Raw genomic sequence first — 67,000 nt, 5'->3', positions numbered from 1 at the left:
AGCCGTTCAGTTAAATTGGGCCAAGAGAGAACAACACAGTAATTTTAGCAGAAATCATTAAGATTTTAATAATTAATTGACACTACTACTAAACTACAACACTAAACTTAACATTAACAGTGAATACATAAGAGGTTGAAGACATTTTTTAATCTTAAAATGCATTTTAAAATTACATGATCATGTTGTTGATATGCTCTTTGTTAACTGACTATGTTATAGGCTCTTTTACTGTGTGTGTATGTGTGTGTGTGGCATTATAGATGCCATTTTTTCCCCCACAGTGCTAATGGCACCATGAGTGGCACTGACCAACCTTGGATATATATCTAACTTTGAACATGTTTTGCACCTTCAATTTCTGTGTAACTTCAGTGTAAGACTGTGTTTTGTATGTGGCCCATTTTAGCTGAAATGCATGGCTCAATTTACCATGACGCATTAAGGTAAATTGAGCCACCCACAAAAAATGCATTTAAATTAAAAATAAGTAAGCTTAGCAAGAATTTTGCATTCTATCCAATGGGGGGAATCACAATGTGTATTATAAATCACATTTTTTATTGTAGATCTGTTTTTTTACAGAGTTATCAACCTTATCATTTTCAAGTGAAATTTGTTTGCCAGGCCAGTTGTAGCAACAATTTGAAATCATTTACAGCCATTGCCTGTTAAAACTTAAAAAGCTAGGAGGCTCAAACCTTAACTGGCTCATTTTACCTGATGGCCCAATTTACCTGATGTCACCCTACTGTATGTGTAAAGTCACTTTTTTCCTGACTTTGAGCATGCACACACAACAACATGCAGACCACTGTGAATTAGACTCTTCAGTGTCCTTGACCACTTTCAACAGGGATCATTGTTTGTCTTTCTGCAACCACCGTGACCTTGTTGCACAGACAGAAATAAACTGGCACTGAGGAAACTTTCACTTATCCAGTGCTGAGAATTGATGAGTTGCCAAATATGAAACCACCACAGACTTCAGGAGCTTGTAGGACAATTTGTATGCAAATTCACAAGCTCCTGCTTTCATGGTTTTTGCAGCAAATGCAAAGTTTTGTATCTTGTAGCCTATCTGCCGAGTAAAGAAGTGAGCAGCATCACAATACATGCACTATCCTTGTCTTTATCCATGTTATAGCATTAGACAACATGAGACAGTGAAGCTATGTCAAAATAATATTTTGGTTTATGATCAAATACCTGTAAAACTATTCACTACTAATTTTCCCATTGAAACAATGTATTGTATGTATTTTCTTTGTTTGTTCAATTATATATGTAAATCCTTAGAGTGCTGTTTCCTGTTTAAGCCACTGCCTTCCTGTGCTCAGTATGAGCCTGAAGCTGTAAGTGAAACGCATTGCTCTTTTAAATCTTGATCCTCTTTCAAAATCCTGTCTTGTGTGTAGTTTTTCTTTACATGGATATACTTTTGCCACAGCACCTTGACTTCTGCTGTGCACGGCCATTCTTCTATTTTTGATAGGCTACCTGTAAAAACTCATTGTGATCTTTAGTTACCCCTTGTGTTAAGTGATGATTACCAAATGTTAGCAGCATGCTAATATGCATGGTAAATATTAAATGAGCTTGTAAACATTCCCAATGCACTTGGCTCAAAGTGTCAGTGTTCTTGGGTGACCTCGTACAAAATTTGCATAATGTCATTTGACATGACCTACATTTGATCAAGATGCTGTCATGGGAATTTTTTTTATCTTTTTATTTATTTATTTATTTTTAGTGGAGCTGTGGCCAGAACAGCAGCGTGATAAAATAAAAAAAAATAAAAAAAAACATCTCAAAGCAAGACGAGAAGAAGTCAGAGGACACAGATGAAATCCCAGCAGCAACACATCCTGTTGGTGTTTTTGGCTGTTTATGTATCAAGACTGATCTTGTCTTACATAAGGAACATGCCTTTGCACAGCTCACCGGTTGTGCAGTTTGTACTATTGACTTTGATGCAACACGACACCACAGGCTTAAAGAGTGAAAGTGTTTAAAAAAAAACCAAAAAAACAATAACTGTGTTTGCCAAGAGCTTGAGCCCAGACCCTGCAGACAATTCACGGACGGTCTCCCTGCACCACCGTGCCACCTAATAAACTCTGCAGATATTGAGGAATGTAGCATGTGTGTGTGCAATTGTGAGTTATTTGTACGAGCATGCACGAGTGCAGCTACAAAAAATAGCAGGGAACGGGCTTATTATGGAGTGTTTTCTATGTGATTTACTGCCAACAGTTGCTTTCCATCAATCAGTATAATTGCAGATCTGGTGGTGTGGTGTGACTGGGTGCAGGGGAACGCTCATATTATGGGATATTGGTGAATCCAGGCGCTCTTCTCACTGATACTCTTTTATTCGTACTGACTTTAGTATCAGAGCTCCTGAATGCTCGCCTTTATATGAGTCATGCACTCGGGTAATAAACTGCTCCAACATTTTTCTCAGAGAAAGAGAGCGAGAGAAAAAAAAAGTCCCACCTCACCTTTGTGTTTTTCCCTGTGGCGATGACATTCAAGAACACGCCTTTGCTTGTGCGTTTACCCACACAGCTACACACCAATGCCAAAAGCATTTTTTGAAGTACTCGCTCTGAAGATTAGGGTGTCACCTACTATGATGAAGCATTGAACTTGAACTCAGAGTGTGAGGGTTGTTATGGGCATAACCTGCTGCATGGAGGCCTTACATAACTCCTGATAAACCACTGAATTCACCACATGAGCTGAGTTTGTATGAGTCTCTCTTTTTTATCCTCCCTCTTGTTGAATGAGTTAAATAATTTTTTCAGGGTGTGTATCTGAGGCGTAGTCCCATCTGTTCCCACCCTCTCCCAACTCCTTTCATTCCTGATTTTGGGAGACAGGATAAGGCTTGCACATTTTAATGAGTTTCAAAGGCAGCCTGAGATATTTTACACAGTGTGTGCGCAGTAGCTCTCTCTTATTTGTCAGGCTCAGAGGCAGGAAATGAAAATATGGTGGAGCATTAGCATTAAAAATCTTGACGTAGAATCTGATCCAGGGCTAAAATCTAATTGAAATAAGCAAATAAAGTGCTTTAAGTCTGGATCATTTCCAACATCAGGCTCTTTACTTCAAGTCTCATATCTAAGAAAGTCATTTATTCCAATATCTTAATGTCTCGGCTGCTTTTTTGGAGTTTTATCACTCAGGGAGACCCATTCAACAAGACTCACTGGTCTGTGTAATCTCAAATCTTTCTGCACCAGCTATAAGGAGCTGGATATCAGGTTATAATCTCTTCAAAGAGTTGATCAGATCTGACAAACCCACTGTGCACTAACTGCTAAAAGGACAGCTATGCAAGTCCGGTTGCTTTTTGGCTGTTTGTTTTCAATGAAGCCGGCGAGAAGACAATCCATGGAGTGGTGGATAACGCTATATTACAATGTGTGTATTTGTGTAGTCTTATTGTAAGAGATTATGGGTTACGGGGCATGTTTATGTTGCGGTGGCGCAGAGACGCAATCTGGGACTCCAGGTCGCATGCACTGATCTTGCAAGGTTGGTTTTCGGGCCAAGAGACGCTAGGTGGAAGACAGAGAGCCTATTCTCCCTGTAACAAGTCATTTAACCATCACATTACTCTGAAACTGCTTAAAAGTTGAGTCTGGAGTTTTGTACCCAAAAATAAACGCTATGAAATCCGTCTTAATCATCACCTATGGGCTTCTAGTCCTGTGTGGTGGTGGCTGTGTCTGCAGTGCCCCCTCCCCCTGCCTGTATTTTGGTCTTTTGCTTTGTTTTGTTGTACACGGGGTCGTTTCTGGGTGGAGAGCGAGAGAGTCGGTGTATTCTCTCCAGCCAATGACGGAGCTCAGGTGAAGCTACATGCAGCAGAGTAGGGGGGCTCAGGGATGCTAGCCCTGCTAGCTGTCCCGGATGTTAGCGAGTGCTAGCACGTCTCTGTCTCTCAGCAGCAGCAGTCAGGACCGCAAAGAAAAAGAAATACAGTCTGAGTGAAGCGCTGGAGCCACGGACCAATTCCTGACCGTCATCGACAGTTGTAGTGAGCTAGCTCGATGCTAACTTCGGCTAGCGGTAGCAGTTAGCATCCGCCACCAACACCCACTTCCCAGCTCACCACAACGGCATAACAACATAACACGGAGGCTCCCAGTGTTGGTGACAGGTGGGTTTCGGCCTACGGCTGCAGCGCTTCTTTCGGACTGTATTTCCTTTGCTTTGCGGCCCTGACAACTGTTGCTTTCTGGGGCAGGAGGCTACACAGTTGAGCCCGAGAGGAGGGGCCCAGTTTGAACGTTTTGTTTACAAACTGCAATGAACAAAACTCCAGACTCTACCTTTAATTAAGGTACAAATCTATAGAATAGTTCCTCTTTAAATAGTGGAGACAAAACCAGGGCAAAAGCAATAACTAACATCCAGTATTTTTGCTGAAATACTTGATAATTTACCTCCAAAACTGCTTATGTTGATAAATTAATTGATTTTGAATCACAGGTGGGTTATAAATGGGTGTTTCTTCATTTTGAAGGGTCACAAGCTAAAAGCCCTGAGGAGGTTTCGCTATAAAACATGTCAACTGTCACCACTCCTGTGAATTAACATCTGCTTCAGTCTGTGTCTGTGCATGATAGGCTAATAAGCATTATCTCAAATTATAAAAACCGAAACACCTGGATTTGTTCTGCTTGAGTCGTCAGAAACAATTCAAGTTAGCGTTGATCATTTTCAACGCCCTGTGATCATCTTGAGTTTGGCCTCATTCCACCTGTGAGCTGAGGGGAAGAAGACAGGTCCACACCCACAGACACACCCAAGGACTGAAGGAATCAAGGGAGGAGTGCCGGGTATTAATGCCACTATCAAATGACCCCCCCTCCCCTCCCCTCAATGTACACACACCTAGACACAAACACACACACATATGTAGACAAAAGCACATCTGGAATATCTGCTGATGTTAGAGGTGTTGTGCTGACTCAGACGGCCTCGCTGCAAGTACAGACAGCTCATCACCTTTCACTTCGACAGGCCTGTAGGAGGAGGAGGAGCGTTTTAATTGTTTTGTTTTGTTTTTTCTACCGTCTGAGGGGCTGTCTCGTCTTGTCAGGTACTTGGCATTGTCAGTCTACATATGTGTGTGCGTCAAGGGAAAGTTTTCAGTCGCTCTGCACAAGGATTAAAGTCTTGATGAGTAACGAAGATACGTCTTGGTGCTCAGGGTGTGGCGGCTCATCTGTCATTGTTCTCAGCACTATATGACTGGAAATGTAGAACATGTCCATAAAACAAATTTTTTTCATTGTTTTATTTACAACCTGCAGCTCACTGAGATATGAAATAATTAAATTGAAGACATTTTTATCTGTTGATCATTAAACTTATGTGTGCTGCGTAATCTTGGCTTGATGACGACTTAATGAATCAGATAAATTAAGACTTGGTTGTTGTGGTTCACACACACATACACATAGGCAAAAAACAACAACTAATATCTGCCAGGTTAATTACTGTGTGGTTAATATAAGTTCACATGCAGATGAAAGCAGAGAACAGGTTATGTACTTGTACTGGTGCACTGGGTGGGGCCCCTGGGTGTCTCCTGTCTGCCCAGGACTAATGACAGGTCATGTTATCATCCATGTGTGCACCTGTATATGTAGGTGGTGCAAGGATAAAGATTTCCATTTATAAGGAAGTAAAGTTAAGAAGTTTCTTTCCTTTCCTTTAGTTTAAAGCAGAAGTAAGTGATATATTTGTGTTAATATAAGTCTTAAATAGTTATATCTTCCGACAGCAATCACTTACATAGAGTGTTTGGACTGAAACACGGGTCTCTCAGTCACTCTGCTCTGCTCTAAGCCGAAGAGAAAACATTTATCGTATCCTACAGTTTTTATCCAATGAGGAGAGAGAACGGCATGCAGGGCTGTGTGTGCAGCCAAGGAACGCCGTGAATGTGGCGACGTAGGGACGAGGACTGTTATGGTGCGTTCAAGGAAACTCGTATTTTTCCGACCGTGAAGTGGTACCAGTTCGATCTGGTACGAGTTCACCGGTCGGAAGTTACGAGTGGCCGTTATAGTGACTTTCACCGGTAAAACAGGTCGGAAAAACACGAGTGGGTTGCCTGAAACGCTACAAAGTCGTAAGTTGTGACTTGAAGCTGTAATTTACGATTTCAAAAGCCTGCCTGGAACGCAGCATTAGCGAAAACGACCGGACCACTTACTTCTGCTTTAAGTAGTAAAGAGGAAAAAACAAGTGTTTTATTTGTGTTTCATTTATGTTTTTTCTTTTAATTTCTATTTTTTTAATGGGCCTGTGAATATCCTCCTACATTTGTGAATAAATAAGTTTCTTTACTTTACCTAAAAAATGTTTAGATGTTTAGCACAGACTAATTGTCATAAATAAAAATGTTAGTTTTTATTTATGCCAAGCACCATGAGAAGAACCGTAAATGAAAACGGGGCGTATACAGTACACTTTTGAAAGCTAATTGACTACTGTCTGTAGCTTTATACTTTATGTTGTGGCACATGAGCAAGGTGTGGTATCAGTCTTCTTATCTAAACTCTTGACAACTGTATCCCCAGAAAATTACAGACGATTTCTTTAAAATGTTTTTGTATTGATTTAAACAATCTGTGCAGGCTGAGGAGCCTTTTGCACTAGCCGCTCTCTACAGTTCTCACGCCCATGACACACCTCACCTGTACAGATCCTGGTTAAGCGTGGATTTGGTGAGTGACAGGTGATTCAGCTCTTAAACAAATATAAAATAAGTCTCAAGTCGGTTCACAGCTGAGATTCGGTAGCTCAGACACACAGCAACACACAAGGTGATTGATACAGGGTGATTGAAAAACTGTAATTTTACTGGATTTAAAACAGCGTTGAATCTCTTTGTTGAATCGAAATTTCTTTCTGATCTCTTATCAGGTTTAACTTTCACATGTGTTTTGTGTCATATTATTGAATTCTTATAATATTTTATTACATTATTTACAATTTTTAATGTCATTCAAATGCTATGTACAACCCTTTGAACTGTCTCTCTGTGTGATGAACTATATCAAACTGACTGACCTTTGACTTTGACTATTTTTACTGTTTTTATAATAATTTATGTGAAACTCACCTCTCGGCCTGTGTCTTGTCTCCGATGAAAGAAAGTAAGTATTATCCGTAATAATAGATGTGTTTCAGTTTGAGTTCAATGAATATCAACAAAATTAGTGTCATAAAAATGATTAAAAGAAAAAAAAAAAGCTAAAATGAGTTTTTTTGTTTGTTATTCATGTATGTTTTTTTCTTTTTTCATGGGCCTGTAAATATCCTCCATAATTTGCATCTATATTTGTTTTGTATACACTATTTGCACACACTTTAAATGTACTGATACTGACTCTGTGGTGGAGGAGTGGGTGGAGCTGGGTACGTAGCAACCAGATACCAAAAGACACACACATGCACACGCACATGCGCGCACACACACACACACACACACACACACACACACACACACACACACACACACACACACACACACACACAGAGTCATATAAAAGGGAAGAGTAGAGACATTTATTGTGGAGGCTTTGACGGCTGTGAATTATTAATTCAGAGCTGAATCGAGGATAGAGAAAGAGAAAGAAAGGAAGAAAAGAAAGAAAGAGAGGCTTTTATTCCTGTCATGACTTTGCACCTGTGCAGGTGAGCGTGTAAGAGGGGATATAAGACAAAGACAAGACTCATTCACCGCCTCGGGCCGTTTGCATCAGAGATGAAAAAGAGATGATTGTGCAGGGAAACGGTGAGAAAGAGAGAGAGAGAGTCGACCTGTGCTGTGCTGAGTTCAAACATGGCTGCCTCCTCTCTCTGTCTCCACTGTTTCTGTTCAGGTTTGTGTGATATTAGCATGAAGCTGCACATGTGAAGTGTTTGTAAATATATAATGTAAAGCCACAGGTGATGTATCTATAAATGTGAATATTGTGCAAACGGTGCATCTGGCTGTCAGGTTGAAGTCGGCGTGAGACAGAGACAGGGGAGCAGGCTGCAGGCTGCTGTGGCTCACTGATCCACAGATAGTGGTTTACCTGTGCAGCAGGCTGACATAGATACGTCCCTTGGGGGTTTGGAGACAGAGCCAGGGAGTAGGGGAAGGGGGTGGGGGGTGGATGGGAGGGAGGGGCCATTAGAGAGCTGTCATGTTACACCTGAACCAATCTGGGTCAATGGTCTCATGGAGACAAATGATGCAGCTCCACCTCCTCGTACACAGAGGAAGTCTTTCACCCTGGGCCTGACGGAGGAACTGTAACTTCATTTAGGGAACTTAAAGGGCCACACAGCGTTAATTATATGTCGTGGACAATTACATTAGAGACTTCTAGTTAGGTTTTGGTTTTCTCAAATTCATAATGTCATTGCAATCAGAAAAGCAGTTGGAGCTGTGCAGGAAAATAAAATAATTTACAGAGATGTAAAGGCAGATATGAAAGTCACTGTGGTTAATATCTGTAAGGATGACAGGATGACATCACATGCATCCACATAGGGGAACTGCAACAGCTGCGACACTTATGGAAATAAACCCTTGTTCATATTTTCCCACCTGAGTGTGAGCGCTTCGGGTTTTCACAGTCAGGTTGGATAAATTCACAGCAGTGTGAGTCATAATAAAACGAGATCCTCTGTCTGTAGTCTGAGTGGCCTTGGTCAAAACATGGAGCAAAGTAAAAAGGTATGAAAATGGTGTGAAAAAAAACACTCAAGTCACTGTCAGATCACCACAGCTGAACAGCTCTAGGAGGTTTTTATCGCTGGAGCTTGAGGACGTTTAGCCGATAGCTTAGCATAAAGACTGGAAACACATAGCCAATGGATAAATTAAAAGGTGTCCTCTTTTTATTCTCCCCTTTTAACTGAATGGATCATGTGCAGCAGCTCTGCCTGTTACAAATGTCCAACAGGTGGCGCTGAAGCTCCGACCTCTATGTTAGCTACATGTGGGCTAAAGCGCATAAAAAAACAAAACAAAAACAAAACATAATGTCTCATTTCTATATTTCATTTTGCGTTCAGATTAAACAAACGAGACATAACCTGTTAATAGATGTGGTTTAAAATCTTATGCGTATGTTTTTCCAGCATTTATGCAAAGCTATGCTAAGCTATGCTCTCGTCTCTTATAAGTCTATCTCCTAACGCTGAATGGATCCTTTAAACCAGCTCTGTGTCATAGTTAAACATCAATGAATCATCATTACCGTGTTAATTTGGATATATTTAATAGAAAATTATCATAAATTATTTAAATGATTGCTAACAGCAGCAACTCATGTTAATCTCTTGAGCTGGTATGTGGTATGTGGACAGGGTCGCGCTCTAGTTAGGGCCCCGAGAATGAGTGAGCCAGCTCTGGTATATGGCATGAAATGGGTGTGGCAGTCAAACTGTAACAGATGACACTCATACACACACGCACTCAATCAATCACACACACAGACACACACATACCTCCTCATTTTATTCTCCTCCTCTATCTCAAACCTTAATAAGTCTCTGAGGAGGAGGAGGAGGAGGAAGGTGGGTGGAGGTGAGAGATGAGTGAGAGCTGAGCACAAGTTGTCACCTCCCTGCTGCACTGTCAGCCGCGCCCTGAATACCAGCTCCATGTCACTCACTCAGACACATCAGGAATGAGATGTTTGCCACACACACACATACAACCCAAAGCCCCACAGCTCCTATCACACTCATACACACAGACACATAAACATGCACGCGCACACGCGCTCTCTCTCTCTCTCCTGCAGGCTCCTTCACTACGGAGGGAAAAATCTGCCACTCACTTAAATCTCAAGGTCACTGTTATGTCTCATCAGTCATTAGGGAGCAGCTGCAGCTTCATAAAACACCCACAGCGTTTATTTCCGTTTAAGGGCATTTAAATTTCACTTCTTCCTGCTTTAATGCACCTCTGATAACCCTGCAGTGTGACATATGGTTTATTTTCTGTCTTGTTTTTTTTTTTTGCTGAGAGTCACATTTAAGCAGAAAAAAAAGAAAAACTGATGCTACAGGACTGTGATCGTTTGACGCCCCCTTGCGGTCAACAGGCAGCACATCATCCAAAAACCCTGCCGTCCTCCCCATTGTCTCTCTCTCTCTCTCCCTCTCTCCCTAAACCAGTAGCTGAACTAATACTGTCTATTTATATGACGGTTATGGAGAAAAAAAAAGGAAAAAAAATCATATGACGCAAAACAGCCCCCGTAGGATGTTCAGTGAACGCATCAATACAAACCACCCACACTGAAAGAAGAGAAAAAATAATACTAATCTTCACTTGATCCTCACATCATAAATCATCTTGCATCGATGAAACGTGACTGATTAGTGATTCTAACAAGCTTTATATTGAGTGGAGAAGGTGGAGAGGCTGCACAAAGAGGATCATTGTTGCCTGCAGATGCCCGTCAGTGGTGCAGTCGCCCTTTGAAGGATCTCCAATCGCAGCTCATAGCGCGACCGACTGAGGGCGGGGTTTTCCTCCCCCTCCTCCTCCTCCTCCTCCTCCCACCCCCTCCTCTCCCCAATCTCCTGCTCCAAGCTCCAGCGTTGGCACCGCGTCCCATTGACTAGACAGCGACAAACCGGGGAGCATATTCCTCCTCCACCGCGTCCCTGAACTCAACACCGTCAAAGTGGACCGGTGGTGATGAGTGGGCGCGCGGCTGATGTGCACGTGAGGACCTATAGCTATAAGTGATGCGCACCTCTAGGAGGTCCCGGTCTGGGCAGGTATGAGACCTGTGGCGCTCGTGGATGAAGAAGGACCAGCAGATGTTTAGTGGATCCCAGTTCTGGATGTAGCTCCATGTTTCACTTCTACACCACAACCAGCAGCAGCAGCAGCAGCAGCAGCAGCAGGCCTGGTCCGGTTCAGCCCCCACATGGATGGATCCCGCAGCAGCAGCGGTGCTTATGGGATATGACGCCCGCGCGTACGAGCATGCCCGCCGCCTGTCCGAGTCCGAGTGCACTCCGCTCCGGGAGCTTCTCCCCCTGACACTGCCTCTCCACTCGGACATCCCCTGGTCGCTTCCTGCCCCCCTCGCCATGAGGACGACCGCACGGTGATTCGCCTGAGCGGACTGGACATCAGCTCTTTTTTTTCTTTCTTTTCTTTTTTTTTGTCTTTATCTTTTTTTGGATCGCGCTTTTGCTTTTGCTGGCTACACACAGGATTTATCTGCGCTGTGGGGCTTTCTTTGTGTCAAAGGGCTTAACGCAGAGTGCGCGAGTGGCAGCAGAGCGGGGGCTTCGCTTCACCCGCTGTTGCGCCCAGCTGCTCTCTCTCTTTGTGGCCGCGCCGTGATGGCAGCCGGCCGGCCGGAGGCGCAGGACCACCCGCCCGAGAACGGCTTCACCCCGCTGGAGCACCCGGCGCCCCGGCTGCTACCGCACATCGACGGCTCGGTTCTGCCGTCTCTGGGGGGCTTCGGGAAACACCAGAAGCAGCTCGTGGTCCTGACCTGGATACCGGCATTGTTCATCGGCTTTAGCCAGTTTTCGGATTATTTCCTCCTGGCGCAACCCAATGGCACGTGCGTGCAACCCCTCAATAACGGGAGTAACTGGACCGTGGCATCCCCGCCGGTCTCCGTCACCGGGGGGACGCCGGGGCTGCAGCTCAGAGGCAACGGCACCGGCACCGGGGAGGGATACGGATACGGTTTCGGCTACGGTAGCGACGGTGTGCAACTGTGCGCCTGCAAGGAGTGGAGGCTGGAGCTGCAGACGGGACTTAGTCAGAATGTGGTTACCAAGGTAACGACTGAGCACATAGACCCACAGTGATATCTCTCTGATAGAAGAAAAAAAAACACTCTGTTCTCCATCATCATCATCATCATCATCACCACCACCGTGTGTCTTCATCACCAGCGCCAGTCGCAGTGTAAAGATGATCCGACACAGACACAGCTGACTAACAAGTTACCCACTGACCTCGATATGACAGTGTGTGTGTGTGTGTGTGTGTGTGTGTGTGGGGGGGGGGGGGGGGGGGGGGGGTTCAGTTCAGATAAGACAGCAGCTGACAAGGAGTGTTACATAGCTACTACTGTATAGCATGTACAGTAGGCTGTGTGTGTGTGTGTGTGTGTGTGTAGGATCAGTGCTGCAATATTAATAAGACCTCTCTCCATTTACAGTCTTTATATCACCACCACTGCTCCTCAATGTCGATGCATTATAGGCCACAACACAGACACACACACACACACACACACACACACACACACACACACACACACACACACACACACAAACGCAACACAAAAAAACACTTAATTACATGGTTGGATTCCCATCTGGGGAGGAAAAGTGGGCATGAACTGTGGATGCACTGTTTCCCTCCTGATATTGACTCTGATATCGAATTTATGCTGACATCCCATTAACCAATCAAAAAAAAAAACACTGAGTATGTGGAGATCAATACATTTGCACACACAGATTGTGACACAGTGATGCTGGAATCTGATTCAGTGACCCCTCAATCTGACACAGCATAATCTTAATTTACAGAAATAAACTGTTTTCAATGTGGATTAGTCACGTTGGCCTGTATCCAATCTGATCACTGTTGGTGCAGAAGATACTTAAAGGTCCAGCTAATAGTTAATAACTCAGTTGTTTGTTTTTTCATTGCAATTTCTCTGGGATCCAGTTTGGATGCAAAACTTTACAAAACAATGACACGATCTAATCGTTTTGTCCTAATTAATATCATCAAACCCTGCATGTATTTTCCCTAGATAGCACTGTTGCTAAATAGCCCGTGCATAATGAACTCACACTGTCTTGTGTGTCTTCACCTTCCATTTTTTTTTACAACCAGAATCATCACTCATAACCAGTGCAGTGATCATCTCCTTCATACTCGCTCCTCTGCACAGTCGGAGGCTCAGCAGCAGGAGGGGACTTCTGTAAATCATTGTTAAATACCAGAAACTACTTTCACACACTGCTGAGTCGGGTCCGATGGGCTCTTGCAGATACTTTTTCAGGGTTAGTGCACAAATATAGAGTGCAGTGCACACACACACACGTACTGCACGCAGGCAGGCAGCACATCTCGCTCCCACATGTGTCCTTGGCTGAGTTTCAGATGCTGAGAGCTGCAGTGTTGTGTTCACTGACCCATGGGTTTAGAGGAAAGAGTGGAAAACTATTGATTTCTGTTATTATAGACACGCGCCCACATTTGCACACACACAAACAACATATATATACACATATATTCTTGTGTGTTTTCTTTTCCTTTCAAGACGTACATTTGAATATTTCAGAAGCGTCCGCACCATGTTTGCACACTCATCAGCCTTCATGAATTATCAAAACAGTGAGTCAGAGAGCGAAAAGACTTTGACAGACTTGTGATGAGAGAAGCCCACATTTCCCTCTTTTTTTTTTGTTTCTGTGCAGCTTTCAGATTAAAAAAGAAAATGCTTGGCTGCTGATGTTTAATTCCCTTTTATCTTGTTGTGGGTGGTTCTCAGAGAGAAGTTGGCTAATGTTCCCCTGTTTCTCTTTGTCTCCGTTTCAGTGGAACCTGGTGTGCGACTCTGCCTGGAAGGTGCACATTGCCAAGTTCTCTTTGCTGGTGGGCTCCATATTTGGCTATCTAGTGATGGGTGTTATGGCCGACTGGTACGTTGCCTCCTTCACTTCTGTTTTTTTTTTTTTTTTTGCCTTTCTACTGTGTGTGTATCTGTGTGTGTGTTTTAGTCGGCTTTAAAGGTCCCTTATTTCACAGTTCTCATGTGCTTTATTTGAAGTGTTGATCCATAAGAGCTAGAGCAGCAAAGATCATCTAAATATAGTTTTACATCTCCTCTCTCTTAGCTTCTCTCCGGAGCGCTAGTAACAACAGGTCAGTGTCAGCCAATCACGAGAGAAGAGGCTCTGAAACCCGCCTCAGATTCGCTGAAGGTTTTCTAAGTAATCAAATAAAAGTAAAGGAGATTTCAGACCAAACACTCAGAGAAACCAAATCCTGCAAGTGTTAGACAGTGGGACTAAGTGGGAGGGGATTGAGGACTGTTTTATTGTGACATCACAAAGTAACAGGACGTCCTAACGACTGGTTTTAAGGTTTCAGTTTCTGAAAACAGGTTGTGTGCATTTCTCTGTGGACTGAGGCTTTGATACTGTCACAGTAGATACAGAACCTAGAGTTGAAAAGATTGAATGTAAATCTTTCTTTATACTGTATGAGACCTTTAAAAGATAACATTGTACTCACCATAAAAACAGCCTTGATCTTGCAACACTGCTACAAAGACGTCCTGTGTGTCAGGAAACACATCTGAAAGAAAAGTAAATGTGCAGTATTATCCAAACTATCCATCAAAAACATCTTGCTTCAGCTTTGACCAGTAGGACATTACCACTGTCATTTGAGGGCACATTCACTTTAATAAACAAATATCTGAACCAAATGTCATTGAATACCACCCAGAGTTAGTGCTAATCCATGCTAATACATGTTGAGGTATTTCACAAAATAAGGTAGAGCTTTGACCGGCTGGTGGGTGCTGCTAGATTAAATGTCAGGGTATCGCCAAAATCTATAAAATTAATCTTGTAGTGATGAATCCAAGGCAATCCAGGTGATATTGTCTGAAATAATTGAGTCGCGCTGCTAGCGTGGCTTAAAAATTCAACAATAAGATCCATTACAAGACAAAAAGTCCCTGTCACTCCACCTCACTGTCAGCAGTTTTAGTTTAGAGACGGTCTTCAGTCTGTGGGTTTTATCAATAAAGCAGGAGATTGATTCTTTTCATAAAGTTTTTACTAAAGCACCAGAAAGAAAACTTTATCTATTCAGTAGTCCAAAATGAACAATTAAAAACCTCAAACTATACGACTGTCTTTATGTAATGTGGTGGAATGACCCTTTAAGTCTCGGCTTGTTGTCCGTTGAGTTCATTGTGGAACCACCTGAGCTGCCTCGTGGGAAAAAAAGTCCCAGCATTGTGTCTGGGATCAGTGACCATGGAAACAATGTAAAGAAATGCACAGGGGCACTGAGGCCTCAGCTCTGACCTGACCCACTGATCTACTGACCCCCCCCCCACGCCCCCCGAATGCCCCCCTCCTCCCATACAGGAAGTCCAGAGACTCTGAGAGGAAACAATGAGTGGCATGATCCCCTTTCACCCGACTGCACATCAAAAGCTTCTTTTTCTCTATAGTTTGTGACAGTTTCTAAACACTCTGCTGCATCTTTCTTTCTTTTTCTTTCTCCATCTGTCCCCCCCCCCCCCACTCCTCCCCTCTTGTTCTTGTTTCTAAGGTTTGGTCGACACCCGGTGTTGATCCTCTCGGTGCTCTTCATGCTGGTGTTTGGTCTGAGTGTTGCCTTCTCTGTAAACGTCACCATGTTCAGCACCTTGCGCTTCTTTGAGGGTTTCTGCTTGGCGGGCCTCGCTCTCTCCCTCTACGTGCTCAGTAAGTATACCTGCTGCTTTCTCCTCCTCCTCGTACCTGTCGGCTCCTTTTTTATTCTCTGTGCTTTCTCTCTCTGCACCTGCACCTGTATTTCCCCATTCCTGCTCTGCTCTTTGTTGTGTTTAATCTCAAACCACTAACGCCTGAACAGCATTGAGCCTTGGAGGTGATGTAGAAGAAAACATATCAGACAGGAGGAAGAAATAGACCTGACTACTACTGTTTGCCCCCTGAAGTTTCTATGTCCACCTCCTTCTGCTTCTAGGTTTTATTATAGCTTTTTCTGATTCACTTTTGCAGTTTTTTTAGTTATTGGTTATCAATATTTGTTTGCTTGAGCGTGTAATGACTGTCTTCAACATGATAAAGAAAGACTGTCAAATATCAGGCACTAGAGTTCACTACTATTACTTTTTAGTTGGTGCAGTATGTGTTGTGCACTGACCCCTTAAATGAACATAATATAACACTATAATATCCTATATAATAGAAAGAAAGTGGCCAGTGTACAAAAAACAAGCCAGAAAACGATGCTCTAATGAAGTGCTTCGTAATGTGAATGTCAGAGCAGTTCAAAATGACACATATTATTATCCTCATGCCAGTTTAGACATCATCTAAGATTGTCATATGATCATCATCAACAGTTAATCATGTGGTGCACTCCAAGTAGATAGACAGGGATGCTCTGTTAGAGAAAAAGAAAATAATATTATTGCCTAAAATGTCTGTTTTTAGCAAACACCATTCCCCTGAAGGCCACGACCTTTGTTGGTTAAATGTCAGCAGCTCGATTAGAGGAGCTAAATCAGAGTTAGCTGTAAGCAAAGCAGGAGCGGGGAAGGAAAGGGAAGGGAAGGGGGGCGGGGGGAGTGTGGTATTTACATTTTTTTACGCAGCTTAGAAGTTGAATATTTGGTTTTTGAAAAGAGAAAACCAGCAGTTACAAAGACGTATATGTGCTTGAACTGAACGGGAGCTGTAGATTTCTCTGTGTTAACAAGCTACGTAACTGTTGGTTTCCTTTGTTGTAGCCTAATCATTGCTCATAGTAAGTAAGAACAACTATATAACATTATACTGTATACTTAAAGGGATAGTTCAACATTTTGGCAAACTGGCCCATTGCCATAATCCCTATAGTTTTAGCAGTAGGTTCGTTACCTTTGATTGTCGTTGCAAACTGTTTTTAGAATGGCGGAGCAGAGCCGTGAGCTGCTCAGAGATACGCTATAGAGGCTGATGGGATTTCTTGGTTTCCCTCATCAAACTCATCAAATACACAATCCAACAACTCCAAAACGCTCTGGTGGACAAATTGTGACCTGCACATTCACCATGCTATGAGATAATAACAGAACATTACCAGACAGAGTTGTTTTAGAGGTAAATACAGAGACTGCTTGCTGAAAAACTGTTCCCGACGGGAACGCGCATCAGTGGTTTTGCATGAATTTACCTCTAAAACAACTCTGTCTCGTAACATTCTGTTATTATCTCATAGCGTGGTGAATGTGCAGGTCACAACTTGTCCACCAGAGTGTTTTGGAGTTGTTGGATTGTGTATTTGATTAGTTTGATGAGGGAAACCAAGAAATCCTATTAGCCTCTGTAGCGTAGCTCTGAGCAGCTCGCTCAGCTAAAAATAGCTTGCACCGATAATTAAAGTTTAAGGCAATGGGCCAATTTGCCAAAATGTTGAACTATCCCTTTAAGATCTGTGCGGTAAATTGAAGCTGAGATATTTTGTGACAGACCACAGAAGTAGATTCCCTCCTCCACATGTGAAATGTTTCCCTCCATGTCCCCTCTGGGCCTCCGTAGAGCAGCCAAGGTGATCAAAATGACACCACTGGCTGATAGTGTTTTCATTCCCCTGAAGAGCCGTCAACCCTCACCCACTGCCGCTGTATCCCCCACTGCCCCCCTCTCTCTCGCCCCCTGTCTCTTTCAGGCCGGTCAGAGATTAGTCATACGTTATGCGTGGAGCGAGGGCAGACTTTGAGCTCCAGCAGTGGGGCGGGTTTGTTCCCCCCTCAGCGGGGGCTCCAGATAAATCTCTGCTGAACTGCTTTTCTAAAAACAAACAAACAAAATGTACGCCTCGGAGCCGTCTGCTGCCGAGCGGCTCCTGAGAGTTGAATTTAATCTGTGATGTAGACAAAGGCAGACAACACACAAATAATGTTGTAGTTTGCATTTCCTTCGATGCATTCAGTCTCTAAGTTTGTTTTGAGGAAGATGAAGACAATGGAAAGTGATGGGGGAGTTAGGGTTGAGATCAAGATGAGGTTTACTGCTGTGCATTCACTGAGTGAAAAGGCAAATTTGGGGCTGTCAATGCAAATGTGAAAATGCAAATTCCTTTCAATGGCACTATTTTTTAAAACATTATGTCATTTTGGCCTTTGACCTGACACTTAGTTCTGGAAATGAATCACAAAAAAAACCATCTCTGCTATAACAGTCACCGCTCGAATGGAGCCGTCATGTTTTTATTCGAGCATATTTTTTATGCCAAATGGAGTGAGGCCTTTGAGCGTTTCTTCATTAATGTTTAATAAGGTTACATTTGTATAAAGCAACATTTGTCCATTATTAAACACCAAAAAAGCATTGCTCCTAGTTACATTTTTAAAAAGTAAAAAAATGTGCCATTAATAAGAAATGAATGGTGATTAACTATGGACCCCTAATTAATTGAGACTAAATATTTTAATCAATTGACAGCCTTGAAAAATAGTAAAAATAACACAAAGATAAAGCAAGAAATTCTTAATTTAGACTAAGTTATATGCTTTACATGCTCATGTTTAACAGGTAGGCTTGGCTAAACACATTAGTGCTTACGTTTGCTAATCAGTAATTTTTGGCTGCTGCGGTTCAACCTCTGTGGGTCATGAAGGTCCAGAGCTGTTGAGACATTTCATTTGTCTGGATAAAAACAACTGGCTGAAAAAAGTTAAGCTTGAATGCTATAAATGCGATAAATAACTGATTTATTATTACTATAATTGTAATTTAAACTGGTCCTACTGTATAATCCCAGACGGCCTAGTATGTGAGATGCACTTGGAACAAGCTTCTGCGTTTATTGATTTAGATCAAATCATGCACGAACTTGAGAAACGATCTAATCAGAGAAAAGTCAATTACTCTCTAAAAGAGAGTGTTTGGCCAATTTATCTTTTTCTCATTGGTTCTGAACATTATTACACATCCAGTGCACGTCTCCTCCTCTCCCTCCGTACTGCAGATTGTTCGTTCATCACACACACACACACGCACAAGTGCACACACAATTTAGTAATTTGTCTCCTGTTATTACAGTCGGTTTGCCAAACACAAATACCTGTAATGGGAGGCAATTTTTCTATTTTCTATTCACTTCTTGTTGTGCTCAGTGTGGACAATGATGGATTAGTAACCATGTGTGTCTGTGTGTGTGTGTGTGTGTGTGTTTGGTGTGAGAGAGCAGATTGCAGGCATGCACTTTGAAGTGCAACAAAAAAAAGGTGTTTGCATGAGGTGTTTGCTGGTAGTGTGAGGTGGTGCATACAGTAGGAGGAACAGTCGGCTCGCTGCCTGCCACACAGTGATCTGAGCTTTAAAGTGAGCTCACTCTCTGACAGCTGATAACAGACCCGGCCATCCCATTAACAGTAAAGCACATGTAGAGTAACAGCGTGCTGGCAAAATCATGAAGACATATGAAGCTTCAAATAAACCCATCATGAAAAGGCTGGAGACGTAACTGCACCGACACAGGAGCTGCGAGGCAATGAAACCCAACGAGCACATTTTCATTACAGCGCTAAAACAGACAGATATGAAAATCCTCATTACCTCGTCAGTTCCTCCTTCTCCTTGTTTGCCAGGAGAGGAACTGTAGTGTCTCTTCTCCGTCCGTCCTGCAGGACTAGAAGCACTGCAGTCGATGAGTGTTTTTTGGCAGGAACACATTGTTTTGTTTTGTTGTGTTGGCTCTGATTCTCCATTACTTTGGATTAGAAGTGGAAAAAAAACAACAACAAAAAAACGGCCGTGAGGTTGAAGTTCTGACCTTCAGCTTTACTCTGCTTTGGTGTTTACATCCACAGTGGAGGATCGGTAGCTCTCTAAGTTTTCAACCATGTAGAGGAGAGTGATGTAACACAGCTGTAATCACACAAAGGTGTTTACATCCATATCAGATGAACAGTGTGGGGGGTTTGTTCTTTGATTCTCTTTAGTTTAACGTGACAAAGGTAATTGGACATGTGGGATCAATTTAAATAAAATTATCATAGATCCTAGTTCTGGTCTCATTCCTTTCTAATAATGATGAATAATAAATAAGACACTACTCACCAAAGCTTGCAGCAAGGTGAGCTCAGCGTGGTGCGGTTGTAAAATCGAGGCTGAGATCTGGGAGTAGGAAGGTGAGAAAGACAAACAGTCAGGAAGTCAGACCGGCCAGATGTTTGACCAGCTGGATCTGGAGGAGAAGGAACCAGTGCTAACATTAAAATATCAACCCACAACTGTCTGTTTTAAAGTTTTCCTGTGATATTAACTGACATATTGTAGCATGCACTGTCCACTTTCAGTTTTTCCTGCAGATAAAGTGGGGATTTGTGTTTTTTAGTTTAAAAAAAACCTGCCAAAAATATGTCTTAAGCTGTTATAAACTGGAGTTCAAGTCTTTGCTCTCTGACTTTATGAAAGCTTTGACTGACAGACTCTTGACTTGATCATCCCTGGTGATGTTTCTTTTTCCTTGCTAGAGACCCCCCTGAATCTTCTGCAGGTGAAACACATGCTCAGCTGGTCACGTGACTCACCCTGGCGAATCAGGATCATTCTATCCCAGTCGCAAAAACACCGATTGGCTGCTCTGTCTCTATGTTTAGGGATCATTATCCATCCTGCAGCAGTGTGCAGCTTAAAAGGGGGGGGGCAGATGTTTACACCCATTATGGACGTAAAAAAAAAAGCAGAAAACCAGTGATTTAACACCAGAGTCACAACATATAGAGATACAGAGCACAACACAACACAACACAGCTCAGCAGAGGAGCAGCACTGAGGAATCTGCTCCACTACTGTGTGCTAAATATGTTGCAGCAGAGAGAGAGAGAAGCTCTACAACATATGCAACATGCAAACACTGTATTATGGATGATTGTACAGTACATATGCATGTGTGTGAGCTGCTGCATCCATATTATCCATATTTCTACCCAGCCCCCCCCCCCTTCTCTCTTTTCTTTCTCTCTCCGTCTGTCACTGTAAATGCGAAGCTGATTTTTCTATTTCTGAACCCAGCAGCTCTCCGGTCTTTTCAATTTCCACTCCTCGACTCTCCTCTGCTCCATTCATCCCATCCTGCTCCTCTTTTCTCTCTCTCTCTCTCCCTCTCTCTCTTTTTCTTACTACCATTTCATTACCACCAGCGGTCACACGCCCTCGCTTGCTCATTTTCTTGAGGCTCATTTGAAATCTCTCATCGTCCGGTTATCTCGCTGCAACACGCAGCGCATAATAAACCTTACTGGAGCTTTCCCTGGCTCTGCCAATGTAAACGTGTTGATGTGTGTGAGTGTGTGTCTCTTTGTGTGTGTTGTGTGAGTATATTTGGTTGTTGCAGCAATTCTACGTGGGTTTATTAGTTTGTAATTTACCACCTTCCTCTGGGAGCCGTTGGAGAAAGAGCTTCTTCCTGCTCCTGCCTTTTCTTTTAATTTTAGTACAGAAAAATGTGTAATTATGGATTTATGTATGCACACTCCTCTGAAAAATACTCTCGTGTTTCTTTTTTGTAAGATGCACCTGCTGTGAGATGCTGGAAATCTGTATTTCGAAGGATAAGTGGTCCTCATCCTCTGTTGGCTCGGGTTTTCCCCAATAGAGACACAGTTTCCCTGTGAAAACACACAGATAAATGTCCATAGTTACAGATTGAACAACTCCTGGATTATTGATGCATATGTATGTGATTCATCAGGCACCATAAAAGGTGATGAAACATCAGTGTCAAGAGCTCCTTGTTTTGAGACTTGACTTTGAGCCTGATTAGTTTGGTGATTCTCAAAAAGCTGAATGAGACTTTACATTTTCAATATTTGATTTTGTGAGAGAAAAGAGAAAAAAATTATCAGTCACACCTGGTAAAATATTTGTCTCGTCTGAGAAAGCAGCGGTGGACAGTTTGGATGGTTCGGTGACAGAGGAGTGGGTTGTGCTGCAGGACTCGTTTGATGAGGTGCGTTTCTCTCCTTCATGAAACTGGGTCAGCGTTTGAATCCTCGGTACTCGCTGTGAATCCAAGCTGACTACAGCTGCTTCGCTGCTCAAAGGAGAAACGTTCAGTGATTGTTTTTTTTTAATTATTAGGCTACTTCTTGTGCATGGACGCAGAGGAATTAGGTTGCAGTTACTTTTACAGCAGTGAGTCAAGGTTAATATCGTCGTTCACTGATCCTTAGAGACTTTTAAGTAATGACAGTCAGAGACACAGTATATGCCTGCATGTGTGTGTGTGTGTGTATGCGTGTGTGTGTGTGTGTGCTCTCATGAGCTGGGAGGATGACTACTGCTGACTCAGCTGGGGAAAACTACTGTCATGTCGTGCCCTTGTCAAGCCTCCTGTCTGTTTCCTATCGCTGCCTCTCTATGAAGTCATTGGCCTCAGGCTGCAAGAAGAAAAGATATCTCTCACTAAACAGCTTGTTTTGTTTCACCATTAAAGGGACATTGTGTAACTTCTCCCGTTATCTATTCATGAAAATCGATTATTTCGTTCAAAAATCTGTTTTGTCATTAATCAGTAATCCCCCCATCATCAAACTGAAGTGTTCCTTTCAGCTCTGAATTTGCCGTTCATATCATTCATATCTCCATGGAGCGGGTAAGCTCGGTGCTGCTGCCATGTGGTGTTGCCATGTTTTTACGTTCAGTGGCAGCGTGACGGTAGGAAACCACGGAAACTCAGCGGAGACACCGGAGCTGTCGGCTCAGGTGGAGGTGGCGTCTGTGAAAAGTCACTGCGGTAACGCAGTGAGGAGGAATGGAGCGTTACACTGATGCTGCATTCACCTGCAGTCGGGCAGACGGCCGTCGGTAACAAACCAGATGTCATTTTAGTCACAGAAGTCCAGAGAAAACGTGGGTCAGGTAAACAATACGACATCGCCATGACAACATATTGTCACGTGTATTGTTTTGCCTCGTGCTGACGGACCACTTGTTTACATAGAGGCTTGTTTGCATCGTCCGTCTGCCCAATTTCACGTGAATGCAGCATGAAAAATACGATTGAGTTGCTTGTGATATACAACCGCAACGCTAGATGGGAGTAATTCCTACACAATGTCCCTTTAACCTAAACCCCAAATATCTTTAATACTAAAACAACACAGAGACGATCGGATCACGTTGGTCATTCAACAATTTCTGCAATTTATTCCCCTGAAATTACATCTAAATATTTATGTTTTCCTGAGCATGAATCACTTTCGTGGCGGAGGACACTGTGTCTCTGTGTGAACCGATCGACTGCATCCCATCAATCTAACCCATACAGTAGCTGCCACCTCCCTATACATTTCCATTACACACACACACACACACACACACACATTACACACACACACACACAGGCATACTGTAGCTCTGTGTGAACTCATGCTGTTAGGAAGCCAATTGTCTCTACACTCCGTTCTCATGCCCCAGGCAAGGTTAGCGAGGGAGCAGCAGACAACACAGTGTGTGTCTGTGTGTGTGTGTGTGTGTGTGTGTGTGTGTGTGTGTGTGATTGTGAGTGAGTGACGGTGCTGTCAGCCATTTGTCATCTGAGTTTTGTTTGGCCACCAGATTGGCTGCTTTTTTTTGTGTTGCCACCTCTTTTGTTTTATTTGTTGCGTTCCCTTTATGCCAGTCTGGGCTTCTTTTTTTGTTTTGTTTTGTTTTGCGAACCCTCTGCAACTGTTCACTCACTTCGAGATGTAAAGACTGAGGAGAAGCTGCTTGGTGAGAGGAGGAGGGAGGGAGGGAGGGAAGGAGGGAAGGGGGGGGGGTGAGGAGGGTAAGTTGAGGTGGGGGGATGGTGGCTTCACAGAGGGTGAGAGAGCCACTTCAGCCCAGATGAGCAAGAGTGGGCAGAGGGAGGGAGGGAGGGAGGGAGGAGGGAGGAGGGGGTGAGGGTGAGGGAGGATCAGCCCACAGGGGGAGCAGTGAGATAATCAGCACAAGGAGAACCATTCTCCACTCGGCTGGAACAAAAGGTCCCTGCCAGTGTGAGTGTTTGTGAGTGTGAGAGTGTGTGTGTGTGTGTGTGTGTGTGTGTGTGTGTGTTTGTGAGTGAGAGTGTGTGTGTGTGTGTGTGTGTGTTTTATATCCCAGTAGAGTCAGTGGGATCAGACACCTCCCCAGAGAGTTGGGGAGTGCTTTTTGTTTTGTGAGGTTGGTTTAGGGAGGCAGAGGGTTTGCCAAGGTACAGTTGATTTCTTTAGTTTGTGTGTGTGTGTCTGTGTGTGTGTGTGATCCATTCCTATTGACCGCCAGTGTGGACTGAAGTACCACAGAGACGTGGCGGCGCTCTGTTGTTGTTGTTTGCCAGAACAGACAGACGGGGTGACAGCAGTGGTGGAAAGTAACTAAACACAGGACGACGTGTAAACAAGCTCTGCACTTAGGTATCGATTTGACCCTGACATTGTCTGACTGCACTTTAGTTTTATGCTACTTTACACTCAGATCTCCCTCCTCCTCCTCTTCTACCACCTAGTTACTTAAACCACCTTATAAAACATGAACGTTGGATTGTTACGTATCAAACTGTCTGACAGGATCATAGAAAACATGAAACTACAGAAACCAGCTCATTGTCATCATTTAGATGCAACAATAGAGAACATAATAATATAATACTACTTCACTGCACCCAACACTAACATGTTATGACCTCAGAAAGTTGTGTAATGTGATAGCACACTGTTGCCTATTTACACAACAGTGAATGTAAGTTCAGTATTCACTCTGTTTTTAGCTCCTGACAAAAACATCTGGCTCTTCAGCTGCTAGAAAAACATCTGTCTGTGCTGCAAAACCAAAACACTGAGCTGAAAGACGGTAAAATGCTCAGACTCAGCTGTTATAAAAAAAAAAGAAGATAAATTTACTTTATTACAACTTGAAAATGAAGCTGAAGAGTAAAATAGTTGCTTAAATGTCCATCACACATGACAAACGTGACAATATCCTGGTGACTTTTGTCCCAACTTTGACATGTAAGATGTTTACAACCGGTAAATAAGCCAATGTTGCTCACCTATAACTTTAAGGACTATATCCGTCCGTTGGCCAAACTGCTTATCCATGCCAGTCCCAGCCAACATTCACATTCAGACAGTTAAGAGTCACCATTCAGCCGACGGACTGTGAAGCCGGGGGAGAACCTGGAGAGAACCCACACTGGCACAGAGAGAGAATAAAATGTTAATTTAAAAGAAAAATAAATAAAATCAGACTAATTAAGAACCAAAATGGTGCAGAAATGTTAACACAAGACGGCTTTTATCATGTTAATTCATAAACAACTTTACAAAAAGTATTCAAACCGCACCAGATGTCGTGTTTTGTCACTCAAATGTAAAAAGATCGACAGTTTTTGCTGCGACGCCTAAAGAGAGGAAGGGAAGAAGAGAGAGTTCAGGATTATGGGTCAATGTAATTTCCTCCATGTGTTTTGGTTCCTGCGAGGGGGGGGGGGGCAGTGAGGCTTTAGGAGACTAACTCTGAAAACTCTAAGTCTGCGACAGAAGAGGAGAGAGATGAGGGGATTTATATTAATACCAACATTTTTTCTCCTTCTTCCCGGCCTCCCTCTGACCGACTGAATCGTTTTCTCATCGTCCTCTTATCTGAAAGTCTTTTTTCAGTTTGTCTTTGTTGTTCTCTCCCTCCACCTTTCTTCTCCCGTGTCTCTCTCTCCCCCGTCTTTATTATCATTCCTGCGGTGACTCCACCGATGAATGGAGGGACTTTTCCATGTCCTTTCGGAGGGAAAAGTAATTTGTATTCTACCCCTATACTCTTCCCACTTTCCCCCCCCTCCTCCCCCTTTTTCTCCCCCATTCCCCTATTTCCTCCCCTCCTCTTTCTCTTCTTCTCCACAATGAGAAGTGACAGTACATGAAGCCAGGTTAGCAGACACACACACACACACACCCCCGACACCCCCGCCGCCGCCTTCCTCACCCACCGACAATGGTCACCTTCAAAAAGACCTTGCCATATGGACCAGACCATCTGGACTGTACCATGTTACACGCAGTAGGGGAGGGGAGGGGAAGGGTGGGGGGAGCCCGGTCAGGGACGGGTGAGGCATTAAGAAACCCTCTCTCACCGCTCACGGCTTGCCTTGTAGTCCATCCTAAGTTCATAAAGAGGTGGTGTGGTGTTAAACTGGTGCTCTTTCTCTCTCTTTCTCTCAGGGGGGGGGATCAGTAATAGGAGTGCTCAATAATTCAGAGAAGAAATTCAATACCGGCTTCACCATTAAACAAACACACACATCACATCACATCACAGTCGTCCAAGGCCGTTAAGGCTGCTGTTTGGTTTATGATGGTAATCACATCCACGACCACGGACACAAACAACAGCTCATACATTATTTATCTGCATCTCCTGGTGCATCAACACACATCGCACAAATCTACTGTATATCTGTGTGAAACTGAATCTTCCTCTCCCTTCTCTCTCCATCTCCTTTTCTCTCTATCTCTTCTTATTTTAGGGATCGAGCTTTGTTTGCCAGGCTGGCGCTTCTCCATGACCATGGTGGCCAGTTTTCTGATGGTGGGCGGGCAGCTCCTGATGCCAGGGGTGGCCGCGCTGTGCCGCAATTGGCCGGACCGCGATGACTGGCAGGTCCTGCAGATCGTCATAATCAGCCCGTTCGTTCTGATGCTGCCCTACGTCTGGTGAGTCCCGCCCTCGGAGGAAATCCATAGCAATGAGGAGAAGAAGAGGAGGAGGAGGGAGAGAGGAGGAGGAGGGAGAGAGGAGGAGGAGGAGGGAGGAGGGAGCGGGGGCAGATTCTCCACGCACTGAACCAGGCGACGGCTTGTACAGTACACACTGCTCCGCACAGTACTGAACACACTCCTCTTCAGCGGACAAACAATACTCTCTTTCTCCTCTTGTTTTTCTTCTTCCCTCCGTTTCTCCTTCTTCTTCTTGCTCTTGCAACACATTCTGTTCTCATCCTTCTTTGTCCGTTCTCTCTGTACATTTTTATCATTCCTCTTTCTCTCTCTGTTTCTCTCTCTCTCTGCAGGATTTTTCCCGAGTCTTTGCGCTGGTTGCTGGCCACCCAGCACTACAGGCGGTCCAAAGCCATGATGCTGCACATCTCCAGGAAGAATCAGGTTGACATGACAACCGAGCCCAGTGGAGTTCTCGCAGGTGAGGACGGTTTGAGGAGAGGAAAAAAAAAAAAGAGAGAGAAAAGTCCATTTCGCTGCAAATTTTTCTACTTTCTGTCGCTTTATTCGCTTCATTATGCAAAATTATTTTTAATTCATCGTCTGTGCTGTGCTGCAGCTGCTTCTTGGTGTGTGATGAAACGAACATGCAACGAACACAAACACAACTCACTCACATGCAAAAAAAGACTACAAAAGATGCTTCTGTTCATGTGATGTGTGCACAAGCGTTTCCCAGTATCCACATGATGAAATGCAACAGCAATCAGAAGCACATCTTCCCCTTCAGAAACCTCCAGGAGCAAAGTCTCACTGGCAGGTCCATAAAGTGGGACTTCACAATGTAGCCGCTGATGCTAACGGCTGTTTTCATTGGGAATTAATGTGCCAAATACTTTTACAATTCAGATCCAGGTGGCCTCTTCAAATTTAAACAGAACCCCAAACAAGATGTTCAATATATAATGACACTTAGCAGCACATTGAGATGCTTTAAAGGGATAGTTCAACATTTAGGCAAATTGGCCCATTGCCATAATCCCTATAGTCATAGCAGTAGGTTCGTTACCTTTAATTGTCTGTGCAAGCTATTTTAAGAACGGCAGAGCAGAGCCGCAAGCTGCTCAGAGCTACGCTACGGAGGCTAATGGGATTTCTTGGTTTCCTTCATCAAACTCATCAAATACACAATCCAACAACTCCAAAACGCTCTGGTGGACAAGTTGTGACCTGCACATTCACCAGAACGTTATGAAACAGAGTTGTTTTAGAGGTTAATTCATGCAAAAACGCTGATGTGCGTTCCCGTTGGGAACAGTTTTTCAGCAAGCAGTCTCTGTATTTACCTCGAAAACAACTCCGTCTGGTAATGTTCAGTTATTATCTCATAGTGTGGTGAATGTGCAGGTCACAACTTGTCCACCAGAGCGTTTCGGAGTTGTTGGATTGTGTATCTGAGTTTTATGGGTGAAACCAAGAAATTCCATTAGCCTCCGTAGCGTAGCTCTGAGCAGCTCACGTCTCTGCTCCGCCGTTCTAAAAACAGCTTATACCGACAATTAAAGGTAACAAACCTACTCCTAGGACTATTATGGCAATGGGCCAATTTGCCAAAATGTTGAACTATAACCTTTAATTTGCAAAATGTTGGCCTTCAAATTATTAATGAGCGGTTGTCTAGCAAAGACACATCCTTCCTCTCCGCGCCACCAACACTTCCTCCTCCCCTGCCTCGGCATGTGATTCATTGTTCCTGCCTCTCCTGTGGCCGAGCAGACAGATAGCTGCTGATGAGAGGGGGCAAAGGGAAGTCCTGTATCAATCTAAGAGCCCCACAGCACATTAGCTTCACCGCGCTAAAGGTCCCTTAGCGGCCGGTCTCTCATTACCTTCTGAAAGAAAAAGGTCTCAAGGTGTGCGTTTCATGTTTCCTACCAGAGCTGGAGCAGGAGCTGCACAAGAAACCCCAGAGGAGCTGCATTGTCAAGATGATGAGCACCAGGAACCTGTGGAAAAACATTGTGGTGCTGTGTGTCAACTCGTAAGTGTGTCGCTGCGTCTGTGGCTGGGCTGTGTACAAGTTCCTTTGCTAATCAAAGCCTACATCCGTTGTGTCGAGAAAAGAGCATGAATTACACATGAGCTCGTCCCTTACCACCTCCCACCCAACCCTACACCCTACCACCCCACTCCAACATGAGATGAAACGAAGACATGTGTGTGAGCGTTAAACCCTCACTCGCCCCGTGGCGGTCGGCGCATGTCTCAGGTAACACCTCGCGCTCGTCTCATCCTCTTCTTGTCTTGTTTCGTGTGTCTTTGTGCAGCCTGACAGGTTACGGCATCCACCACTGCTTCGCCCGCAGCATGATGGACCCCGAGGCCCAGCCCACGGCGCTGTGCCACGCAGACTATTACACCATGGCTGGCATCGCCGTGGCAACCTGCCTGGCGCTGTGTCCCGCGGTGGGGCTGATGGGACGTCGGGGAGGGCTGCTCACCTTCATGATCATAACAGCTCTGGCATCGCTGCTGCAGCTGGGTTTACTCAACTGTGAGTAATAATCACACACACACACACACACACACAGGCTGTTAAACCAACTAGTCCTCACCAGTTCCTGTTGCTAAGACTCTTAAAGGGGTAGTTCAACATTTTGGCAAATTGGCCCATTGCCATAATCCCTATAGTTTTAGGAGTAGGTTTGTTACCTTTAATTATCGGTGCAAGCTATTTTTAGAACGGTGGAGCGGAGCCGCGAGCTGCTTATAGCTATGCTACAGAGGCTAATGGGATTCTTGGTTTCCCTCATCAAACTCATCAAATACACAATCCAACAACTCCAAAATGCTCTGGTGGACAAGTTGTGACCTGCACATTCACCACGATATGAGATAATAACAGAACGTTACGAGACGGAGTTGTCAAAATGTTGAACTATCCCTTTAAACTTTGATTTTATGATGATTTTATCCCGGCAATTGCACATAAAAAATAACAGATTGACACCAAGAATGTCAAAAAACACTCTTGAGATACAACATCAGAGTTTTTGAAATGCTTGTCTGGGCTGAATGGATTGGTGTATTGATAAAAGCGAAAGTGCAATGGAAACAGACCCATGGTGAATAAATCATGACACTTGACTTAAATGTCCATTGAAGCTGAAAGTGATGAGATGAAAGAGACAGACAGGCAAAAAAAAAACATCAAACCTGTGAGGAGATTATATCCTTCCTCAAACACCTATGGTGCTGCAACTGCACAACAACGTTGTAAAACATTTTACTATGATTTTATGTGATTTGCATGTCAAACTTGTGGTTATATATTTGGATTTATTGTGCAGCCCAACCCTAAACTCTCGTGTAACGTTAGCACAATCCAGCACAGGCTCCCAGTGGGTTTGTCAGTCACGCAACTGCACAAAATAATCACTGAGTTTATTTCTATTTAGATATAGGGTACAAATGTAAATAGTGGCTAGTTGCTAGTTAGCCAGGCATCTTGGCTCGTAGCTAAAAAGAAAACTCTTCATTCTTTAGATTTTTACATTTCTTGTCTTTCTCCAAGTTGGACGTGGATATTATAGGGTTTTATTCTTACTGCTGCCCCTGTGCACTTCAGGTACCCGACTAATGATGGGATATTCCAAACACTGACTGACCTGCTGCTGCTTGTTACAGTCACTGAGCTGTGATTGGGCAAACGCTGCACAGGGGAAAAAGTTTAGGCAAAGATTTTAAATCGAGGTTCAGCCTGATTTGTACTCAACGCTTCACTTCCTTTTGTCATTAAATCACTAAAGCCCACAGTTTAAGTCGGAGTCTAATAGGAGCCTCTGCTGATTCCCTCCTTTTTTTGACCTACATCTGCAATATGGAGTCATTATTTCAGGCTTCAGTGGTAAAACTGTTCAGAAATCATCCTGAAGGCTTTTTTTTCCTGCTTGTTTTGAGTCAGCACTGACTCTGCTGCCCTTTGTGCTTACTAATGACATGTTCTCCTCTCCTTTATTTTCCAATGCTCGCTGACGGACTCCAGTGATTGGGAAGTACAGCCTTCGCCATGACATAGGTACATTTACAGTGCAGTTAATTTACATCATATAATGATTACTTGAAACAATAAATCACTGAGCTGTAATGTCTCTTCACGTTTCACTTCAAGGTCACTCCACGTGTTCATATATAAGCGCTCTAATTTGTGCCCCTGGCCTGTAGTTGTAGTTTGAATACTTACGTTTTGTCGCCCTCTCCTGGACAGTTCTGCGCGACACCCTGAACAGGAAATTCTCGGTGGCCTTCTCCATCATCGGGATGTTCTCCTCACACGCCGTCAGCATCCTCAGCATCTTCTTCTGTGCTGAAATCACTCCCACTGTCATCAGGTGAGCGCAGACACTGAAAAAACACAACAGAACAACAACAATAACACGTAGGGGAGCGTCCTGCCTGATTTTTAATTACACACACTGTCCAGTATAGTAGCTGTTGAAGCACAGCGGGGTCAGAGCTCGCTGTGTGAAGTCACACTGTTGTCACACATCCACACACCTTGAACAGTCGCTTTGCTCTTGTTTTTTTTTTACACTTTATTGCATGATTGCACAAGTCGTTAGTTCATGTTCCACTACACATCTTTTTAGCCATTGGAGCGTTCCTACAATTTGTAGTGAGAAACGTCAAAGAAATGAAAAAGTTAAGAAAAAATCAGAAAAAATGAAATAAATAAATACATTTAAAGCAGAAGTAAGCCGAGGAGAACTTTCCTTGTATCCTACAACCTTTATCCAATGAGGAGAGACAACGGCATAAAGGGGCAGTCCTCTCTGTGTGTGCAGCCAAGGGATGCGCGTGAATGTGGTGACGTAGGGACGAGGAAGTTAGCCAAAACGACTAATCGCTTACTTCTGCTTTAAATAATAATAATAATAATAATAATAATAAAGGGGAAAAAAGAGGTGGGACAAAGACAGTAAAAAAAATAAATAAATAAAAACAGTCGCTTTGTTGAGGTTCAGAAGTTGCAAAGTTTGTGAGCTGCAGCCTGGACAGACTGTTTGTGTTGTGTATTCCTGTGCAGGGGCGGGGGTCTGGGCCTGGTCCTGGCGAGCGCCGGCTTCGGGATGCTCACCGCTCCCATCATGGAGCTCCACAACCAGAAGGGCTACTTCCTGCACCACGTGATCTTCGCCTGCTGCACGCTGCTGTGCATCATCTGCCTGCTGCTGCTGCCCGAGCCGCGGGGGCAGCCGCTGCCCGAGAGCCTCGCCGACGGAGAGACCTTCACCCGCCAGACGCTGCTCCACCCGGGGGAGCAGCACCTCCTTCTCGCCAAGACCGACAAGGACTACTCCCGAGTCCACGACACGCCTCTGCACCTCTCCACCACCGGCAGCGCCACGGTGGCAGCGGCCACCGCCCTGGCAGCTGTGCCCGCCTCGTACGCCCTGGCCACCGGCGGGGAGGTGATTGGAAATCGTGCCATAGCCAATGGGGTGTGAGCATCATAGCAATAGTCCACTACTGTGCTATTAATTGCTCGAGCATTAACACGACTCAATGGTCACTTGAAATAAACAAAACTGACTTTTAAGGGAAATTTAAAAAAAAAAAAAAAAAATTTGATCCAGACGGACTCTTGTTGGTTTGAGACGGTGGCGATAGTTATTTTGTGTAGTTTGTAGTGATTATGATTCATTCAGGAGTTGCCAAAAAAAATAATTGTCCAGGACAAAAGTTTATCTGACGTCAGTGTGTTGAATAATAATAATAAGGTCTAGAGAGGAGAGACAGAGAAGAGCAGACCGACGTGCAGAGTGTGCTCTGTGAGTTTCCTGTTTGTAGTTTTGACTCGTTGAAAGAGGATTTCACTGCATCTTATAATTCTTTATAAGTTCTTTTGCACTAAATGTCAGAGACACAATCAAGTGTTTGTGATTTTCAGCCAACGCGTTGGGAGACCCAGGGATTGGCTAAACCACTACCACTCCTTTTTGCATGAAAGGGCACAAATGATTTTACACGTTCTCTCTCTCTCTATCTTTATTTGTGGTCCCTCTACAAGAAGTCTGAAGTGGCACTTTATCCTCAGAGGTGAGGTCAGTGTAGACACTGATGTTTTAGTTTTTTTAAAGAAGCATTACTGCTGTTGTTGTGGGTGTATGATGGTTGTCGGATGTTGACGAACAGCCGGAGACCTTGGCAGACTGTAAGTGTAGCCTATATAGAGACTGTGGCTGAATGCTAAAACAAATCTGAGAGTTGAGCGGACATGAGAGTGGCCAGTCAGCGTACTACTGTATGTCTTATGATGCATCTCAGCATTTTAAATGGCTTTATCGCGATGGCTCTGTTTCTTTTTAACAAAAAAACAGAGAATGTAATTTAAGAAAACCAGTATTTATTTTGTCATGCTGCCAAGGGCAATTCTGTCGCTTGAAATACCTCCTTAATTAGCCAATATTTCCACTCCGACTCTCACTCCTTGTTCTCTGTACTGTGATTCTATAATGTCGTAATCCTGCTCCTAGGATGTGTAACTCTAGCCAGAAAGCACAATATTTTACAGTTTTTTGACATAAACGTTTGTGGAGATTAGACTAGAGCAGCGTAGCCTGCGTAGATCCTGGCCTAGTTGTGATTAGTGTACATTTATACACTTTACTATGTAAGTATCCTTTAGGACTGGATAAAAATATAAGGTATGTATTCTGTACATGTGCCATCCGTTCATAATGTATGGGCCATCGACCTTACTTTTATAGGATATAAGCACATTGAATAGTTAAAACCATGCCATCGAACATTTTTTTCCAAATATACCTGAATCCACAGATCGAACAGGTTCATCCTCCGTTTTTAAAATCATGTTTAGTAATAATGACACAGCACGTATTTTGAACACAACGTATGGTTCGGTAGTTTGTAATATGTTTTCAACAGTTTTCAACACTCGGAGAAGATAAGATACAAGAAAAAGAAAAAGAAGTCAAACCACTAATGCTGTTTTCTAAGTGTTATTTTTTTAATATGATGCATTTGTACAAAAAGCCATAGGCCTACATGTTTTGATAATAAACCACTTAATTTATTATGTCAATAAAAGAACACTTGATGTGGCTGCTTGTGGTTTTTGTGTCGGGGGGAGTGTGAGTACAGTATGTGAAGTGGTAAAGTCCAAACAGAAAGACAACCTGCCTTGTCCTAATTGTCCTTGGTTCAGTAAAAAAAAAAAAAAAGGGCAACTGAACGCTCAGAAGTGTTCAGGGTGAAGCTCCAGCTCCTTTTTGATCCTGTTCTCGATCAACAGGCCGAGGTTTGAGTCCGTCATCGGGAGGCTGTAGCTCACAAATACTTGTTTTTTGGTCCTCTTTGCTGCAAAACACACAGAAAATAGACATTTAATTTACTTCTAATTTGAATAAATGCATTTTTTTTGCTGTTGAATTCTTATATGATTGTTTTATTTCCTTAATATAAATCAAACCAAAGTCATGGAAGCTGTGAAAACTCAAAATAATTCATCTATTTTTCACCATTTCAGGGTTAACTACATAATATTTTGACTTATTTCGTCACATAGTGCATTATGAACAAAGCTGCCTTTCATTAATTCACCATGTAATTTTTATGCTGAGTTTTTCACACCAAACAAGCAGCAACTGGTTCAATATTAATCTGCTGTGGCATCACTGTCGACTTGTGGAGACCTGAGATTCGTGTGAATCTAATCAACATCATTGTCACTTTTATTTTTGTCAGACTGGTGTTATCGGTTCATGGCAACAACACTTTTGAAATCAATCTGCTGCTGCAGCTGAATTAATTAAAAAACACTCTCTCTCTCTCTGGCAGCACTAAAAGCAGAAGTGATGTTAGCTGTGAATGATAATGAAACTCAAACAAGTTTCAAGTCTCTGCGTGTCGACTTTCACATTGCACTTAAGTGAATGGAGGCCGTTTGTTGCCTGGAGAGCAGGAAAAACACACATGTAAATACTTCATACAGGACTTGGAGAAGTAATAATAGTGATAATGTTATTTACATATCCGCAAAATATAAATAAAAGATTGGAAAAGTGTTTGGTAACTAGTTTCTGCATTGGAAAACACAGTAATTAGACACATCAACTAAAATACAAAGTCATTCATCCTTACCTAATCTCTGTGACAGGGAATTTGGAGCAGTATTAGACGGGTCCCCCATCAATAATGTGGATAATGGCATTGAATCCTGCAGACAGAAAACAAAGCACATCAGTTCTGTTAGGAGCATTTGAAACAGAAATGAATCACGTCGTCCAGATTTACACAAACTGAAGGTCATAGATCCCAGACTGATGACATCATGGTCGTCTCTATGGTTTGGGGGCACAGTTTGAGGATGTGAAGGAGAAATACAGCTCAATAGATTTATTAGATTTTGCTTTCTAAGGACCCATTGACCAACAAGTGGCCCTGTGCTGCTGGAGGAGCTCTCCATCATAGATCATTAGGTTTACTACACAACAGAGACAGTGAGATAAAACTGCAGCTAAAATGCTCAATCATTGGAAATATGACTTTATATCACAGGATTGATCTCAGGACTCCAGGCAAAGTACGCCTTTCTCTAGGAGCAAAGTGGCCCCTAACTGAAAATTTTAGGTGCGAAAACAGAAAATTTAGGGGCACAAATCGACTTGCAAAGCAAATATTCACATTTCTTTTTCATTCATGATCCTCAAACACCTTGGCCTGACACCTGTAATGACAGACTCCAGATTCTTTGAGCGTAAAAAACAAAACAGCAAACTTACTGGTTGCACATGTGCAAGTAGATGAACATTTTACTTACACTGTCTCCAATTTTAGGGGCAGCCTGGGTCTATTATAGCAGAAACTATCGATAGTGAAACTAATCAAACATGAGTGTCTGGTGCATTTACTCATTATTTACACCCCTAGATACATCACAGGGGGGTAATACCAGTATAAAAACCTTTATTTAGACAATCTCATGGTTAAAATAATCTACATTTCTTCACAAGTAAGAAATAGGAAACATTTGACGTCATCTTACAGCATCTAGTTTAAACAGAAACCTTTAAAAGCTCAAGTTTACTACAAAATAAAAGTCTTGATACATGTGTTTTTAAATATTATTGATATATGTCTCCATAAATGTGTTTTACTCACATATTTGCTGCTCATCGACACGGCCAGGTTGTTCAGCACCGGTGTTGAACCGACCCAGAGGAAGAAGCCGCCGCTCAGCTTCATCACGTGGAAGTGCACGGTCTGCTCCAGGATCTTCTCCGAGAAGTTGTGCACCGAGATGCCGTCAAACTCCGCTCCGTTCTGCGTGGCCGTCATTTTGTGTGTGTGGGTTTGTGTTTGTTTTGAGCTCAAGCTGCTGCTGGCCAACAGAAACGTGCTGACTGTAAACAGTGGCGCAGTGATGGTGACTTCCGGGTTGTTCGAAAGTACGAGTACGGCAAGCCAGAGCAATCAAACAGAGCGCGGCACCAGCACAACTGATTGGATTTGTTTTAAGCAAAATAGAACAAAATAAACATATTCATATTACTCTATTTTTATTTTTTTCAAATTAAGAAGTTGTATTATCGACATGTAAAATAAAAGAATGAAAAAAGATGTTACTTAGCTACAATTAGGTTAGTGATTTATTTTAGTTTTAATCTACTCGTTTATTTGGATTATTTGGTTTAGGGCATAGACTGTAAAAAGAAGGTTTAGGGTTTAATTTATAAAATAGGTTACTACTACAACTAATAATAATAATAATAATAATAATAATAATAATAATAATAATAATGATAATAAAAATAAAAATGATCCCAGTCCCTGTTATTTGAGTAACAGAATAAAAGATTTTCAGCTTTGGGGGGAAACGCACTAATTCTGAGGTTTAAAGACCTTAAACAAGATTATGTTCAGAAAACAAACTAACAATCATTTGACATTTTTTGTTGATAATTAACATTTACTCTCTACTTTCAATTGCCACAACAAAAATATATTTTACCGTTTCATCAGAGAAAAAAGTCACTCATTCTCTTTGAGAAAGTTTTAATCAGAGAAAAAATTGACACTGAAATAGAAAAATATCTGAAAATACACATTTTAACATTTAATTTTAATGTAACAATTAATGCACCATCTGTGAACCTCAAGACAAGAGGGTGAAATGATCAACAAAATTAAGTTCTCTGTTGTAAATATTTGCAATGAACTACTGTAATTGTGAATGTGCTGATGAATGAAATTATGGTTTGTTTCCCTGCATCAGTCCAGTCAACCTTCCAGAAAGTCTTCAACCAGTTTGTTGAATTCGTCAGCGTACCTCAGGTGGAGGTTGTGTTTACCCTCCGGCATCAGATGCAGTCTAGATTTGGGACGATACAGAAGAGTACACACACACACACACGTCACACACGTTTGAATCTGAGATCGTTGCAGTGTGGTTGTTGTTTAAATGTGTGTTTGTGTGAGCGCCCTCACCGTGATCCCTTGATGTGTTTCAGGAGGTACTGTGGATGGACGCTCGGCACCATGGGGTCTTTCTCCCCGTGAACGATGAGGGTTGGACAGGTGATGAGAGGCAGAAGCTCCATGCAGATACTCCCTAACCAGAGGACATTTAAAATGAAGACTTTGCTCGATTCAGCTGACATTTATTTTGAAAAAACCTGAAAATCATTACTTCCAATAAATTCCTTAAGTAAAAGCTAGTTTGTATCTCTTTATAGTCGTCTTTAAGCCTGAAAAAACATTATTGAACTAATTAAAAGGTAACCTTCCTTCAGCTGTTTTGATTTCAGGCATTAACTCTGGTCTGCTTTAAAAACAAACTCAACCAGAGCAGACGCATAAATGTGGTAGAAAAGCCTCATTTCGAAGTCATGGCCACAGCTCTACGTGCAGATCCTGAGATGCTTTGAATCAAGAGACTTTTAGAGATTTTCAAGTGATTAATAATTCGTCAAGGCTGCATGAACATTTAATCCAGTTCAGACCCAAACACATCTAAAGCAGCTCTGCCAAGGCCAAAGCGTCCCAAGAGTGGGGTGGGGTATTTTAAAATGTTAATTAGAGAAATTTTTAATTATTAGTGCAAAACAGTTCCCCTCATCTCTTGTCTTTTTATTGGCTCTGCTGGTTTTCAGTCTCCTTAATTAGTCTAAAAAGCAGCATTCATTCTGTACCTTCTGGTCTTTTTGCAAACTGTGCGATCCCGTCCACCCAGCCCTCCCAGGTTGTAGCGAACACCTCCGCTCCGTAAACCTCCTCCATGGGCTTCCTCATCCTCGCACTCCACCTGGAGACGTCACGGACGGCTGGATGGTCCCATGAAAGAAGAAGAAAACACAGATAACAAAGACGATATCATCATCATCAAAGGAAGTTTAGCTCTAGCTGTTATCAAAGGAGGAGCACCTTCGTAAAGCTTGAGGTCCTGCTGGGAGACGAAGGCGTTGGATCCCCAAACAACCATCCTGTTGACCAGGTCGGGGTTTCTGGCAGCTGCTATCAGAGCAGTGATGCCTCCATCACTCCACCCCAGCAGGGAGAACTTGCCAAAGCCCAACGCCTGAGAAAGAATAGACAAACACAGTGTATCACTAACAAACTACTGTATTTAAGGGGATAGTTCAACATTTTGGCAAATTGGCCCATTGCCATATCCCTATAGTTTTAGCAGTAGGTTTGTTACCTTTAATTGTCGGTGCAAGCTATTTTTAGAACCGCCGGGCCAAGCAGTGAACTGCTCAGAGCTACGCTACGGAGGCTAATGGGATTTCTTGGTTTCCCTCATCAAACTCATCAAATACACAATCCAACAACTCCAAAACGCTCTGGTGGACAAGTTGTGACCTGCACATTCACCACGCTATGAGATAATAACAGAACGTTATGAGTTGTTTTTTTAAGATAAATTCATGCAAAACCGCTGATGCGTGTTCCCGTTGATGCAGTTTTTCATCAAGCAGTCTCTGCATTTACCTCTAAAACAACTCTGTCTGGTAACGTTCTGTTATTATCTCATAGCGTGGTGAATGTGCAGGTCACAACTTGTCCACGAGAGCGTTTTGGAGTTGTTGGATTGTGTATTTGATGAGTTTGATGAGGGAAACCAAGAAATCCCACGAGCCTCTGTAGCGTAGCACTGAGCGGCTCTGCTCTGCCACTCTAAAAATAGCTTGCACTGACAAATAAACGTAACAAACCTACTGCTATGGCTCTTTACAGTCTATGCTATGGCTATAGAGATTATGGCAACGTCTCTGGTAGTAATAAGTCAAATGACAACACCTTCATCAGATCCACTCCATCCTTTGCATCCCGCTCAAAGAAGTCAGAGGGAAAGTCTCTGTCTGGTGGGCGGGACTGTCCGTAACCACGGGGATCCCAGCCGACGACGGTGAAACGCTCCTTATTGAGAGACTTGAGCTGAGGACCGAAATCTGTCCGCGTGCTTCCTGTGGCAGAAACACAGCAGAGCGGTTTTCACAAGAGGACGCCACCACCACACACTACTATCGGCCAGAAAAGAAAAAATAGTTGCATGTCGTATTTACCCAGAGCGCCAGGAAACAGCAGCACAGCGTGTTTCCCTCTGCCCGTCTGCTCGTAGTACAGATCCACCCCGTTGACCTGCTGCCTGCCCGAGGCCAATGAGGAGCTGCAGGGCAACAAAGGAGAGCAGCTACAGTCACAGCAAAAACATACAGTAGCATATGACAAAATAAAAAAAAAACATTCAGTGGTTTTTTAATTTAAAAACTACAGAAACAACAGCTGCGGCTTAAAACCTCCTTGTAAATTCAAACTGAGTCTTCTAGTGTTGTTGTTATTTGGTTGTGACAGTTTTACAGTTTGTGCCTACAGGTCACCGTGACCTCGTGCGGTGCATCATCTGCTGCACCGACAGTGACAGCAGGAAACGTCTTCAGTTCACTCAGATGTCTCGAGGACTTTTGCAGCTGTTGTGCAGAAATATCCCACTGCACCGTTCACACCCTGCAGCTTTAGTTTGTTTCAAAGAAATTAAGTTCAGAGCCTTGTTGTGTCTCTCCTACATGTAATGTCAGTTTTTTGTGGAGGCATCGTAACAGATGTTGTTTTTGGGGTGAGAATGAAAATAAACACAGGAATCAATGTTTTATTTTCTTGAATCATTATGTCTCAAATGTTTCTGTACATCCTGCATTTCAACTGTTCTATATGAATAATGGTTGAATACATATGCAATAAAACTGAAAAATTCCATGGTCAATAAAATGCTAAATACTTATGATGTTTTACCTTATTAACACATGTCATTTATTGAGACACATTATCTAAAAGGAGAAAGCAGCTTCAACCTAATGGAAGATAGATGCTGCAATTCTCTCTGTGCAAAAGATGGTGGTGTTTTGTTGTTGTTTGTATTTGAAGATTCGTAGAAAATTATTGTCATATTTGGCAAATGGTGAACATATTTAGCAAACTGTATGATGCATGATTTCTATTTCATTAGGTTCATCATTTGAATGACTACTTAACATCTCAATTATATGATTTACAGTACATTTTAAATATAATATTTGACAATAAAGGGATGCTGAAAAAGATATACAATTTCATCCTAAAAATAACTGCTACTAAAATAATTCTACTAGTAGCAACAACAATAATAGGCTATTGATAAATGGGATACCATAATAGATATTCAATTACCACAGCTTTGTATGCTTGCAGGTTTTTTATCATGGATGTATTATATTATCTTATAATAGATCCATGGTTTTTATCATAAGATTCTACAGAGCATCAGTGCAGTGAGTGGAGAAATGTCGCCATCTAGTGGCTTCGGGAGCGCATGTTGGCCTCCTGCTGTAGCAGAAGGACGAGCATGTTGTTCGAAGCTGAGCAGACATTTCCTGCTTCGTTACCGCAGCTCTCCGCGGTTGAAGTCCATGTGTGTACAAACGTGCGTGTGAATGTGCAGCTGTGGCGGTGACCACAGTGGAGGTTGTTACCAGGGCACAGAGGCCTGAGGAGGGCTGATGATGTGTGACACGGCTCTGCTCATGTGGCTCCGTCGCAGCAAACAACGACCTCCGAGCGGCAGCAGCAGCAGCGACGCCATTGCTCCGAGCTGCAGGAGTCAGGACAGGCAGGTGCCCGTTGCACGGCTCCTCCTGTGCGGGTTAAAGAGTGAACAAAGTCCGTGTGACTGTGACGCTGCTCTGCAGGTTCTCTGCAGTTTTTTTTCTCAGGAGTTCAGGAAGCTGGATTTACTTTGGCACTTTCCGTCCTCTTTGTTGACAAAAAAATTTAAAGCGAAAGTAGGCTATGAACAGCCAAATTCACCTAAAGACCTCAGGTCTTGTCCCAATAAGCATTGATTGATTTCCAAAAACATTTCCTTGAAAGGACACACACAAAAAGATTTATTATTAATTCCACGTCAGAAACTTTTCTCTGATTTCTTCAGAATTATTTTGTAGGCTACTTAAACTATTTTCCACACAGTGCTCACACATTTGATGAAGGTGGCAAAATATGGAAATTACAGTGAAACAGTGATGCTGCACCAAATAAGGAAATGAATGCCATCTTCTCTATGGGGTTATGCAGAGGTGTAGCTGCAGTTCTTTTTTTTAAGATAAGATAAGATCATTAATCCAATGGTGGGTAAATTCTCAGCACCGCAGCAGCAGTGAACAGTGCAGAGAAAGAAATATAGACAGAAGAAAAGCATCAGCTTGATTTGTCAAACAGATTATTGACAAAGTGTGTTGTAGATGGTGACATTAATAATTTCAGAGCTCATCCGGAACTAACACTGCATTTGTCAAAAAAAAAAGAAAAAAAAAAAGGCATAAAATATCCTTTATAGTTTTCAGATACCTCCAAGTAAGGAATCGATTAAATACAGTTTTGACAGAGGACCAGAGAAGTGACATCCTGAAGGTTTTCGTTTCAATTTATAAGTCTGGGTGTGGAAAGAAATTAATATCTAGATTATACAAAGGTTTCCAAGACTCCTCAAATTCCAACAGCCTGCATATTAAATGTAGATGGGAAAGGGAGGGAAATTTGGTCATATCTGGGGATGAATGGGAAAACATTTGTACATTACAATGGAAAACCACATCTTCACATAACTGGCGAGAGTTTGGATGGAAAAACATAGTGAGATTTTTTATAACACCTGCTCAGAAGAGACACCAGGGTAGTGGAACAAATTGTTGGAGGATGTGTGGTTCAGATGTGGCCAACCATTATCATTTATTTTGGGATTGTCCGAAACTTTCATCTTTTTGGCATGACATTCTTGATTGTCTGGAGTATATGTTTCAAATGACTATACAATTTGATGTCAGCTCAATGTACTTTTGTACCACGGCATTACATATCCAATCAATAGCGGACAAATATTTAATGAAGATATTATTGATTGGAGCAAAGAAAGCTATAACAAGGAAATGGCTACAACCCAACGCACCGACACTGGAAGACTAGCAAGGGACTGTTCACCAAATCTACATCATGGAGAGACTGACATTTGCTCTAAAATTGCATTCGGAGAAATTTAAGAGTTGGTGGTCCAAGTGGATCAGATATAGGCTATAAGACCACGGAGACCTGAACTGCTTTAAGTACCTTTATTACAAGGCTTGAAGTACCAGTCTATTAATCTTGATGGAGAAATGAGTAAATGTGACTTCTTTTGTTCAAATGTTCTTATTTAAAACATTGTAAAATGAAAGGGGGAGTAATAGCTTGGTTAATATGTTAACACTATTGTCCAAATACATGTTTTTGTTTTGCTCTGTATGAGTGTAATGGCGCTGAAATGACTTTGTATGTTTCTCCCTGAAAATTAAAAAAAAAAAAAAATCCTTTATAGTTGAAGCAAAGTTTATGAAACACTACCCACCAGAAGTATTGACCTCATGGTGGCACCACACTGCCCGAAAAATAGCTATGCTGCATATTCTGGTGCCAGCTTCTCAGATAAAAAGTGATATGATTTTGTATTAGGACCAATGTTGGATAAAGCGCTCTTGTCCTCCAATTAAAACAAAAGAGGTTTGTTCAGCAGCTTTTTATGACCCATAGTAGCCTATACGTTTCATGTTTAGGCGACACATAGTAGCCACAGTGACTATGACAGGTGCAGAGGAAGGTAGTTGAGGTGGGAGCATGGAGTCAGGTTTGATTCCCACGTTAAAGGGATAGTTCAACATTTTGGCAAATTTGCCTATTGCCATAATCCCTACAGTCATGGGAGTAGGTTCATTACCTTTAATTGTCGGTGCATGTTGTTGAGATCCGTGGGGCAGAGACTCGAGCTGCTCAGCTAACACAATTGAAGTAACGGTGCATAGTCCCCTGTCCCTCAAAACTCATCCAATACCCAATCCAACAACTCCAAAACGCTCATGTGGAGAAGTTGTGACATGCACATTCACCACATTGTGAAATAATCATGTAATATTATGAGACAGAGTTGTTTTCGAGACAAATGAAGCCGGAACTATATTCCTAACATGGCTGCTGGGTGGAGTGACTTCAAAAGTAGTTTAGAGAATTTGCTTTGTGTTGTAATGTTACATAATTTTACATGATTATTTCATAGCGTGGTGAATGTGCAGGTCACAACTTGTCCACCAGAGCGTTTCAGAGTTGTTGGAATGTGTATTTGATGAGTTTTGAGGGACAGTGGACCATACCGGTTTAGCTGAGCAGCTCGCGTCTCTGCCCCGCGGATCTCAAAACAACACACACCAACAATTAAAGGTAATGAACCTACTTCTATGACTAGGGATTATGGCAATAGGTGAAATTGCCAAAATGTTGAACCATCCCTTTAAACTTGGCTAAAAGAGGAACTATGCAAGTCTGGTCACTTTACTGCTGTTTTGCTAACCCTCCTCCTGGCCATGTGCATTTTTTTACAACAAAGCCAGCGAGAAATCAATCAATAGAGCGGTAAATAATGTTATTTATCATATACGATGTTATGACGTGTATATTTGTGTAGTTTAATCTGTCATCAACAAGAAATTATGGTTTACGGGGCGCGTTTGTGTCGCGGTGCACAGAAACTAGAGCTACAAATCCTGCATAGTTCCTCTTTAAGTTCCTGTTCTTTTTAACTGCAGGGGAAAGAAATGTCATTATTATTGTAGCAACCATGACAACAAACTTTGAACAAATGTTGAGGAAGTACCAGGCTACTGATTTAAACTGAAATCAAGATTGTTTACTAAACCTAAACAAGTAATATTAGTGCCTGCAATGAAGCTATGACTGTAACCATGACAACTTTGGGTCATTATACGTGTAGTTTTGTAGGTACAGTATCTCAGGAGACGCTCCTATTGGTCGTATTCGAGGGTTGAACAATTAGCTGTATGGCTGTTCAGGTTGTTTTCAATTCCCCCCCAGATGTTCAACAAACTCATTAATCAATACTATGATTATCATATTATTATAATAGAGCCATCTAGGACCATCTAACAAACGAACTGGCATCAACCCGATGTTCTAACTCTGTTGTTTTTCTACTCCATGACAAAAATTAATCATCAGCAGCACCTCACATCCTTTTAGTTTCTATACAACAATCCCCCACCTCCTCCACCCACGCACACACACACACACACACACGGACACACACCTACACAAAAAGCGATCTTCTTACGAAAGACCAAATCTAGTTTGAAACTGTGTGTGTTTATCAATGGGTTCACAATGAGCTGTTCAGACCTAGTTCTTTTAGACGGGCAGGCAGCTTTTTGTAAACGCCTCCACTCCCCTCTGCCTGTCAGAGCGTCTGAGCTGTGCCACACACTGAACCACACACACACACACACACACGCACAGGAACACACAAAACAAAGTGACAAAGACAGCCAGGCTAAAAATACCTCGATCGTCTGAGAGCGATGTGTCGAAGGTGCAGTAGAATTTACTGGAAATGCAGTGACTGATGCAGATTCCAGTGGACGTCCACCGACAATCAACACACGCACACAGTTTCAAGCAGACGGGGGAATTCTTAGATCTAAAAACTCAATCAAATTTATAAGCAAGGCTCATAAAATTAGAGGAAGGCATGATGCATCGAGTTGAAAATACAGTCATGGTAAATAAATATCGTGCTGTATTTAATATTGTGGGAGTTTGCGGCTGGCACCTTTGCAGTATTCAATGACCTTTAGATGAGTGTGGTCTGATGATCCTTAGCGATTGACGTACCTTCAGCCATCGGAATGATTGCCGAAGCTTTTTTGGTACAAACAGTCACTTACTAAAATATCTTAACATCTGCTACATGAACAGGCATAAACGTGGCACAGAGCTAAAACTACATTAGTGAATATTTTTCAATGAATCTACTTGAAATCCAGACGCGGATATAGATCCAAGTGAACGTATCCCTAACCCTGATGGAGAAAGAACTCATATTTTAAGATTAACTGGTGTAAACATAGCACACACTCATCAATATACGCAGAGGGTTTGCATTTTCTTGATTTATATAAGAGAAAATTGAATATGATTTAGTTTTGTTGGATGACGCCCAGACTTCTCCTTTCCACCATTTTTTCTTGTGAACTGAAATGCCTTGACAAATATTGGTATGATTGCCACATCATTTGGTTCTTTGGTCATTCATCCTTGAAACTCAGATTTAGATTTTTACATATGCAAATATTTTATATACTATATATGCATATGAGGATGTATTTTTGTATGTAATTATTTTGCATATTGTTGATGAATCATTATTTCCATCTTATCTTTATCCTCTTCATATTCCCTGTTCTTCAGGGCAACGAACATACGTATATAACATCATTTCCTTCTCTCAATAAAGTATCTGATTCTGATTGAACTGAATACCCTGACTCTGTTAAGACGGCTGCTCCGACACATGTCACACACCTCCAGACTGTTCATTACATTCAGATTTACTGCGGGTGGCGGGTATTTAGAGCCTCATCCAGGAGTGCTCCTTGTAGGGTTTAACACCTCAGCAGATAGTGATAGCCATGGCCTGTTCTCCGCTGCCCTCTGGCCCGCCAACCATCTTTGTCTGGTTGGTATGTGCCTATCCTCAGTCCCATGACCCTCCTCATGGTCTAAATATAAATCCAAGCAGGGCGATCCACCACTAAGGTCACATTACGTCATCCCAACAAGCAGCATATTCTCAATGAAGTGGCGTTGCACAGGGGGGGTATGAGCAGAAGGACGCGTTGAAGGCTTTATGATATCCTGGCTGACACTAGGAAATCAACAGGGGTGGTTTTGAAAATGATGTGAAGCAGCCGGAGTGTGTGACAGATTATCTCGGGAGCTGTTGGATGATGCAGTTGGAGTAAATTTGCACCTAAAGTTGATGTTGTTGTTGTCCTGAGACCTTTATCAGACATGGGCAATGGAATAAACAAGGTACGGTATCACGTTGTGTGTGTACAAAAAACATTCAGACCTGTTTATACCTGTTTCTTGCTTTTTTCCGCTCTCTCTTTAACTCTTGTCTTAAAACTTTCTTTCTTCAGGTCCTTCCTCAGCTTTATCTGGGGAATATTAAAGGTAGGCTGCCGTCACTTCATAAAGAATTGATTTATCTTCAGGATAAAGTCGTAGAGTGTGTTTCAGTTCCTCATATGAAGGGGCATGTGGTGAGATGCTACACTGAGCTCAGTTTCTATAGAGTGGAGAGGTCACAGCGTTAAAGCAGCATGATTGAAGCATTTTGATGTGAAAAAATCATTACACTGTGTTTTTTGCTGCTGCTGCGTGTGTGTGTGTATTGCATGGGGTTGGGGGGAGTTGGTGTGTGTAGCTTTTTCAGCAGCTGGAGGAAACTAATTATTTCTGAGGCTGCTGTGAGTACGTGAGGGTTGGTGTGGGAGGGGATGCCCCGGGGTGTGGGGGTGTCCCCAGCATCAACTACGCTCCACACATTTCCATACAGCAGTGAATGTAATCATTAGGTTGCTTTTTTTTTTCTTAATGCGTAAAGGTGACAACACAGGAAATAGGTAAAAATATGGACCAGTTTTTGTAAATATGGAAAAAATAAGATGTAAACATGTTGAGGAACCAATAACAGGAAATGTGACGTCCTCTTTATCAAACAAGGTTTCTGATTGACTTTAATACTGATATCGGTCTCTAACATATTCTAAGCAGAAGTTTAAACTCTGGCCAGTTGTTTTATGGATAAAGAGAAATAGTTCTGAGGCCATTTTCACATCGTACAAACATTTCCATATCACCAGTGTAACTGATGCAAATGTGAAAGTGAACAGGCAGTATGTGAACAAAATGTGTTACTTTGGCTTTCGTGTTGATTTTGCTTAAAGGTCTCATACAGTATAAAGGTAGGTACATGTCCATGTGTACTGTAGTTTGATTATAGATCAGGTATAGGTTCTATATTAATACTGTGACAGTATTGAAGCTTCAGTCCACAGAGAAATGCACGCAGCCTGTATTTAGAAACTGAACCTTTAAAAAACCAGCCGTCAGGACTTCTGTAACTTTGTGATGTCACAATAAAGCAGCCATCACCCACCTCAACCCACAATCCAACTTTGCAGGTTATGAATTTTTTTTTCTTTTCTTTTATTTAAATTTGATTACATCACACAGACATCAGCCAATCAGAGGACAGGGTTTAGCCAATCAGAGAGGAGAGAAATAAAGCACAGCAAAAGTTACATTTTTTAGGTCTTTTAATTTATCAATTGACTAGAAAATGAAAAAAAAAAGAGAAAAGAAACCTTTGACAAAATAAACTCTGGTAGTTCATGTTAAATGGGTATCTGTCCTTTTACTATAAATATGTACTAGAAATTGAAATCAATACAATATTTAATAATAATGTACCTTAACATGTGTTTTAATAATACTTACTGCAACAACTTCAATAATTTCAAGTTATTTTAACTTAAAAGTAGTATTTATTCTGCATAATAGCTGGATTAAAGAAATTGCCTTATTTTGTTATCTGAAATCAGTCTATTAATTTGGAAAATGGGAAATATAATTTAATAATGTAGTTTTAGTTCCACAGTTTTATCCACTTTTTATTGTTAATACTAGTTTTACAGTATTGTTGCATTGCTGTTGTGTTATGTTTTAAAAATAAAGCTGTCTTGTTGCTGTTGAGTATGTTGTGACTGGATTTTGACCTTGTGGTCAGAGCCACCGGTCTCTGTTGAAGACTTCAGAGTGGTATCAGCGGCCTGACAGCCAATGAATATATTTATTACATGAGCAGCACACTTAAGAACTTGTGTCATTGCGTCACCTTGGAGTCACCGGCTTCCAATGACTTAAGATTGTGTTTCCTCTGTCAGGGTGTTGAGCTTTTATACTCGGGCAGCCTACTCAGGTGTCTTATTTTTCTTTTCATGCTGATAGCTGGTTATTTCTGTCTCACAGTTTATATACAAACGGCAGGTGAAACACTTGCTCAATTGCATGTATTTAGGTTGCAAGAGGCCTCAGCACACACTCAGTTTTGATCTTGTAGGTGGAATCATCCTGCAAAACTTGCAAAGCATGAGAAAAAAGTGTTGAAGGCACATCTGTCCAAGGTAGAAAACATTTGGCTTCCTTTCAAAGAACAAAATTTGATTAAACTAATACTGTTTCTTGCTTTTGGGACAAGCTGTTGGACTGTTTTAGAAACACTGGTTTTCCGGTTTTTCTTTCAGTTCAAAACAAGAGTTTAGAAGTCACATTTGCTTGGGAGACATTTGAGGTGGGGGGCTGCAGAAAGGGGTGTGTTGTTGTGTAGACAATGCCTTATTTAGGTGAGAATGCATAAGATGTGAGTTGTGATTGGATGGTGGGAATATTTGCAATTTCTTGATTTTCATTGCAATCCACAGATGCACGAGACCCGGAGCTGCTGGCTCAATACAGCATCACCCACATCCTGTCCATCCATGATACAGCTGCACCCGTCCTGGAGGTGGGCTGGCCTCTCTTTCTCTTTCTGTGTGTGTGATTTTGGCCTGTGTGACCCTGTGACCTCTAATTTAAGTGCAACCACTCGCCCTTCTCTGAACTCACCGGTGCTGTTTTTCCCTGCTGCTTCATACTCATACTGAAAGTGTGAAATTCTGGCATCAGGTCTGAGGTGTCATGCTGCCTCTTCCTGACTTAACATCTTCTTGGGGCTGCAACTAACAGTCAAGATGTGTATAAATTCATATACAGAGGAATTTACTTGTGAATTGATTAACTTAAAAGTCTCATATTTTTACACTTTTACTATGTTTAATTTTAAGTGAGTATATGATGTTAACTTTTACCAACCTGCCACAGTGCCACAGGGACAACAGATGAAAATTAGCCACTGTGGCTAACTCTGGCACATTTACATTGATGGTAAAACTGACATGTTAATTAATGTGCACTGTCCCTGTTCAATAAATAAATGAAATTGAAAATTGAAGTGTTGATCTATAAGAGGAGGCTCTGAGCCTCTCCTCTGATTCACTACTAGTGTACATTACTGTTTTCTGATCATATAAAAATAGAGCCAATTCAGGTAAAACACTTGTGCAAGAGCTGGATCCAACTGGGCGGGGCTTGTAACAGCTGTTGTGACATCACAAAGTTACAGAAATCCTGATGACTGAGGCTTTTCACAGTATTAATATAGAACCTATGTTTTAAAACCAGATAACACATGGATGGATATCTATCTACAGTATAAATTGGGGCGACTTGACTCTGACTGTTCATTGTTTACTTGTTGTGCTGTTTGGATGTTGTATTATTGTCATGTCCTGTACATTATTGTCTTGTCCTGTCCGAGTACCGTGTCCCATATTTCATTTATTGTTTTGCCTTTCTTATTTGTGTAGTGCATCGTTATGTGTTTCGCCATTTGTATTGCATTTATTGTATTGTTTTTATTCCCTGTGGCGTACTGTTGTATTTTATTTATTTATTAGGGACTACGGACGAAAATTAGCGGCTCTGCTATAATCCAGCAGATTTACTGCAGTATTTTTTTATACCAATGTTCATTAATATACACTGTCCCTATTCAAATAAAATATTATTATTATTATTATTATTAATAATTATATGGGACCTTTAAAGATAAAATATGGCAAACAAAAATTTGTGGAAAAAACAAACAAACAACCCATTACAGATTCCCAGAATCCAAAGTGATATCTCAGGCTTCTGAAGAAAATAACACCTTCATATCTCCTGGGGTTTCCTCCTAAATGCTGCAGGTCATCCTAGTTTAATCACGAGGGAATCAAGATGAGGGGAACAGAATGTCATTTAATTTACACTACAGGGTCAAATTTCTATCAAAGACTTTTGTAAGAGACCACTTCAATAGGTGTGAAAGTCACATGCTCTTATTTTCAATATTGCACAGAAAGTTCATGAGACCTGGAATTCACAGAGTTTCACCAAAAACAGCACTTTTCTGAATCACGGCGATGCTGGTGAATATCTGAATTTTTCTATGCAGCTTTCACTCATATATGTGTGTGTGTAGGCTATGGGATGCAGCTGTGATGCAGATGTAAGCCTGTACACTGTGGAATATTTTTCACTCGTGATACTTTTAGCACAGCAGCTTGAAGTCCATAAGGTCTTGAAAGTGGAACTGCATTTACAAAAAGAAGAAAAGAAAAAAAAAAGGTTTCTGGCTTTTCAAAGCTGCTTTTAGAATCATCAATTTGTGCATGAAAGAGCAGGAAAGCTTTTTTTTGTGTGTGTGTGTGTGTGTACGTGAGAGCGAGGAGAAAAAGAGATGATGCTACTGTGAGAACCTGGGAGACTGAAAGTAGCAATTAACTCCCATTGATTTACATTTGGTAACAGATGCAAGAATATACTCATCTCCGAAGTTTGCTATTATGATTGATTGATTATAAACAAATATCACTGGAGAAATAAATCTGAACTCTGTGGTCTTACCTGCTCAATTTAACTACAACAGGTAACACACTTCTAATGTATGAAATCATAATTATTAATGCCACAATTAATGTGACTTTGGATCTGATTAATTGGAATTTTATTTGGATAAATTAAAAGCGTCTCATCGTGAATCTCTCGTCCTTCCACATCCATCATCCAGACGCCTCAATTTGCGCTTTCACAACTTTCATCTTTTCTTGTTGAAAGCGAACATGAAAACTTTTCAGAGATGTCTGTGCACTTTCTCCGTCCATGCTTTGTGTGTTTCATTCAACACTGGAGAGAAACAGCAACTTGTAATACAGTATCACTACCCAAACTGGTCAACCACCAAAACTTTTAAAAAGGTTTTGTGCCCTGGGCCTTCAGGCGCTCGCTGAGTTCGTCTATCCCTGGCCGCTGCACAAATTTTAATCTCTTGTTCTCGCATTTAAATGCATCTTTTTTTTCTGTCCTTTTTCTTTACATCTGTGGCATAATGATGACTCAGGTCTGTTGTACCAGTTTGGCCCAAATGGCCAGATGGGATGGTTTATTTGCATAGCTAACAGTCAGAGTGCTGACTGATTGATTTCTTGGAAGACGGCTTGATGGTTCCTGAGAGAGGAAGGTAAAAAAAAAGAAATTTGCAACCACCAAATCTCTGAGGTCGAATGCACCATCAGCTGAACAGTGTGTGGTTCTGATTAGCATACTGCAAAATAAAACCACAGGGTCCAGGGTTTAATGGAGGAGTGATCTGAGCCTTCAATGTGGACTTAAATCTCTGCAAACGTCCACAATACCTTACATGTACTTCGTTTGGGATCACGAGTTCCAGGATGACTGTGCGAAGATTCAACAGCTTTCTCAGTATTTGTTTGCATAATCACGACTTCACCACCATGCACACATGCTTCTTCAATGGGCTATGTACGTGTTTATTAGCGTTAAAGTGTGTGTTTGTGTTTGCATACATACTTAAGTCTGGGGTTTGTGTGGGTGCAGCCTGACCTGTCTGGATGACTTCCAGAACTCGGTGTGTCCCAGAGGGCTCAGGGGTTTTTGCAGCAACGCAGTCATAACGGGACGAGGTAGTTTCTGTCCACTGTGTGTACCATCAGCTGCCAGGTGCATAGCACTAAAACACACACACACACACACACACAAAAAAAGGGGCGAATATCGTTATGTCATGACCTAGCACAGCAGCCCTTCAGCAGCAGGGTCAGCGGGGCAAAGTTTCAGGGGGACGCCCCAAACACAGAGAAACAGGAAGTGTGTTAGACCCAGTATTCAAACAAAAGACCCTCATTGAACTGTTGGAGTGTAACATATTGTCCTGTTCTCACCCTCCGTAGGACATGACGTACCTCTGTATATCTGCTGCTGACCAATCGAGACAAAACCTGTGAGTACGTTCAATACGATGCATGAGGCGCACGAGTGTTTTAAGCATCTGCGACATTGCCTCTAATGTGTCGATCATCTGATGATCTGTGGAAACTGTTAATACATAAAAACACACAGAGCTCCAGCAATGATCTAATTATGATATTCACAGTTCAATTGATCACATAGAATATCAGTATAAAATAAATATTTATTTGATTTTATATATAACAGAATGATTAATCCTGAAGTCTGAAGTTAAGCCTATAAATAAATCATTAATCTGTTCCTTGTTCTTTTATTCATGCTTATTCCTTTAACTTATGTTTACTCCTTTTATTATTCATGCTGTTGTGATAAGTTTTGCTCTCAAAGAAAGTCTTGTTTTATAGAAATGTGCAATGACAATAAAGCATCGAAATTAAACTGAGCACCTCATCAACTTCATGAAAATATTAAATTAGACAAATCAAATGTAAGAGTCTAACAGAAGTTACTGTCATTAAAATACACCAAATATACAGAGAAGTGTATCTTGCCGTTATTTAAAGTGTATAATTGTTTTAATTTCCTGTGTGTGACACAAACAGGACTCAGTACTTCAGAGACAGCATCATGTTTATCCACGAGTCCCGACTGAAAGGAGAAGGCTGCCTCGTTCACTGGTGAGTGAAAACGAATCCTACCTTGAAGGGGAAGTGGTTTTTTTTGCTTTTAAAGATGAAATAATCCTTTTTTCTTCACAACTCCGTCCTTCCAATTATTTAATCGAAAGATAAACGGCATCGGGTCGTAAATTAAAGTATTCGATAACGAAACTGTCATGTCATTTGCATGTGAGGATGCTGAAAGGAAGAAGCGCAGATATTCAAATGCAGCTGATTTTTTGGTTTGTAATGATGAGTGCTTTTTGGCACGAAGGGCCGGAGGTCCTCAGATTTCATGAACCCTGTTTTCATTTTCAACCACATCACTGCCATCGAGCCAAACAATCAGTTTGGTTCGTGCTTTCATGGTAAATCTCATCATCTTTCATCTTTCTCTCGTATCAAACGTGCAAAATCAGGCATTAAACCACAGCTTTAGGAAAAAAGGGGTTTCACTTCTTTGTACACTAAAGAAGAGACTCTCAATACACAATGTTTTGCTGCAAATAAAAGCCTCCAGTTTTGAAATCTGTGCTCTCAGCGTGGCAGGAGTGTCCCGCAGCGTGACCCTGGTGGTGGCCTACATCATGACCGTGACGGGCTGCGGATGGGTGGAGGCCCTGGCGGCGGTGAGGGCGGCGCGGCCGTGTGCGGGGCCCAACCTGGGCTTCCTGCGGCAGCTGGAGGAGTTTGAAAACACAGACCTGGCAGAAGTGAGTGACACCTCGCTGTTTTCGCTTAGTCATGGTTTTCATCACATTAATGATGCCATTTATTTCCAACAGCAGGTTTTTACAGTGTGTTTTCAGTCTGTAGCTGTCTCTCTCTCTCTGTCCCTGTCCACAGGAAAACGTTACATGTGATGTGATGCATGAGGTGTTAAACGACTCTGTTGACTTTTCTTTCGTTAATCAATGTGCGATGTGATGAATCCTCTAAGATGACAGTTTATGTGTCAGCTCTGCAGAAACATAACGAACTGGAGGTGACAGTCCTGTTACTCAGCAGGTGCAGACAGCCAACTTCAACTGGTGTTTTTCTGTCCACACTAGAGGGAAGTTAGAAAGCTCTTTGAGACTTTTTTTTTTTTTAATCTACTGCAGTGACCGACAAGCGACAGCTGCTGTTTAATATAATGACTCATTTTGTTCACAGTTTGATCCATGTGGAGCCTTTTCCATTTACATATGCAGGAAGCCAGTGAGAAGTCACATGTCTCAGCGAGAAGAAGGCTTGAACACACATCTTTCCATCAGCTCGGCTCAACTCACGCCTGCGCTACAGGCACAGAGAAATGCAAAAATTTAAGTGAGCAAAATTCACTGGAATGTATGAGACTCCATCTTTAAATGTGGTATCCAGTAAAAATAGATGTTGATGTAAGGGACAAGGTGCTCTTCAGGTTGAGTTGAGGCTTCTGTTGTATTTCTTCCTCTGATGATAAATGTGTCATTTAGATCTGAATCCTACCGATCCACTTGAAAATGAACTTGAGTGGCACCTGTTGCAAAATGTTTTCACTGCTCTGAATGCAGAATGCAAGTACAATAGAAAACGACACGTCACTTTTCCATTGCAACTTTGTATGTTGTTGTTTGTCTTTGTTTGTTGTTGAACCTAAACTGCATTCTAGTCTGGTTGTTGCTTCTTTTTTCTTTTTCTGTAGAGTTACAGAAACTGCTGATTGCAGATGTCCTGTGGTTGCAGTGATGGGAGGTTTCAGATCTGACAAACAGCTGGTTTGAACCAAAATGACCAGCACTGAAAACCAGATTTATAAGGACAACATTTTTACTTTAGCATATCTGGAGGATTGTTCTGTCTCTTTGTTTCTTTCTGAGATTATTGCCTTTACTGTATTCAGTATCTTTTATCCTTCTTTAGCCTGACCAGGGACAAAGACTGCAAATTAGCTGAAGCTAGACGTCTTGTATGCATCGCATTTTTCATTCTTTGTGGCAATGTTGTATGTATCGTCCCTGTTAAATAAACATTAAAATAAATAAAAATAAATAAAATTACACTTATTGACACTTGTGTCCCATTTCTCCTCCTCCAGTATCGAGCCTGGTGGAAGGACCGGTACGGGAACAGCTCGCTGAACGATCAGGAGGAGGTTGAAGCTCTTTTAAGTCAGAAATCCAAGTGCAACAGCAGCAGCAGCGGCACCATATCAACCAGCATCACTCCTGCACTGGCCACCAGAGGCACCTGAAAAGGAAAAGGCGTCTCCTGCCAGTCTCGTCTTACCTCCGCTGAAGCAGCCGAGGACCGTGGGACTTCTGCTCGGGCCACTGATCCCACTAAGACCAGACCAGCTTTGGAGGATTTCTGGCATTTCAGGATTGATCCTGCAGAGAGAAACATTTGTCTTTTAGAAAAAAAATATCTGTATCGATATGTGTTGAATCTTTTTTTTTTTTTTTGGCAGTCGTCATGTGATGGGGGGGATTTTTTTTTTATTTGTCATTGATCATGTCATGTCCTCGCCTCTAACTGTCAAAACAACATGCAAGGGCAGTCAAGCATGACACCAAGGAAACATGTACATACTGTCCACAGTGTGAACACACAGTGTACACTCCCCCTGTCAGTTACGTTATGCTGTGTCTTGTACTTGAAATATGAGTATTACTTTCTATAGACTGTGTGAAAGCTGATGAATACTGTACCTTCCAGTAAAACACTAAACACTATCGCAAGGTTCAGTATTTGGTTTTTGATTGTGTTGTTTAAAGTCCAAAAATAGACTTAATTAAAGCAACAACAATAACCAGGCTTCACAATAAAAGCCAGTGTAAGTTATTTACACATGTAAATATTGAATTTTGTTCGATTTAATATGAATCATCACTGAATTTGATTAATCAATTGAATATTTTATTTCTTTTTAGTGCAATGTAAAACTGAGGGGTTAACAGTTTATTTAAAAAAAAAAAACATTTTTGCGAAGAGCAGAAGTATCTCAGAGTTTCCTCTTATCTTTTACTGGATACTTTAGGGGATTCACATCGTCTGAAAATGATTCAAAGAAAAAAGGGGGAAAAGCCTTTAAGACGTCGGTTGATCTGGTCACAAGCTGTTGGTACCCGAATTAATCAGAGTATTCACTATAATAAAAAAGCTCACACAACCAGAGTGTAGAAATACTTCAAATACTTAATTCAGTTATTTATGTAAATAACATCAGCAAAATTTATACTGAGACACAGAGTTACTGATGCAAACAAGAAGCACTTCCCCTCTGACTGACACAATATTACATCAGATATTATTAGACTGTTGACGCTGATGGACGACGCCTGTTTGCGGAGGCAGTTGTAAATACACACACACACACACACACACACACACACACACACACACACACACACACACATATATATATATATATATATATATATATATAAATATAATAAAAAAAGAGAGTTCTGTCCAGGTCAGGACCTTTCCAATCAATATGACACTAATGTATATGAAAATATTGAAATGAACTCTACCTGAGGTTCTGCTCAGATGTTGATGCTTCAGTAGTTGGATCCATTCATATGATAATAGACTGACAGGAGCCAGGAGATGACTCAGGTATAGTCTACTTATTATTACACTGTAGTGCAGTTTTACTCAGGTACTCTATCTCATACTGTACTTCTACACAACTAATTCAAGGTGTTAGTGTTTTAAAAAAAACTTTCATGGTCCAATTCCTACAAATTTAAAGACCCAACACAGTTCAGTACTATAAGACCATGATAATGGCACAGTGACACTTTTACCTTGTTATTCAATTTTGCTCACACAAGCCCACGTTTTTATTTTGAAAAGCCTGTATCTCTGGCTCCTTGAATTTTGCCTATGTATCATTCCTATAATCAGTCACATGACACGCTTTATAATAAACTAATGTCGCGGCTGTTCCTGTCCGTCTGCGGTATCATCATCACCATCATCATCACCATCTCCACCACCACCACCACCATCAACACCACCATCATCATCATCATCAACCATCATTCACTTGTTCTACTTCTATTTAATCTTCCACTGGGAACAAACTTGTAGTTTTTGCATCGTCTCCACTAACAGCGCGCGTGCAGCTCGACCTCTCTTTACTTTTCGTAAAGCTTTTATCATTTCAAAGAATTGTTTTTGTCTCCGTCCCAAACCATTTTCCACGTGTGCGGGTGTGTGACTGACAAACACATACACGACTCTTCTGACTTAGGCCGGCAGGGTTTCCCCCCCCGCCACATACACACACACACACACACACACACACACACACCGCTGTCTCTTACTGGAGATCGTGTTCTGCGCGCGCACTGATAAGCTTCGCAGGAGAGAGAGAGAGAGAGAGAGAGAGAGAGAGAGAGAGAGAGAGAGAGAGAGAGAGAGAGAGAGAGAGAGAGCAGGTGCGTCCTCCTCCTCCATCAGCATCCCCGGCTCTTGTCTCCGCCCCCCCGCTGCTCGCTATAGGCTGCAGGAGGATTTAAGCGCGCCCGTCGTATTGATGAGGGCTTTCTGAGACTGATTGATTTCAAAACTTGACCAGTTTCGAGTTTCACAGGTAAGAAGTCCACGTCCACCGCGCGGGGCTTCGGTCTGCGTGGGAGACCGGGGAGGGTGAACCCTTAGAGAGGTTTACTGAACTTTTACTGAAGGCGCATCATCATCATCATCATCATTCACTGATAAACTCTCACACATATAGCCTACACACAAACACACAACACACACACACATACACATACACACGTATAGGCTTTGTCAGCTCGTGATAACGCATTGCAGGACCTGATCGATGGAGAGTGTGTGTGTTTGGACAGAACAATCATCATCTGTCATGAACCCCGACGTGGATTACGGAGGCTCCGTGAGCAGCGGCAACGGGAAGCTGCGCCAGTGGCTGATCGAGCAGGTGGACTGCGGGAAGTATCCCGGGCTGGTGTGGGAGAACGACGAGAAGACCATCTTCAGGATACCGTGGAAACACGCCGGGAAACAGGACTACAACCGGGATGAGGATGCCGCGCTTTTCAAGGTAAGAGACCTGCATCCTCCACTGATAGGACGGACGGCTACAAGAGGGAAGATATTAAGCTTTTCAGAATAAAAGTACCGGAGGCTACAACGTGAAAATAAAGAAGTTTCTAAAGTTTAAAAAAAAGTTAAAAGTGATGGAAGAGAAAATAAAAGGAGCTAACAACGATTCTTAATTAGGATATTAAAGATTAAATCAGCCAAGTTCGACTTTTATTGTCTTAACTCGTGTTTTTATCTACTCCGCGTGGCTCTGGTGTAGGCTATGAAACGAAGTGGGATGCAACAGAGAACTTTATCGATTAATCACTGTTAGGAAATACCAGATAACAGGATAATTTTAAATTCGGGAATTCAAACTCAGCTTCTTTATAGATGATTTTAAAGCCAAATAAAATCGGATAAGGGAAAGACAGGAAATCCTCACGTGAGAGGTTGGAGCCTGCAAATATGCAAAGAAAAGTCATATTTTACCATTAACATACTCAAGATAACCATCTGGTAAATTTTCTGCTCATAAATTGATCGATTCGTGATCAGTTTTCTAGACTTTATTAACCCGGGTGTTGTCAACGTGCGTAAAGACGCACATCCACATTCTGTGCAACAAGATGTGGAGCAGTGGTCTATTTGTAAGGCGTATTTTTTTTTAATATATATATATATACGTATATATGTGCTGTGTGCAGGCCTGGGCGCTGTTCAAGGGAAAGTTTCGGGAGGGGATCGACAAACCGGACCCGCCGACCTGGAAGACGCGGCTCCGCTGCGCCCTCAACAAGAGCAACGACTTCGAGGAGCTGGTGGACCGGAGCCAGCTGGACATCTCAGACCCGTACAAAGTCTACCGCATCATCCCCGAGGGCGCCAAGAAAAGTCAGTACATCCCCTAAACGCACCACACACACATAGCCTACACACCAAACAGCACAGAGTTAAATAGAAGTGGTTTGACGCCTGAGTGCATTTATGATAATATTATTTATGATGAACTGCTTTTATCAGAGAAGGTTAGAAATGCGTCAGTGTGTGTGCATGAGGGGTAAAGGTCACTGACTTCTCACTGCAGCAGAGAGTTTAACATCTGAACCACCACTTAAGGTCAGGGTTCAACAGATGTGTGTGTGTGTGTTATGATAACAAGTGTGTTAAGAACTTTTCTTTAAGAACTTTTCTGTCATCTCTTACATCCTTCAGGACCCCGGCAGGAGGACAGTGTTCTGAGTCCGATGGGCTACCAGGTGCACTCCTACCCTCCACTGCAGACTCAGGTGCTTTTCATACACATGGAAATGAGGGGAGGGGCGGGGAGAGAGAGAGAGAGAGAGAGAGAGAGAGAGAGAGAGAGAATGATACTGTGCATAAATGCTGATGCTGATACAAGCTGCATTTTCAGAAACACCATTAAGAAAGTTTCCTATTTATCTTCGATGTGTTTTCAGGATGTGTAAAAAAAAAGTGCTTACAACTGTTGCACTTTTTTTTTTTTTTACCCTATTTGGCATTAAAAAAAACAATATTTTGGTGAAAATTAGCATGTTGAATGTTTGCATCAGGATTTGAAAACTGAAGACAAACTTGACAAGTCGCTAAAACAGTTTGTTAAATTGTTGTGATGTAATGTCTCTAAATTCCCACATTCTCAAACATAACACAGTTTGACTAAGAGCAAAGCTGGTCATTATATGAACGGATGAGGTCATAGCTTCCTCTCTAATAGATTTTATCATACACATTACTCTCATATTGAGTATTTAGAGGTTTGTACAGTTAACTTCTCATGCTGAGCTGATGGTTTGTGTGTGTGTGTGTGTGTAGATGCCACAGTACATGGCCTCACCAGAATGCGGCTGGAGGGATTACTGTCAGGAGCCGGCCTCTCTGCAGGAGCTGCCCTTCCCCCAGTGTCCCTGTCCGCCCCGCAGCCTGCCCTGGCAGGGCGCGTCCATGGAGAACGGTACGGTGCTGCTCAATACGCACACGGCAAACAGACATCGGCATCCCTGTCAGTTTTCAGTGTTGTACAAATACTTATACTTTTTTTTTTTTTTTTCGCTGCTTTTGATAGGATACCAGCTCAGAGCTTCCATTTACTCGTACGGTCCTGACAGCCAGCCCTCCTCGCCTTTCACACTGGACGCCGGAATCAGATCAGCAGAGCCTCTGACGGGTATGAAACAACACTTTGAATTCACCGTTTGTCTCTGGACATGCAGAAATCAGAAGGAGGGAGGTTTAGATGTGATTTCAATGCGATTTTCACACAAAGTCACAGATGAAGAAAAAGCAGCGAAAACAGTTTTACACAATGTAAATATTATAACATGTTACATTCAAATCCGCATGTAAAAGATAGTTTTATAGACCTGAAATGGTATACAGCCTAACTCTAGTTCATATCATGTAGGCATCTTTACACAGTTTGATCATTTCTGATATTAGGAAAATGCAGAGGCAGGTGCTACTGTTCTATGTAAAAAGAAATTACACAATTTAGTTTAGAATATTATTGATTCCCACATACAATAACACACCATAGGCCCACGTTTCATTACACACCCACTGTTCTTCTACCAGCTCACTTGTCAACTTATTACAGTAGGCAGACAGAAAAACATGACGTTAAGTGGATCCTACTGCTGCTTTGTATCGGCTGAAAGTTAAAGTCTACAGTTTTGTAAACCTAGATTTGTTTATTAATTCCCTGTTATTGGCCAGGAATGAATGATTTGTGCTGGTATATATCCACTGGTATGTACCAAAGAATAGGCCAATAAAATAATGTACTAGTCAGTGAATCAGGTTTGCCACTGTCAACTTAGATGCATCACAATTGCAGCTGCTATAGTTCAAGGACTAAGTGGAGCAATTGATACACGTACTTTTAAAGGTCTCACATAATATAAAGGTAGATATCCATGTGTATTTATGTGTTATTATAAAGCAGCTCTAGGTTCTATATTAATACTGTGAAAGTATCAAAGCCTCAGTCCACAGAGAAATGCACACAGCCTGTATTGAGAAACTGAGCCTTGAAACAGGCTGTCAGGACTTCCTGTCACTTTGTGATGTCACAACAAAGCAGTCACCAAGTCCCGCCCACCTGGACCCACCATCCAACACTTGTAGGATTTAGTTTCTTCGAGTGTTTTACTTAAAATTTGATATTTTTTCAATGGATCACTCAGAAAACAAAGCCTCCTCTCTAATAATTGGCTGACACCGACCTGTTGTTACTAGAGTTTCAGAGAGAAGCTGAGAGAGGAGATGTGAAACTACAATAAAATGATTTTTAGTTATTAAAACTACAAATATGTCTTCTATGGATTGAGATTTTACATTAAACACAGAAGAGGAAAACATGGAGCTTAAAAGCTGAAACAAAACAAAGAGTGTTTATGTGTGTGATTCAGTCTAACATCATAAACATGATTGTCATACTGTGGATGAACTGACAAAGATGTTTCACTGTGCAAAGATGCATCCACCAAAATGTCTCCTGACCTGTGTCTCCTCCTGCTCCTCTGTCCAGATTTCCGCCTGCACGTTTCTGTATTTTTCCGGGACAGTCTGGTGAAGGAGGTGACCACTTCCAGTCCGGAGGGGTGCTACATCACTCCGTGTCCCCCAGAGAAGCACTACCTGCAGCCGGGAGGTCCTGACGTGATCCCCCTGCCTGTGGACAGTCTCTCAGCCCAGAGGAGGTCGGAGGATTGTCCCCCGAGTCCCCCGTCCGCCCTGGAGAGGGGGGTGTACCTGTGGATGGGAGCGGACGGACTCTACGCTCGGCGGATGTGTCAGAGCAGGGTGTACTGGCAGGGGGGGCCGTCCCAGTACGGAGACAAGCTCAACAAGCTGGAGAGAGAGGTCAACTGCAAACTCCTGCAAACCCAGGACTTCATCACAGGTGAGACAGCAGGAGGAGAGCGGCAGTAAAAAGTCTCGAAATATTCTGATTGAAGAGATGCAAAGATATTGAACTAACAAACACATTTAACACCAAATATTTGCATCTGAGAAGCTGGAACCAAACAATTTACATTTTAAAAATTCCCAAGCATTCCCACGTGTAACAATTTCATTTTGACGGACACAAAATATAGAAGTCGCTGTATTTTTCTTTTTATCAAGAGTAATTTCTTTTTTCAAATCGATATGACACCCGACCCGAGTTTCACTAGTGAACAACAGGCCAAACTTCTGAAATGATGATCGTTGTCTATGCAAAAATTAGCTGTAACTGTTTATGGACACATGGCGGACAGTAGCAAAAAAAGGCTCAATTTGCCTACAGTTGATCAATCAAGCAAAAAAACATATGAACACGCTGAGAAGTTGTGCCCTGGTCTACGCTGGCTGTGGTTTGTGCCTCTCATGTGTCATCACCGCATCCAAGTTACAGAGCTCAGAGTCGGACTGGTTTGAAGACACACAGTCATTTGATGACACCTAACGTATCTGAAGGCCGAAGACTCATCTGAACTATCCGGATGTGAAAATAATCAGTAAACAACATTCAAAACATGTTTCCAGTTGCGGCTATGACTGGAAATGACAAATTGTTTATTACATTTTCCATATTTCGGGCTATTACTGCCTTAGTTAGTAGGTAGTCACTAGAAAAACAGGTAAACATCAGTCTGATGATGATGATGATGATGATGATGATGATGATGAATCTGGAAAAAGCTTTGAACCGGTGGAAAATTTTATTAACTGTCTGGTCGATCAATAACACCACAGATGCTAAGCTCGGTCACTTGAACACAGCGGCCGTAAATGAGAGGCACAAACTACTGATAACAGCTAACAGTAAATAATCAGTGAAGATTTAAAGACTCAGATTTGTGTTAATCTCAAAAAGTCCAGCTCTTTTACTGGAAGTCATTTCGATTGAATGGCGTCTAAAAACAAAACTACACAGAAACAAACCCCCCTTAAAGACACAATCACTGAACAGCTGTGTTAAAGACCAAAAAAGGAAAAAAAAAAAAAACCTAACTTTTTAAGTAGAAATCCATCATGAGGATCAAATCACGTGACTACCTACACAACCCACCCACATACTAACTAACAGAGCACCAGCTGTGTGAGTCTTGACAGCTAATGGTATTTGCATACTTGGTGTGAATAGGACTTTCCGTTCGAATCACCGCAGAAAGGTCACACTGCTTCAAGTGAAATTCTTCTGTAATCATTTGAATCTGCCACTTCACCTCCACTTTAGAAATCAAAACTAACAGTGGCCTGTTGTCTCTCTCTCTCTCGACCATCAGAGATCCAGAGCTACGGGCTCCACGGTCGGCCCCTGCCTCGTTTCCAAGTCCTGCTGAATTTCGGGGACGAGTGTCTGGACCCTCAGAGACAAAGACGGACCCTCACTGTCCAGGTAACAGAAGCATTAATATACCGTTAAACTGACCCCCACAGCGCATTATGACATCAACTCGCTGACATTTTTAATATTCGCTGCGAGGATGTAAGGTCAAATGAGTGTAAGCAGAGTTTAAAAGAGTTTAAGAGTCTAAAAGAGTGGGAAGTGGGATTTGAAAGTTAAAACCAAAGATTTGAAAGTCTGTTAGCGCTAAATCACTGCACGCAACTTTTTTTTTTTTTTTTTTCCAGTGATTTAGAGTGAAAATGAAGGAGGAAGTCAGTTTTGTCTGATTGTCAGGCTTATTTAACACATCCCCCCCGAAAGAACCAGATCTGCTATTTCACATTCAGATGATGGGATTTCTGTGCGTAGCCTACCGTGTGACAGCCTGCCAGAATGAGACAGTCAGGAAAATTAATAAAACAAACAATCAAACAAACACAAAAAAAATTGGAGTTTTAACCGATCATAGTCAGTTCACAAATTCATCCAACTTTCATCAACTTCAGTCGACGTAAAAGGAATTTGAATTTGAGGGTGAATTTGATCTTGATTGAAAATACCCAACAGGCCAAACAAACTGCTTTTCTTTGTCTCATTAGATAGTAAACTTTATAACTTCATAACAAGCCAGCTGATGTCATCCATAGCTATTATTTTATATCCTTAAAATTATAGATTAATCAAGAAAACAAAGACTAGGTAACATAATAACAGAGCAAACTCCACCCAGGAGGAAGACCATGAGTTACAGGTGAAAGGTTTTCTGAGAAAGTCAGTAAATGGAACTTACAGTGAATATAAAGTTATGAAACGCCGCTCCCTCAGACTTTCAGATGCTTTTTACACTTTCAAATCCCATTTTTCACTTCACTCAAACCATGTGTTATATGTTAAACTTTCTTTATGGCCTTCTTTAGCCTTTGTGATGATGTCGATGTGTGTCCGATTTAAAGCATTTTTTTCACTCACCTGTCTGACTCTGCTCTGCCGCAGGTGGAGCCGCTGTTCGCCAGGCAGTTCCTGTACTACGCCCAGCAGGCCGGCAGCCCCTACTACAGGAACTACGAGCACCCGGATCACATAAGCCCCCCGGAGGACTACCAGAGGGCCATCACACACCACCACAGCAGCAGCCTGCAGGAGTGAACTGTGCAGGTTCAAGTGACTGTTTACCACTTTGAGATTCACACAGGGGGCCACAAGGAAACTCCGAGATGAGAGGACAATCTTGGACAGTGTTATACATAAAACCAATGGACAGTTTACCCAGTACAGTTCTGGGAGTGTATGTGTGTTTGTGTGTGCGTGTGTGTGTGTGTACGTACACATGTGTGGCTGAAATGAAAACAGTGTTACCTTTTCCCCCTCTTTGTATATTCAGGGGATCATGTATAATTTCCAGACTTTCTATGCAAACAAAACTGACAGCTCAGGTGATTGTAGCTAGGTACTATAGAAAAACGTAAGTTAAGTTTTTGTGCCTTAAAGCCCCTGTACAGACTTTTCATTTAGTGTTGATTTTGGCGGCCCCTGTGGACGAAAGCGGTGGTGTTTTGCCGGAATGAAGACCCGCATTTCCCACTGTCGTGAAGACGTTTGTCTGGCCGGTGTGTGTAGACTTGTTTTGGAAACGTCGGAAAGAAGACGGGACTTGCTTTTTTTTTTTTTTTTGCAGCGTAATGTATCTATTTGTATCGTTTCGTCAGTGGTCCGACCTGACCATGCCTAGAATTAGACTTAATATCTAAAAACCATCCTTGAAATATAAGGCAGCAGTCAGCTGCTGTTCAGTTTAGCTTAGCTTAGCATGAGTACAGGTAACGGGGGGGAAACTGCATGAAGTGCCTTTCAGATATTTTTAATTTTGTTTAATCTGTGAAATATTGTCTTAATGACTGAACTTTCAAAATGCTGGGTGGCGGATTATTTTTCTTTACCTGTGGACAGAGACAACCCACTAGTAAACCAGTTTCCTGTTCTTATGCTAAGCTAACAAGCGGCTAGTTGTAGCATCAAATTTAAACATGAGTGTTATCAAACTCCTAAATCAAACACTCCCAAGAGAGCCTAGCATGTTTTCTAAAATGTTGGATTATCTCTTTAAGAGTAATGTTTCTTTTAAAACATTTTACTTTGTACAGATTTTAAAAATTTCCTCTTGCCAGGAGACACTATGACCAGACTTTTTTGTAAATTATGAATGAAGTCTTGTGCCTGGCCGTGTTTATTAGCGAGCCTCTCAGGGAGATGATGGCAGATAAGCTTTTTCGACTAAATTTTCTATCAGTTCAATTCTGTTTCAGGATTCAGTCCTGAATGTAAAGTGTCATACATGAGACCTGAGACAGAGCTGAGGTGAACGTTTAGCAGCTTTTTTTCACCTTGAAAAAACACATCTCTGTTCTGAAAAAATAATAAATTTCAAGTGTAAAAAAAACAACAAAGAGTGACAACCTCTGTTCATAAGTGTGTGAGCTACACAAGGTAACGTCAGTGCTGTGTGTGTGTGTGCGTCTGAACAGGAAGTGCGGTTCGGATGCAGGATGAGGTTGGTTAATCAAACACTTCGTTATCACAAACAATGTGATGACATCACGAGGGGAGGAGAGAGAGGAAGAGGTTGGCCGCCACGCTTTCCGCGCTGCGCTCAACAGAGAAGCCTTCCTGGCTTCTGCTCACAGATTACAGTCTCGTTTCCACTTCCATGGAAAACAATCAGAAATAACCCACAAATATATTTGTCACGAAATAATTTACAAGAAGAGGAGAGGACGATGTCATCACTCGATAAGGCCGCTTCCTGCCATTTGAGCTGGGAGAGGACTTCAGAGTTTGACATGAGATGACAGAATATGTTGACTATAGATTTCCATAAAACCTATGAAATGTAATAAAGTAGAAAATGTGACAACTACCCAAGGTGACGTCAGAAAACCACAAAGATTCAATTCAATGATAAAAAAAGACAGAAAAACCACAGAGCAAATGTCTGATTCTATGTTGTTATTGTCAACAAATAAGATTGAAAGCATGAACTAATCAGTAGTCACACTGCTGATCCTTCATCACATACTGTTTATTTTGGACTAGAGTCCTGCAACATTAAGCTGATTGATCCACGGCTGTAACTCTTCCCCAACAAATGCACAGTTTGTCCCAGTTGGTGTAACATTTGTGGGAAAACTACAAAAGCAAATATGTAAAAAAGTAAATTATTCCACCCTCATAAAACAAAATTACACATCTGAACGCTGTTCCCAAACATTAACTTCTTAAAGGGATAGTTCAACATTTTGGCAAATTGGCCCATTGCCATAATCCCTATAGTCATAGCAGTAGGTTTGTTACCTTTAATTGTTGGTGCAAGCTATTTTTAGAACGGAGGAGCAGAGCCGCGAGCTGCTCAGAGCTACGCTACAGAGGCTAATGGGATTTCTTGGTTTCCCTCATCAAACTCATCAAATACACAATCCAACAACTCCAAAACGCTCTGGTGGACAAGTTGTGACCTGCACATTCACCACGCTATGAGATAATAACAGAACGTTACAAGACAGAGTTGTTTTAGAGGTAAATTCATGCAAAACCACTGATGCGGGGGGCAGTTTTTCATCAAGCAGTCTCTGCATTTACCTTAAAACAACTCTGTCTCGTAACGTTCTGTTATTATCTCATAGCGTGGTGAATGTGCAGGTCACAACTTGTCCACCAGAGCGTTTTGGAGTTGTTGGATTGTGCATTTGATGAGTTTGATGACTGATGAAATCCCATGACCCTCCGTAGCGTAGCTCTGAGCAGCTTGCGGCTCTGCTCCGCCGTTCTAAAAATAGCTTGCATCGACAATTAAAGATAACGAACCTACTCCTAAAAGGGAGTATAGCAATGGGCCAATTTGCCAAAATGTTGATCTATCCCTTTAAGTAAATTTAAGAATTGAGATGTGAATTTTTGGCCTATTTGTGGAATTTGTTAATTGAAAATATCATCTGTCTTTTTCTTATAAGATAATGATATTTCTGCCAGTACAAGTTACTGTGATGTATAGTGTGTAGGCACCT

General features: G+C 42.0%; 5 protein-coding genes across 5 annotated transcripts; 3 read left to right on the top strand and 2 right to left on the bottom strand.

Annotated features, from left to right (window-relative positions):
• Positions 1-10,630: 10,630 nt before the first annotated feature.
• Positions 10,631-33,640, top strand: slc22a23b (solute carrier family 22 member 23b). The gene is made up of 10 exons (XM_085775087.1): positions 10,631-11,853; positions 13,637-13,740; positions 15,392-15,546; positions 26,327-26,513; positions 26,870-26,997; positions 28,455-28,557; positions 28,844-29,070; positions 30,562-30,594; positions 30,784-30,907; positions 31,603-33,640. The coding sequence occupies exons 1-10, from the start codon at positions 11,401-11,403 to the stop codon at positions 32,021-32,023; spliced, it is 1,935 nt and encodes a 644-aa protein (XP_085631213.1). The 5' UTR covers positions 10,631-11,400; the 3' UTR covers positions 32,024-33,640.
• Positions 33,523-35,993, bottom strand: psmg4 (proteasome (prosome, macropain) assembly chaperone 4). Its single transcript, XM_085775091.1, has 3 exons — positions 35,700-35,993; positions 34,680-34,755; positions 33,523-33,896 (listed from the first exon to the last, which is right to left on the bottom strand). Exons 1-3 carry the CDS (start codon positions 35,874-35,876, stop codon positions 33,775-33,777), a joined length of 375 nt encoding a protein of 124 aa, XP_085631217.1. The 5' UTR covers positions 35,877-35,993; the 3' UTR covers positions 33,523-33,774.
• A 629-nt stretch (positions 35,994-36,622) lies between these two features.
• bphl (biphenyl hydrolase like) lies at positions 36,623-40,783 on the bottom strand. Its single transcript, XM_085775081.1, has 7 exons — positions 40,547-40,783; positions 39,104-39,207; positions 38,838-39,004; positions 37,962-38,115; positions 37,730-37,861; positions 37,026-37,149; positions 36,623-36,909 (listed from the first exon to the last, which is right to left on the bottom strand). The coding sequence occupies exons 1-7, from the start codon at positions 40,654-40,656 to the stop codon at positions 36,819-36,821; spliced, it is 882 nt and encodes a 293-aa protein (XP_085631207.1). The 5' UTR covers positions 40,657-40,783; the 3' UTR covers positions 36,623-36,818.
• Positions 40,784-45,736: 4,953 nt separating this feature from the next.
• LOC146989120 (dual specificity protein phosphatase 22-B-like) lies at positions 45,737-55,211 on the top strand. The gene is made up of 7 exons (XM_085775079.1): positions 45,737-45,980; positions 46,091-46,124; positions 48,437-48,519; positions 51,845-51,894; positions 52,466-52,540; positions 53,064-53,235; positions 54,582-55,211. Exons 1-7 carry the CDS (start codon positions 45,960-45,962, stop codon positions 54,735-54,737), a joined length of 591 nt encoding a protein of 196 aa, XP_085631205.1. The 5' UTR covers positions 45,737-45,959; the 3' UTR covers positions 54,738-55,211.
• A 2,102-nt stretch (positions 55,212-57,313) lies between these two features.
• LOC146989119 (interferon regulatory factor 4-like) lies at positions 57,314-64,192 on the top strand. The gene is made up of 8 exons (XM_085775089.1): positions 57,314-57,563; positions 58,252-58,438; positions 58,760-58,833; positions 59,381-59,519; positions 59,631-59,732; positions 61,095-61,469; positions 62,839-62,951; positions 63,936-64,192. Exons 1-8 carry the CDS (start codon positions 57,324-57,326, stop codon positions 64,086-64,088), a joined length of 1,383 nt encoding a protein of 460 aa, XP_085631215.1. The 5' UTR covers positions 57,314-57,323; the 3' UTR covers positions 64,089-64,192.
• The last annotated feature ends 2,808 nt before the right edge of the window (positions 64,193-67,000 follow it).

Source organism: Trachurus japonicus, chromosome 4 (genome assembly GCF_045865225.1).
Source record: "Trachurus japonicus isolate A0001 chromosome 4, Traja_1.0".
In the NCBI taxonomy this organism is placed as follows: Eukaryota; Metazoa; Chordata; class Actinopteri; order Carangiformes; family Carangidae; genus Trachurus; species Trachurus japonicus.
Note: the sequence above shows the minus strand (reverse complement) of the source record. Positions and strands in the feature narration are given on the sequence as shown.

What these genes read in the sequence shown, in the direction of transcription:
- slc22a23b (XM_085775087.1), top strand. Translation starts at nt 11,401, where the DNA reads ATGGCAGCCGGCCGGCCGGAGGCGCAGGACCACCCGCCCGAGAACGGC. An exon ending in ATGGGTGTTATGGCCGACTG is followed by an intron (nt 13,741 to 15,391) that starts GTACGTTGCCTC and finishes CTTGTTTCTAAG; the next exon opens with GTTTGGTCGACACCCGGTGT. An exon ending in GCCCAGTGGAGTTCTCGCAG is followed by an intron (nt 26,998 to 28,454) that starts GTGAGGACGGTT and finishes GTTTCCTACCAG; the next exon opens with AGCTGGAGCAGGAGCTGCAC.
- psmg4 (XM_085775091.1), bottom strand. Translation starts at nt 35,876, where the DNA reads ATGACGGCCACGCAGAACGGAGCGGAGTTTGACGGCATCTCGGTGCAC. An exon ending in TGTCGATGAGCAGCAAATAT is followed by an intron (nt 34,756 to 35,699) that starts GTGAGTAAAACA and finishes TTCTGTCTGCAG; the next exon opens with GATTCAATGCCATTATCCAC. An exon ending in TTCCCTGTCACAGAGATTAG is followed by an intron (nt 33,897 to 34,679) that starts GTAAGGATGAAT and finishes TGTGTTTTGCAG; the next exon opens with CAAAGAGGACCAAAAAACAA.
- bphl (XM_085775081.1), bottom strand. Translation starts at nt 40,656, where the DNA reads ATGGCGTCGCTGCTGCTGCTGCCGCTCGGAGGTCGTTGTTTGCTGCGA. An exon ending in ATGGAGTGGATCTGATGAAG is followed by an intron (nt 38,116 to 38,837) that starts GTGTTGTCATTT and finishes ATTCTTTCTCAG; the next exon opens with GCGTTGGGCTTTGGCAAGTT. An exon ending in GTTTGCAAAAAGACCAGAAG is followed by an intron (nt 37,150 to 37,729) that starts GTACAGAATGAA and finishes TCCTCTGGTTAG; the next exon opens with GGAGTATCTGCATGGAGCTT.
- LOC146989120 (XM_085775079.1), top strand. Translation starts at nt 45,960, where the DNA reads ATGGGCAATGGAATAAACAAG. An exon ending in TGGGCAATGGAATAAACAAG is followed by an intron (nt 45,981 to 46,090) that starts GTACGGTATCAC and finishes TTCTTTCTTCAG; the next exon opens with GTCCTTCCTCAGCTTTATCT. An exon ending in GACCAATCGAGACAAAACCT is followed by an intron (nt 51,895 to 52,465) that starts GTGAGTACGTTC and finishes TGACACAAACAG; the next exon opens with GACTCAGTACTTCAGAGACA.
- LOC146989119 (XM_085775089.1), top strand. Translation starts at nt 57,324, where the DNA reads ATGGAGAGTGTGTGTGTTTGGACAGAACAATCATCATCTGTCATGAAC. An exon ending in CCCCGAGGGCGCCAAGAAAA is followed by an intron (nt 58,439 to 58,759) that starts GTCAGTACATCC and finishes TACATCCTTCAG; the next exon opens with GACCCCGGCAGGAGGACAGT. An exon ending in GACGGACCCTCACTGTCCAG is followed by an intron (nt 62,952 to 63,935) that starts GTAACAGAAGCA and finishes GCTCTGCCGCAG; the next exon opens with GTGGAGCCGCTGTTCGCCAG.